The sequence below is a fragment of the Helianthus annuus genome, chromosome 13, assembly GCF_002127325.2.
Source record: "Helianthus annuus cultivar XRQ/B chromosome 13, HanXRQr2.0-SUNRISE, whole genome shotgun sequence".
Classification (NCBI taxonomy): domain Eukaryota; kingdom Viridiplantae; phylum Streptophyta; class Magnoliopsida; order Asterales; family Asteraceae; genus Helianthus; species Helianthus annuus.
In genome coordinates, this window is record NC_035445.2 from 119,229,438 (window position 1) to 119,291,027 (window position 61,590).

Sequence of the window (61,590 nt, forward strand, 5' to 3'; positions counted from 1 at the left end):
AGTCGCCTAATCCTTGTATACAAACCACCTCGGTTGTGCGGAATCCAACCGAGATAGCAAACCGAGATAGAACACGCAAATAACCGACACACAAGATTCACCGATTAACACCTCTGTATTAATACTATGAAAAGTCAGTTACAAAGCAAGGTTTACAAATGTATTCTGTAAACTCTCTCAAACTCTCGTGTGTGTGTGTTCTCTGCTCTATGTGTTCACTCTTGTGCTCTCTAGCTAGTTCTGTCTGACTTCAGACTATATATAGCAACAGACACCACGAAACGGACTCGGCGAATCAGAACCACGACGAAACACAAATACCATCGACGAAATGCAATTAAGGTCGACGAAACACTTCTGTTTCGTCGACATCCATCATGTTTCGTCGTCCATGGGCTTTGGCCCAGACTGTTTGAGCCCAAGACTTGTTTCGCCAAGTGTTTTCAGCCCAAAGACTTTGATTTGCTGATCTGTTTAGCCCAAGGACCAGATCAAGGTTCTTTATGTCTTGGTCCATCATTGTTGATCTTGTACACGACGGAGGAAAGTCGCGTCCTTAACCGAATCACGTTAACTTGAGTCGCGTCCACAAATCGTGTATCAGCAGTTTTAACACCAATCGCATCAAGCGGGTACGATTGTTGTCCGTTAGTTAATTGGTTATCAGGAGGGTGTTCGATTTTTTGATCCGATCATCATTGTGGGTGTTTGGATTCTGTATCTGTTTGTTAATTCAAATCAAGGAAAGAGATTAGGATTTGGTTTAAGAAGACATAAGCAAATCTGAGAGGTTTGTATTCTGGTTTGAAGAAATAATTGTGAATCAGAGAAGTTTGGGTTGTTTGAAATTTGCAAAAGAGATAAAATCTGAGAAGTTTTGCAGTCTGTTTTACTGCAAGTAATCAAAGCATCAAGAGGGTGTTCAGTTGTAAAGTTTAGACGCAGATCAAGTGCATTTGGGGCTGATTTTTTGTTCGTATTTAGGCAATCGTGAATCAAGCGGGTTCAGGGTTGTGTTCATTTGTTATTTGGCGCAATCAATTAGATTGTTGTTGGTTCGAAAATAAAGGAAAGGCTTGTATTTGCTGTTTGTTTGAAGGCAGAAAATAAAAAAAAAAACGCAGTCAAGAGGTTCGTTGCTTATTTTGAAAATAAAATTCAGAGAACCTTGCAAAGAATCACGATAAGAGAAGTATTATGTTGGTTCGCAAATTCTGGGTTCTACGTTCTATTTTTCTGGAATTTATATCAGGTTTAGAAACTGGTTTGATTCTGTTAGAAAGTTAGTGTGAACTTTGGAATCATAGATTTCGGTTTTAAGAGAAAACCAAAGTATAGAAAGTAAAAATTGTTGGGAAAAAAGTTATGGTGGATTGAGGAGGAGCCTCTCCATCAAATGCTGTAGTAATTAAAGAGGGTAGTTCGTTCTCCCAATTTCAGTGTCCTATCTTAAAGTCTAGAAACTGTACGGTATGGGCAATCCATATCAAAACCATACTTAGGGTAAACGGATTATGGGAAATGATATAACCAAAAGAAAATACGCAACTCGATGAAAAAAGGTTTGATCAACGGCCTCGAATTCATCTCGGATGTACAAAAGCGCACCGGATATGACTCCTAAAACATATATTTCAGCTTAATATATTGAAGACCATGATTCTTAAGTAGAACTATATGTTTAAATGAATGAAAATGTTTAGTCGATATGTCTATGAGCCGATTAGCCAAATAACATTCGAATCAGTCACTACCAAGGTAAAAATTTATTAGTTGCAGGCATCCAAAATTTTTACAAGAGTTAAATGTCATTTTAGTCCCTGTGATTTGAGCTATTTTGTCAGTTTAGTCCAAAGGTTTGAAACGTTGCCATTTAAGTCCAAGTAGTTTTAAACGTTGCCATTTCAGTCCACTGGGTTAACTCCATCCCTTTATTTTGTTAACTAGAAGGGCATTTCGTTCATTTTATATGTAATTCTGTTAGCTAGAAGGGGAATTCGACCATACGGCAACTACGTATCTATTTCAAGCACTACCGGAAGATATGATAATACAAGTTGCAAGTTGCAAGAGTGCAAAAGAAATTTGGGATGCATTAAAGTCAAGGCACATCGGTGCAGATCGAGTGCAAAAAGCATGTCTTCAAACACTCAAAACAAAGTTTGAGATGTTGAAAATGAAGGAAGATGATACTATCGATTTGTTCACCGCAAGGCTTAATGGTATTGCCACTACGGCAAGTGCCCTTGATTTACATTTTATTAACCAACTTTAGTACGGAAACTTCTAAGTTCTCTACCGAGAAGGTTCGTTCATATCGTTGCAACCATTGAACAATTCACTGATCTAGAAACAATGACCCTAGATGAAACAATCGGAATATTGAAAGCCTATAAAGAAAGGACAAATCTTGTGGATGAAAACCCAGTAGACAATTAAGAGAAACTTATGCTCACGCGACGCGACAAGAACTATGGTCGTGGAAGACATTTTGGTAATAATGGACAACGAAGGTTCAGTTCATCACAAGGCAAGTGGCGTGATGGAAAGTTCAGACAAGAAAAAAATGATGAAGATCCTTCACATGATAATAGACAACAAAGAAGGGAAGAGAGTGCCTCACGGAATGCTTAAAAGAATATAAGCAACCAAAGGAAGCCTGGAAAGAATTTAAGCAAGATAAAATGCTATAATTACCAGAAGTTTGGTCATTATGCCTCAGATTGTGTCCTGAATCAAACCAAAGAGGAGAGGAATCAAATTTCGTGCAAGAAGACGAGGAACCAACCCTCCTAATGGCAATCAAAGAAGACTGCAAGGATCTACTACAACAAGTTTGTGGTAAAGATGGAGAAGCACATGATGGCAATCAAGTCACGAAGAAAGATCCAGATTCAAGTAAAGAAGATCAAGTGAAAGAAGACTTCATTCTCTTGAAGAATGAAGATGCTGAAGATATTGAAGGCATGGATTAAGAAATTAGGGGGGAATATTGATACACAATTCCTTAATCCATGCGGGTCAAAAGTAGTGGGTAGTTTATGTAAATAGTTAATAGTTAGTTTATGTTATAATTAGATTAGTTAGATATGTGTGAGAAGATTAAAACCTACAACTAAAGGAAGCGACGTCTCTCTTGGAGACGCAACTCTTCAAGGGCGGCAACATCACAGACGACCAAGAGACACGTGGATCAAGAAGGAGACGCGATGGTTCAAGACACACCTCTTCGATTAGTATAAATAAGGTTAGATATTTCAATTGTAAACATACTTATACATTCACAATCATTATTCATTCAGAAATCAAAAGTTAGTTTGTGTTTATTCATTCATTGTTATATTCATTATGTTCATCAATAAAATTCTTGGCAATAGTTTCCTCTAGGGAACCTACAGCTACCTTAAGCAATAGCTCATTCAAATATGCGGGTTTCTAGCTTTCCACTGATTTCAGATTTGTATGCCCTTTGTGCAAAGGTCCAATAGAGACCATACGTGGGGTGAATGAGCTAGGGTTGACTTTTCTGAGGATAACAGGAACCGTGTAAATTGGTGAAAATTTAAAGCTACCAAATAAGTTATGGACACGCTCAAGAAGATATTAGGTGGCTGGATCCATCAGCAAGATTTTATGTGAAAAAAATAAAAATCTGTAGGAGATTTAAGCAAGTAGAGCTATTTCCTTCCATGGAGTACTGTAATACTATGTAGCACGGAAACGGGTACAGGACTCGAGTACGGGGATGATACGGTTACAAGGAATGGAAAAACTCAAAAATCCAAGATACGGGTACGGTGAAGGTACGGCAAAAAAAATATAAAAAAATTATATTTTTATGTATAAATTTATAAAATTAAGGACCAAATGTAAACTAATGAAAATAATGGTGGTTAAATATTACCATGTACTAACTAATTTTACATTTTTTATGTAAATTTTACAAGTTTTAGGAATAAATGAAAACTAGTGAAGATAGAAGAGCTAAATTTCAAAATACATAAAGTTATATAACCCTAAAGCCTAAAACATGTTGAAACCAGCCGCTATCTTCATCTTCTTTTTCTATTATCTTCTTCTTAATGGTTTCCGGTAGAAAGCATCACCGGAGTCGGATTTTTTCGCCGAATATAATAGGAAACGTCCCTAAAACGTCATACTGCCGTCCCCACTTTCCTGGAAACATTTGGGGAACGTCCCATGGTGTTTCTGTCCCCAAAATGTCGTCCCTGGGACGGGTACTCGATGATACTTGACGTCCCCGTGCTTCATAGCTGTAATATATTCACTTATATATCATTTCTTGTAAAAGAAATGTAGCAACTTGACATAAAATTGTAAATATGCTGCTTATCATTTCTTGTAGCCTTATTGTTTGACCATAAGTGGTTGACAATGACACCTGGTTTTCTCAACTTGGTAATGCCAGCTGAAGTAGATGATTAAATTATATATAATGTATAATAATAATCTAACTTGAGAATACTACTAGCAGTGGCGGATCTAGAAAAAACCTAAAGGGGCAACCTTTCTATTAAAAGGGGCAGCGACATCGAAAAAATGTCAAATTTTTCCAAAATTTACACTAATTTTACTCTACGGCCGGAGCGTCAAGGGGCAACAAGGGTTGCCCCTTGTTCTATGCTAGGTCCGCCCCTGACTACTAGGTCGTCTGCAATGAGATTCCTTGAGGCCACTTCAAAGAAATTGTCAACACACACTACTTGCATATTTTAAGAGTAGGCTTATGTGAGGAAAAGGAATACACAAACTCCATAGCCATTGTTGGCCAATTCAAGTTTTTTTTTTAAACGGCAAATTATCAATGTCGATTCGTCGCACATCCTCGTAGGAAGCTCGGTCCCACTAAGGCTAGGCGGTCGTTCATTACAACAGGGCCCACCACACTGGCACAAAGTGTGACACGACGTTCAACTGGATGTAAAACCCCATAAACACCCCTAGCTAAAACAGTGTGTCCCACACAAAGTGCAATGGGTGGGACTCGAACCCGAGTGTGAGCGGAAAGACAAGGATGCCTCAACCATGTTACCATGGCTAATTGAAGTTTTATATTTGAAAAAGTTTTTATTATGCCGCAACTCTTTGCCCATAATATACAAGATTATTATTATTATTAGAGTTAATTACATAGTTAGTCCCTGTGGTTTGCACAAAATAACATACTTAGTTACTAATAGTTTAAAATCACCTTCTAGGGTATTAACTTTTCATTTTGTAACATTTGGAGGTATTAACTTCATACAAGCATAGCAAATATTCAAAATAGTTTCATGTCACGTTCATAGATAGAGTATGTTTTGTTTAAGCATAAAAGTTGTTTTGAATAGGCATACATGTTGCATCCCAAAGTGTAAAGGGGAAAAAGGGATCGAGTATAGTCACGGTGGTTACAAGCTTTCCTACTTGAGATCCCGCGAGTGAGTTGGTGGATGGATTAGTTTGGAGCACCTAGTCCTTCTACACGAGGAAAACATAGGTGTGTGAGTTTGGGGAAAATCGGAAGATTATAGATTCAGAGTCTAAAATGTATGGAAAATAACATAAGTGAAAATAATCATCTTGTACGCATAACTCTTTGAATTGCCAGTTTTGGTATTAATCAAATCTTGAGAATAATGATTCGACATAAACAAGCCCTAACACAAACTTTATTGTATCATACAAGACGCCCATTTGCTAGAAACACAAATACGTACAAAAACCTTGTATGCAAGTACATCATTCCTTCAATCTTTGTCGACACGATACGTAAAGAAAGGAAAGCAGACAGCAGGTCTTACCAATTCAAGTGCCTAAAATAATCAGATCATTTCCTAGAAACAAACCTCAACTCCAACTGGCCAAAAAGAAATGCAAGTATTCAAGATCAAGAACATACTTTTTCTTCAAAGACATATGCTGTCAAAAGCACACAGAGGCGCAACAGAGCGTATCCGACTTGTCTGAATAGGCGCATTTTCAAGCCAAGTTCACGCCAAAAATCGTCTTAACAGATCTGACACAATCACGCTAGCCCCGAACAAGCCTAAAACATGTCAAAAACCCCTAAAAGTTGTACTTTTATACTATGCGACTCGCTTAAGAAAACCTTTGCTCTTTATGCGCCTTTGACAACATAGTCAAAGACATTGATCAAAGCAATCAACTTGTACCACGGTCTTATGTTTTCAAATACCAGACAATGAATTACCAACTTTGGACATAACTAAATTGTGAATACCATTTTATTAGGCTGCGAGGTATGGGGATCGTCCCCGGTTCGTTCTGGTCCGGGGCCGGGCCAAACACCTAAATCCCTAAATCTGAATCCTAATTCAACCAAAAGCTAGAAACCCTAAATCTGAATCCTACTTCCACTCTATCTCACATCAACCCCCAAATTGCACAAAAACCTAAATCCCTAAACTGTTCTAACACACAGTAACACCAACAGGAACCAATTAACACACAACAATTCACACATAAACTATATACTCATCCACAATCTCAATCAAGTCACAACCTGCATAACAACACAAAGTTCAGATCATAAAAATAACAATCAAAAACTTCAAGTAATTAACACGATATCAACATAAATTAGGTTAAAAAGCCGATTAATAACTTAACTTGTACCACAACTTACATAATAACACAGAGTCCAGATCATAAAAACAACAATGAGACGATGATAAAAAAGTTGAAGAGATTAACATGATAAGATGACGTGAGCATCAGTTGATATCGGCGTCATCGAAATCGTCTTCAAACGAATTGAAGAAATCCGAATCGGTCAAGCGGTGGTGATCCAAGGCGGCGAGAGGACCTTCGCCGAAGATATCGAGTGCTTCGACGTCGTCAACGTCCATCGCCACCGTTGATGCTTGATCTTCCATCTCTCCGAACAGTTCGACCGGCATTGGCTTCATCTTCTCTCTAGAATGCTCTGGATTTGGGATGTTGTGAACAGGTTGGGTGGGGTTAGGTTTTTTTATTTATGGGCATGTTTGGCTTAACTTATTTTCAACTTTTGGAAAAGTCCTTTTGGAAACAAAAAGTCAGGAAAACATGACTTTTACCTTTGGAAAAGGACTTTTGGGCTAAAAAAGGAAAGGCAAACACCCAAAAAAGGACTTTTGGGCAATGTTTTAAAAACCGGTAAATACCGGCCGGTTATACCGGTATTACCGTTTCCAGAAGTAAATCCGGTACCAAACACTCCGGTAAATAAGTGAAACGGCATAAGGTTTGTACCGGCGGTAAAATCCGGTATACCGGTTTGAAACGTAATACCGGTACCGGCCCAGGGTTATTCTAGTTTGGGTTGTTACTTATTTTTATTATATATGTTACTTATCTTACGTAATTTTTATATATTATGATTATTCGTAACTAAATGTTCTTATTTAATATTGTATGAAACGAAAATAGTTGATATATTCAACACTCAAATGGCTTAAACATATCGTACACTTTCATCTAAAAGTGCTTGTTGAAAAATTGAATGATTTTCGATTATCTTTTGGATTATATTTTATTATGGATTTACTTTTTGATCGTCTTTTAATATGTAATCATGCATTTTTAGATTAACATTTGAGTTGATGTTGTAACTTATGAAATTATAGAGTTAGCTAGTCAACCCGGTTGAACCGCTCGGTACAACCTGGTTCAACCGGTTGAACCATTTTTTAGCTTAATCCGGTTTAATTTAAAAACCGGTTTTTAAAACATTGCTTTTGGGCATGTAAAAGGACTTTTTTCTTCAAAATAAGGAACCCCAAACATGCACTATATTGTTGAGATGAGATGTTGTGAATAAGTTGCATTGCATAGTGGTCCTTTTATATTGTAACCTTTAAAATTTAAAATAAGGCAAAACTAGTAATTTACATTTACATTTACATTTACAACTACTACAAAGATAAGTTGCCTACGTAAGCCGGTAATAGTGCAGCCGTTCAATTGGTCAAAAAGGACGGTAGGGATAATAGTGCTAGGTAGGCTTGATACTCCCCTATTAGCCCAACAAATTTACGATTTTATCCCTCTTTAAGATTACGACTTTGCCATCAGTTAAAAATTTATATTTTCGCCCCCGCTTAGCTTTTGCTCCCAGCTAAATATTTCAATTTTACCCCCGGTAAAAAATGACGATTTTGCCCCGTTTCAATTTACAGTTTTGCCATTAGTTTTTTTCCCTTAAAAATACAATTTTCCCGTCAGTTCAAAATTATGTTTCTACCCCTACTTAAAAATAAATTAACGCTTTTGCTCCCAGCTAAAAATTTCAATTTTGCCCTCGGTTCAAAATTACGATTTTGCCCCGTAAAAATTTATAGTTTTGTCATTAGTTTTTTTTTCTCACAGCCAAGTTACGATTTTACCCTCAGCTTAAATTTACATTTTCCCCATCATTTTTGTTTGTTTTCCTGGTGACATTACAAGTTTGCCCCCAGTGTAAAATTACAGTCGTGCCGACAACTTCCTGGCACTCCCCCGTTGGTCCATTTAGTTTAAAATTTATCCCCGAATTAAACTTATGATTTGGCCCTCAGTTAAAAATTATGTTTTTCCCATCGTTTTAGTCTTTTTACCAAAACTATAAAGGTTTTTTGTTTTGATTGGTTTACTCGATTTAATTTTTTTTTCGTGTCAAGGAGTTGCCTAACACTAGCTCATTAGTCCTGAAAAATTAGAGTTTTGCCCTGAGGCCAAAATTACGGTCTTATCATCGTTTTTGTATTTTTTTTCCTAGCAAAATTATAGTAGTCTTTTTTTAATTGGTTTAGAATTATTCGGCCATCGCCCCGCAACGCGGGCGGGACATCTACTAGTTGAAAACAAACCCGCTTTCAACTAGCCATCTTACGCGTCCTTGTAGCGACACATCATACACAACAAGATGTGTCATTTGGAGCCACGTCATCAAGATTATGTGCTATTATATATAAACATTAGTTATATTATTTTAGCAAATATTGATTATGACGCACTGAACCATTGATTGTGTCGCACCGAAAGGTGACGCACTGAAAAACTAAATGTGATTACGTGACGCACTAAATGTGAACTGACTACACATTGAACTACTGAATGTGACGCACTGAAGGTGACTAACTGAACATGTGTTATATATATTGTTTGATATATAGATATTGTTAAGAAAATGTATATTGCATTGTTGTTGTCCCACTGAGTAAACCCCGTTTACTCAGACGTACATTTGCCTTCTTATGTACGTTAGGCTGCAAGGATATTCGGGAAGATTTGGATGGATGGTTCGAGGGAATAAAGACACACATGGATTTTCATAAAAGTTTAAAATGTTTTGTACAATATTTCTGACTTTTTGAAATAAGAGTTAATTACACTGAGGGACCCTGTGGTTTATAGCTAGTTTCGTCTTTGGGTACTAACTTTATTTTTTAACAAGTTTAGATTTTATGGTTTCAATTTCGTATCACCTTCGGGTACTAACACCAAACTTAGTTAAATTTTCTGTTAATTCTCAATATAATGACTAAAATACCCTTTTGTAATTTTGTGATATTAGATAACTAGGTTATCACCCGCGAACTTCGCGGGTAGGAAAATTTTATCTACATTATCACAAAGTGTATAAATATAAATACAAATATAAAAGTGACACATTACATAAATTACTTGTTAACAATATGAAAATATAGTTAAAATGCACTAAAGTAAAAAACAATAAATTTTTTTACTTTTGTTAAGAATTAAAGTGTCTCCAGACAAACAACAGTTACTCTTTCTCAGAGCCATCTATAATATCTTGTTGCGGCCATCACTATAGATCTGCAAGTTAAAAGACAATTCTAAATAACATCACAAGGTAACTAAGCTCCCAGTGAAAGATATGTTCACAAAAAGTATAAAAAAAGCAAGTTAACAAATAAGATGTGCATATTTTCATAGTATTCACATGTATATTCTATTAATTGATAGCCAGCTTTTAATAAACTCATCTTCAGTGTGTATCATGACATTTGTAGGGCCTTGGTCTACACCCCATATTTTGCACGCAGCGTCGTCCGGAATAGACTATTAAAATCAGACCATTAAACGAACATATAATGCTTAAAAAGGATGGATGGACATCATATGGAAAATTTACGGTTTTGCTAGTATCGACTTCTAAGTTGCCAGATACTATGTCGTCAACGACTATGGAACTTTCTTTCAAGGAGAGCAGCTTCTTTTGTATTGAATTTCCAACTCGCCGAGTATGGATGAAAACAAACTTTGGTGTGGATAATTCATAACACCATTGTTTAGAAACACATTTGAAACGACAAACTGCCTTTGCAGGTAGTCTCGATAAGATCTCTTCAAATATCATGTCATCCCCAATAAGTTCCATGATTCCTAATAATCTGAAAAAATAAATAAAAAAAAAAGATTGAATACAAAGTTATTGTATAAAAAATTGATAATTATCAATGGAAGATTAAACATTTATAATACAGTACAAATAACTAACCGTGTAAGTGGAGGTGTTATGTATATGAATTTTCTAATGAGTAAGAATTACACGAAATATGGGTATTTATAGGACTTTCATCATATAGTGGAAATCTAATTTGGAAACCTTAATTTTTTAATATACGATTTTATCAAATAATGCAAAACTTATGAAAGATTTATGTAGATCATCTTGATTAATGGTTAATAAGTGTTTCGAAATTTAAAATTATATATATTTTAAAGTATTTTTTTTGTTTTTTGGTATTTAATCAATTAAATTAATCAAATAACGGATAAATATTATATCATCAATATTACATTTCGAATAACATGTTTTTTTACAAACAAATGTTAATATGTTATAATACGTGTATTATAAATCGTAAAAAAAATATTCTTTTTAAAAAAAAGTTGGGAAGGAAAGAATCTTTCTTAATTTTATAAAAGTCTAATACAGTTAAAATATATCGAACAATTAATATCATATATATACAATGTAGATGTAGATAAAAAATATGTAAATAATAACATCAAATAACATTGCAGCTTTAGATTTCATTGAAAGCTTTAAAAAGTATATAAAAATTTCATTAAAAGAATGTCATGTAACATAAAACAATGAAAGGGTCATTTTGTAATACAATCGCATGGAATAGATGATCGAATATTAAAACCAATAAGATGTGATTTCCGAATTTTAGGCGAAAAAATGATGTTAGTCAAATCCGTTGATCTCAAAATGTTTCCTGTAAATTATATTATTGAGTTTTAAACAAATAATTGTGTAAACTTAAATGTTATATAACAAAATAAATTAACTTGACAATTTATGTAAAATAATTTAATCCATAAAACTATTCAATTTACATGTAACAAAAGAAAAAGGTTTGAATTAATGCAATAGAGAAGAGGAAATTTAATAAATATTAAAGCAAACAAATAATCTTTTAATACCACGATAATAAACGAAATATCCATATGAAACCAAACATCAAGTACTAAAATAAATGTTCCGGAAAAAATTAACCAAAAGAAAACATCTCAAATTGTTCGAAAAAACTGAAATGACTATTAAATGTTAATACTAATTTTCCAGCTTTGCTTTCATCTTCAAACCTTCATTGTTCTCACAATCACCCTGACGCGGTTTAGTTGAAGACTGAGAAGAACAAAGATCCACATCATAAACCGCCTCCAAATTACGCTTCAGCTCATTGTCCAGCATCTTTGAAGAACAACTATTATGAGCTCCAGAGGGTGTAGTAAAGATGCTGTTGTTCAAACTGGACATGGGAGTGTCTTCATCAACGACACGGGAAACAGAATCCTGTACAACAAAATTTAAAAAGTAAAAAATATAAATGGACATAAAAGTTGAATACAAAACAATAATAAAGGTTTACTGATATAAAGAAGTTGCTTAAGAAACCCGGATGTTAACGTTAACAATTGGATTTGGAACAGAAGCAACAGGATCTAAAGGTTCTTCATCAGCAGCCTGTATGTATTTCATAAATTCCAATAAGTATTCATAAGTGGTATAAGATTTCTATAACAAAAAATTTAAGTTAACGTTTAGGGTACATATAGAACCTGGTAAACATCAAAATGAGTATCAAGATCTTTGATGATGGAAGGATTTTCAGTCAACTTGGAAACAGAGTAGCCATCTGATTTCTATTTTATATTAAACGAAGCTATGGCTATCTTAAACGCAAACCTCTTGTTTATCAATGCCTTCAGCTCACTCGGAAAGTTGCATTCGCTTGCTAACTTGCTAACTGTTACAAATGAGTTCATATAGTTAGATTTGCCAAAAAAATAAACAAAATAACTTAAAAATTATAGAGATTAGCATAAACGATGAAAACTATCATTATATCGGATCAAAAAACACCAAAAAAACGATAAAATTAAACTTACGTCTTGTGTTCGAAGAAGATTCAGACTCCTGCAGTTGCATAAGTCATCATCAATAATTTCAAGACATTGGCCATATGGAACTTTTCTTTCCCATAATAAGGTCGCTCATTATACGGTATTTCCTATGAATCGAAAAAAAACATATAAGCTTAAATAACTTATTGTATGTTGATAAAATGTAAAACCAAATAAACATACCAAAAATATAGGAGGATAGTCATCAATCAACTTTAGAAACGATTGGAGCGTTGTTTTTAGGATCCATAACTGCAGAGGAATAAAGGAATTTTTTTTTTTAAAAATAATGGTAACTTATTTATAGAAACAATGTCTAATTATAGAAACAGAGTTATAATTGAGAATATAAAAATTAACCTTAAAAACAGTAATGTGTTTATGGAAACAAAAACATCTTTAGAAAGAAATTAAAGTATCTTTAAACATAAATAGAAAAACTCATAACTGACAAAACTAACAATATGAACTTTAAAAGATAATAACATAAAGTTTCAAAATTATGCCTAAACAGAAAATTTAATAAGAAATAAAAAAGAGTATAGATATCAAAAAACAAACAATACCAACAATATTTAACTAAACTGTTTTGGTAGACGAACATTCCGAGTCCGAATTTCAAAAAAGATTAAGGATTCACCATGGAAAAATACAAACAATCAATGATTCAGAACATATATATTACTAACTTAAAAAAAATTGAAAACTAAAGAAACATATAAAAAATATAGGATCATAGTCATCATGAAAAAAGAAAAACAGAAATAAAAAACAAATAAACATACCAAAAGTAATGAGACATCTTCCTCAATAAACTTTAAAAATGAAGGACAGTTGTTACTCTGATCCATATATGGAAATTAAAAATGAAGGCTTTTTAAAAATTAAAAGGCTAAACTATTTATAGAAACAAACTTATAATATCGGGAGAAATTCTAAAACAAATAATTAAAAAGAAACGGTTTCAAAAAAATTTAAAACCTATTTATTTTTAGAAACACAATCAATATTCCGAAAAAAACATATCACACACTAAAAATTTACATAATCTTTAATGAATTCAAAATTAACAGAATATAAAATTTATTAGTTAATCATGAAAAAAAAACAGAAATAAAAAACCAAAACAAAAGAATCATTAATACATATTAATACAATACAAAATTTATTAGTAAAAAAACAAAGATTTTCAAATTTCAAAAAATATCATAGTTAGATTTGCGAAAAAAATATTAAACAAAATAACTTAAAAATTATAGAGATTGACATAAACGATGAAAACTATCATTATACCGGATCAAAAAACACCGAAAAAACTATAAAATTAAACTAACCTCTTGTGTTCGAAGAAGATTCAGACTCCTGCAGTTGCATAAGTCATCATCAATAAGTTCAATACATTGAGCATATGGAACTTTTCCTTCCCACAATAAGCTGGCTCATCATACGGTATTTCCTATGAATCGAAAAAAAAACCTTATAAGCTTAAATAACTTTTTGTCTGTTGATAAAATGAAAACCAAAGAAACATACCAAAAATATAGGATGATAGTCATCAATCAACTTTAAAAACGATTGGAGCATTGTTTTTAGGTTCCATAACTGCAAAGGAATAAGGAATTTTTTTAAAAAATATAACGACAACTTATTTATAGAAACAATGTCTAATTACATAAACAGAGTTATAATTGAGAATAGAAAAATTAACCTTAAAAACAGTAATGTGTTTATGGAAACAAAAACATCTTTAGAAATAAATTAAAGGTATCTTAAACCTAAATAGAAAAACTCATAACTGACAAAACTAACAATATGAACTTTAAAATATAATAACATAAAGTTTCAAAATTATGCATAAATCAGAGAATGTAGATGATGATAACAAAACCTCTGATCTTGATATTGTTTGCAAAAAAAATATAAATGTTCAATCGCTTAGATTAAAGATGCACGGTAGATAAACAACAAACTAAAACAACATACATTCAATTTTATGATCGGATCTACAAAATTCAGAACAACATAACTTATTTTGGTAGACTAACAATCCGAGTCCGAATTTCAAAAAAGATTGAGGGTTCACCATGAGAAAATACAAACCATAAATCATTCAGAACATATATTAATAGGTAAATAAATAATGAACATAAAGGATAAAATTACATATTACATACTTAAAAAAGATAAAATAACTATAACACTTAACTAACCTCTTTTGATTGACGAATTATCGGAGTCCGAAATCAGATCTACAGAAATCAGAACAAAGAAAAAGTTATTACAAATCAGAACAAAGATTATTAGAAATCCAAAGAAAGAAAAAGATAAAGTTTGATCGGATCTACTGAAATCAGAACAAAGAAAACGTTATTAGAAATCAAAAGAATCTTTATAAAATGAACTTTATATACAATCGAACAACATAAATAAAAACATACGTTTAATTTCTTTGAGAAGATCTACAGAAATCAGACAAAAAATGATTTTTAGCAATCACAACAATATTCATAAAAACAACTTTGTATAATACAATCGAATAACATAAAAAACAAAACACCTTTAATTTCTTTTATCGGATCTACAGAAATGAGAAAACAAATGGTTTTTAGCAATCGAAACAATCTTTATAAAAACAATCATTTACAACAATTACAACAAAAAAAATCAAAAAATCACGAAAAACTACTACATATCAGGATTCAAATTATCAGTTTTCCGCCAAAATAATAAATTTTTTCAGAAAACTTAAATATCGTCTAAAACTGAAGAACTTCAATATACCGGAACAACATTAGATCAGATCTAAGCAAAACTAACCCAGAAGCCATGTCTCTGAAACTCAATGTGACGCTTCAATATAAAATCTTTTAGATCTAAGCAAAACAGACATGAATTCATCTATAAAAAGTGCATCAAAAACTCTACTAAATCACCACAAACATAGAGAACCATCAATATAAACTCATAAATTATGAAAAAAAAACCCGTTATCCCATTCAAGCATTTCATCAAACACCTTGCGTGCAATCCAAAAACTAAAACATTTTCAAACATTTTACACTAAAATTAACGTTCAGTCATCACGGAAAAAGCAGTGATACAATAGATAACGAAAAAGATTAAGAGTCCGGAAAAAAAATCTTACCTGATGCTTGAATCCATGGATCGTACATGACTGGACCAGAAGAACACGAAGCGAGATTCAAAATTGAATACGGAAGAAAAATAACTGTTCATTGAAACAATAGAAAGAGTCGTCAAATCTAAAAACATAACATATTTGAAAATAGAAAACATTAGGGTTTCGATTGAGACCTCAAATCTATAAAATCGGTGGTGAAAAGGTAACATGAGAATCACCATCGTCGATTTGCTGAAGAACATGTGTGGATTTGCTGAAGATGATGCATATGCGCCGCTAGGGTTTTGAGGGTGATGATAGAGACGAAGGAGATCTGATGGAATTGTGTGAAGGAAGAAAGCGTTCAAAAAATATAAGGGATCCAAATCAGATTGATCCGACCCGGAGTTTATTCGGATCCCGCGTCCAATGTGTTTTTGTTTGTGAATTGTGAATTTGAGAATGGTTTCCCTCCTAAACTCACAAAACACTGTTGCCACATCAGCAAAAATAGCCCAAATTCAATGACACCTAGCCCAAATAACATCTCATTTATATATATATAGAGATCAGGATCCGAGTAGTCTCGTGTAACAAAATTTTCTACAAATAGAATATGGTGTTTTGTTGTGCTGATGCTGTTTGAAGTTGTGATTAAAAAAAATCAGTGATCCAGTTCTTTGAAAGTTTATATAATTTAATGATTGATTTCTTTAAAAATGGTGAAAAAATTGATGGGTTTTGTATAGCTTTGAAAAGGGTGAAATGGGTATATTTGAGTTTCGCTAGAATGATTAAACCTTTTTAGTATCACTGAACAATTGCTTGATTTTGACCTATATTGATGTTCTCTGTTGTGATAAAAAGCATAAACACAAACACATACCTCCATTGATGTTCTCTGTTATGATTTCTAACAAAACCTACAACAACTTTCTTCTTCAAGTCGGATACGGAAGAGCCGTAGCTTTCAGTTTTAAAGCCGGTTCATACCTTGGTGATGAAGCTAGGGCTACCATCAAATATATTAATCGCGGATGCGATGTTGTCCAGTTGTTTGGATCCAAATAATGATCTAGCTTCTTTTGAATAGATTAATGACATAAATGGTCCTAGGAATTAAAATAGAATAATGACATAAATGGTCATTTGAAAATGGAAGGGTATTTTAGTCATTATATTGAGAATTAACAGAAAAATTAACTAAGTTTGGTGTTAGTACTCAAAGGTGTTACAAAATTGAAACCATGAAACCTGAACCTGTTAATAAATAAAGTTAGTACCCAAAGGCGAAACTAGCTATAAACCGCAAGGTCCATCTGTGTAATTAACTCTTGAAATAATGTAAAGTTTTACAACTTATGAAATGATGTTTTGACATCTGATGTAGTGTATAAGTGACACGTCAGCCCAAGCCGGGTTGGGTTGTTACAATAATCACGTAACCCAACCCAACCCAACCCGGCCTGACCCATTTTGACCGGCATTGAAAATTACCCATGATCTCAGGTGGCTTGTGGGAAAAAGGCTGAACCATTTACTTGTTTGCTTGATGAAAAAGGGAGGTATGATTCTCCTGAATATGCCAATGTTCAACATAAAGCATATTACAAGGTGTCCTCCCTTGCAGAATTTCAATTGCTGTCGGAGTCAAATTTTGACTTAACGCCTTGTCGTTACGGAGATTAAGAGGTCGTAAGTGGAGTTTTATGCATAATTTGAGTACTCACAAGATACTTGTAAAACTCAACATTGTTTTAATACCATATAATTACTATATAAGTGTATAACCAGACATGGAAAAGTTTTATGTATATCATGTTACATCCATAAAGGGCATGTGTAAATAAAAATGGATCACTTGCCATCCAGTTTGTTCAAGTTCATTAATTTGTTGGTGAACCTTCATGTTCATACATCAAGCACCAGTGGTCTAGTGGTAGAATAGTACCCTGCCACGATACAGACCCGGGTTCGATTCCCGGCTGGTGCAATTCCTGCTGTGATGATCAAAGCCTTGCAATGGTTGGGTCCATGCTGCCACATCTTAACCAGATGAAATTGAGGCAATTCTGAGCAACTTTTTTTCTATTGGTCTGTAGTATTTATTATGTAAACACATATATAAGAAGAGGTCATTATGAATCAACTTATTAAAAGTGCATAGCACACTTGATGCCACTTCATAGATATGGTGTACACAAAATAACATACTTAGGTACTAATAGAATGTGATTTTAAACCTACAAATAAAATACCTCCAAACGTTACAAAATGAAAAGTTAATACCCTAGAATGTGATTTTAAACTATTAGTACCTAAGTATGTTACTTTGTGCAAACCATAGGGACTAACTATGTATTAAAAATTAAGGGCTGGCTTGTTTTAGTAAATCACTAAAATAGAAGCAGTACATCATAACATTGAAACTAATAAATGAAACACACAAAAAGAATGTAAAATTGTGAACAACAGATGAAGCTTCAAATAAATGGTAGAGAATGGTTGATTCTGGCTCAACGCAATGATGTGAATTTTATCACTCTAAAGACAAACTGAACCACGGCAATAAGAAACAGTATGATTCCAGCAAGTAGAGCAATCGCCTTCCATGGAGTACTAAAATATTTTCGCTTCAACACGCCAATATTTTTGGACCAGTAACTATCATAGTACTTTTTTGCTTCATTCCAAGATTCAATGTAATAGAAATCTAGGAAGGTGACATCTTTGCATATGCTGCTTATCATATTTGAAGCCTTTTCGTTTGAGCCTAAGTGGTTGACGATGACACCTGATTTTCCCAACCTGGCAATGTCTGCTGGAGTAGCAGCTAACATATCCATGGCCATGGCATATGATGTAACATAGTTCCTAACCGGAGTAGAATACTGCTCGTATGCAATGAGGTTCCTTAACGCAACTTCAAAGAAATTATCAATAAGCACTTTTGGCATTCTGAGAGTAGGCTTATGGGAAGATTGTTCAAATGCCATAGCCATAATCCAAGTCCTGTTTTCATTGGGGGTTTCATTTTCATTGGGCCTAAACCTCACCCCAACTTCATGCAGTTCTACAGCAGAGTGAGCTCTTGGAAGCTCTTCTATGCCTGGCGGTTTAGAATTTTTAATTTGGTAAAAGTCGTGTAGAAAACCAAGAATGTGATAAGGATCTTCTTCGCCAGAAAGATCTTCAACTTTTAACTTTTCAAAAAACGGATTGACACGTTCTAGTAAATTAAGAAGCATGGTATTAAGACTGGGTTTTGATTCCAAAGTTTTAAATGTGAGCTCATAGATGTCCCGGAGAACAAAAAAAGGGATCTGGTTTTCTAGCAACACCAAGTCAAGAGCAACAGACCTGCTCCGCAACCTGTTCTCTGAATGTTGATCACCCGATTTAGAAAGGTTATCAATGAATTGAAGTATGAAACAAGCATCCATAACCATCATTTGAACAAGTTCATCTTCACTATATGGCTTCATCCCAAAATAACATCTCCTGATTTTGTCTACTGAACCCCTCACCTGTTCATCACACTTCTTTAATGTTTCCTCCCGGGAACCTGGTACCCCAGTCAAAAACTCGTGCAAAAAGCTCGCTTTCTTGTCCTCCATTAATTTCAAATTTTCACGTCCCTTGTGCAGAGGTCCAATAGAGACCACCCGAGGGGTGAACGAGCTTGGGTTGACTTCTCTGAGCCTTCTAGGAACCTCAAATATTGATGAAAATTTATCTTTATCCTGCCTTCTATCGACAAAATCAAGAAGAATTTTTACGGTTCTTGGCAGTATTGGTTCGCGTTCCTCTACATGAATTTCTGAAATGGACATAAACACAAAAGGTAAGAGAGTATATATGCAAGTAAAACATATTGAGAAACTCGGGTTACCTTGCTGGGAAACTGCATGACTTGAACTTCCTTCTTTGTTGCTCATCTTTCTTCGATTGTATGCAGGAATTGTAGTCCTTCAATCGCTTTAAATAGATAGCATATCTATTGAAAATGAACACTAAGCTAACACTTTCAAAAACTATGACTTTTTTTAGTGATAGTAACATAAACATTTTTGATATTTAAAATATTATATTTAACAATTCTTATTTATATAAATATATTTTTTATAACATAAATAGTATATTCCTATCATATTCAAAACTTTAATAATTATTTCATATTATACCAACAAAACTTCTAAAATCATAATTATCAATTAAATAAACTCCCATTACAGATATTATATTTGCCATTATTCTTCTACTTGCTTAACTACACATTAAATTACTACAAAGAAAACGAATGAAAAAGACAAAGATAACCTATATACATGAATGACCATAAAATACCAACTACATATAATTTGACCAAAAACTTCTAGCAATATTTAAAGAAAAATATGAGCAGCTTGAAAAGAACTGACCTCGAACACACCAAACAACACCTACTCGAAGACACACTCCACAACCATGGAAGAGAAGAGTAAAAAATGGAAGGAAAGAGGTATCTACATTTGATATTTACAAATTTGGTGGATCGGTGTATATAAATGTAATGCCCCTAAATTTAAAATCATTAACCACTAAGAAAACCCTAATTAAGACACCCAAGTAATTCTGCACCAACCCTAAAATTTTCAGAATCATCAGAATCAGGATCAGAGCCCCTAAAACTCAGGGGGGGTAAAACCTAGTTGACGATTATCTTCATAAAAACGTTGTCTAAATGCTATTGGCCGAATCGTCGACTCAGCAAGCCTAGTTAGGGACGTGGCTACCTATAGAAAATAGGTGACCCCTCGCGTAGCGCGACGCCTATGGGGGGTACCCCTCGCGCTACGCGACAGGGTCAAATTTCGGGTATAAATAGAGGAGTCTGGGACTTGAAATTCTGCACTTGAACGACGTTAAAAGTCGAAAATTACACTAAGTTATGCTCTGTTTACCACAATTAACACACACGAATCACGAAGTGCTGCCGCAATCAGGGTAATTACTCGATCGCTATTACGATTCATTTCCGGGATCAATATGTCCAAAGACTGTCTAAGTGCCGCCCACATTGGGTTATGCTTTGTCGTTTGTCGATAATTCGATAAATGAGTTGAAGCATTATACTTTGTCGTTTGTCGATAATTCGATAAATGAGTTGAAGTATTATACTTTGTCGTTTGTCGTTAATACGATAAATGAGTTGAAGTATTGCACTTGGTCATTCATTGTGAGAATTTAATCTCGTGAGTTATCGTAAAAGCTGTATTAGTTAATTACCTAGTTGTGTGCAATTAGGTTAAGAGGATAATCAGTAAGCTAAACTCTGTCCGTATGAATCTACAATTGGAAACAAGGTAGCATCACTTGGAAATTTTAAGGTACGGATAGGTTCCTTCCTTTCGATCTATGTTGTTTTTATAAAAGATCCCTTCTTTCGATTTATGTCGTTTGAATATAAGAATTCCGTATTAAGATTAAGTTATAAGTTATAAGTTCTGGATGGATAGAATTCCTTTCTATCGATTTATGTCCGTTGGGTACGGGTAGAATCCTTTCTTTCAAATTATTGTCGTTTTGATACAAGTATGTCATTCTTGATTATAAATTCCATATTAAGATTAAGTTATAAATTCCGTACGGGTAGATTCCTTTCTTTCGATTTCTGTCAATTCTGATATATCGTACGGGTAGAATCCTTTCTTTCGATTTATGTCGTTTTTATAAGAATCCCTTATTTCGATTTATGTCGTTTTTATAAGAACCCTTTCTGTCGATTTATGTCCGTTGGGTACGGATAGAATCCCTTTCTTTTGATTGATGTCGTTCCTGAATTTAAGTTTCCATATTAAGATTAAGTTATGAAATAAGTTATAGATTCCATATTAAGATTAAGTTATGAAATAAGTTATAGATTCCGTATTAAGATTTAGTTATGAAACATGTGTTGAAAGTTACAAACGTTTTGAAAAGGTTTTGTTTTACATCAGTTATTTAGAAAATGGTTTATTTTATACAAGTTTCATTTCCTACTCTAGTGGTTCCTTATTAACGAGTCAAGATTTTATCTTGTTTCGTTTAATAAACCACATTTTGGGGACGAAATTGTCAAGATAGGATTGATAACCATACCTTGATGACTGGTTCCACTCTTATATTTTCAATCTCGCCAAAGATTCGTATTTTACAAGTTACAAGTTAAATATCTTAAGATTTATAAGTTATAAGTAAATAAGTTACAAGTTTAATATGATATATAAGTATTATGTTACTCAAGTCAAATTGTTTTAAACTACTATGTCTTGTTTTTAAAACTCCTCATGTCTTTGATTATCGATTCATTTGACAGTCCGTTCGATTCCTATTCTAATCATTTAGTTTCATGTCATGCGATAGTTTTTCTGTTAAGTTGTACTCATTATCGCATGTTCCAATATATGTTCCGTTCTGTTCTGAAAATAAGTTTTATAAGTTATGTGAATAAGACCATTTGTACTCTGATACCCTGAGTATCGCTTCTCGTGGAGTGTCCCACGAGCATGTTGTTGTGGCATCAACATCATGTGCTCCATCCGTGACGGAGAGATCAGTTCACGGCGTCTCTTAAGTACAAGTGTGGTACATAAGGCTATTAGGAGGCGTATGGATCGATCCTAGGATTTAAGTATAAGTATAAGGAGGTGGATAACGGGTATGCCAATTCGCCATCTCATGTGATAATTATGCAGGAGTAGCTACCTGTGTATTGTCACGTTTTAAGTTTGCTCATGGGTACATCCGTAAGATATGATTATGAAATTAAGTTATTTGCATCGTCAAGTTCCATCCGGTTATCAAAATAAAATAAGCTTTTGTTTTCCTCTATCCGCACACTGGGCAAAACTTTCGAAATTTTGCTCAGACGTACGTTTTTTTTTTTTGTTGTTGTTGTTTTCTTCTTTACGTCAGGTTATCAAGACAAGCTGGGACAGAAAATGGAAGAGTGCTCGAGTGTTTAGAAAAGACGGTAGAAATAATTATAATGGATTAGATATCCTTCATTAAGCTGTAAAGCCTTGTAATACATTTAAGTATAAATGGAATTATGTTTTTGATCTGACTACTGTTATAGTGACACGCCGGCCCGTTCCGGGACGGGGTGTTACAGCTATGGTATCAGAGCAAAGGCTCTTTCCTGTAGAAAACTTGAAGATAGTAATTAAGACCTGTGAGGAATGGGTAGATATCTATGATAGGATTCAACTTGATCTCTTATTTGATTTAACTCCTATGTCTATTCTTATAGATGCTTCCTCATCGTCCGCCACATAGGAAATATCAGTACTAATAGTCACTCTAAGTATCTGTAAATCTCTATTAACTTTTCATACGGTAAAATATTTTTAGAAGGACCATTAAGGCACATATATAAGGTAATTGACAAGTATAATCATGACCTTAGTTATGAATTTCAGATACACATGTGAGGTTAGGAGATTCTGATTATATAAGTTAGTAACTCTGCTAGGAAAGTTTCGTTTCTGTTACCTATGCAATAGGTTATATTCTTGTTTGAAAAATTTCGAGGACGAAATTTCTTTTAAGGGGGTAATAGTTGTAATGCCCCTAAATTTAAAATCATTAACCACTAAGAAAACCCTAATTAAGACACCCAAGTAATTCTGCACCAACCCTAAAATTTTCAGAATCATCAGAATCAGGATCAGGGCCCCTAAAACTCAGGGGGGGGTAAAACCTAGTTGACGATTATCTTCATAAAAACGTTGTCTAAATGCTATTGGCCGAATCGTCGACTCAGCAAGCCTAGTTAGGGACGTGGCTACCTATAGAAAATAGGTGACCCCTCGCGTAGCGCGACGCCTATGGGGGGTACCCCTCGCGCTACGCGACAGGGTCAAATTTCGGGTATAAATAGAGGAGTCTGGGACTTGAAATTCTGCACTTGAACGACGTTAAAAGTCGAAAATTACACTAAGTTATGCTCTGTTTACCACAATTAACACACACGAATCACGAAGTGCTGCCGCAATCAGGGTAATTACTCGATCGCTATTACGATTCATTTCCGGGATCAATATGTCCAAAGACTGTCTAAGTGCCGCCCACATTGGGTTATGCTTTTTCGTTTGTCGATAATTCGATAAATGAGTTGAAGCATTATACTTTGTCGTTTGTCGATAATTCGATAAATGAGTTGAAGTATTATACTTTGTCGTTTGTCGTTAATACGATAAATGAGTTGAAGTATTGCACTTGGTCATTCATTGTGAGAATTTAATCTCGTGAGTTATCGTAAAAGCTGTATTAGTTAATTACCTAGTTGTGTGCAATTAGGTTAAGAGGATAATCAGTAAGCTAAACTCTGTCCGTATGAATCTACAATTGGAAACAAGGTAGCATCACTTGGAAATTTTAAGGTACGGATAGGTTCCTTCCTTTCGATCTATGTTGTTTTTATAAAAGATCCCTTCTTTCGATTTATGTCGTTTGAATATAAGAATTCCGTATTAAGATTAAGTTATAAGTTATAAGTTCTGGATGGATAGAATTCCTTTCTATCGATTTATGTCCGTTGGGTACGGGTAGAATCCTTTCTTTCAAATTATTGTCGTTTTGATACAAGTATGTCATTCTTGATTATAAATTCCATATTAAGATTAAGTTATAAATTCCGTACGGGTAGATTCCTTTCTTTCGATTTCTGTCAATTCTGATATATCAACCGGGTAGAATCCTTTCTTTCGATTTATGTCGTTTTTATAAGAATCCCTTATTTCGATTTATGTCGTTTTTATAAGAACCCTTTCTGTCGATTTATGTCCGTTGGGTACGGATAGAATCCCTTTCTTTTGATTGATGTCGTTCCTGAATTTAAGTTTCCATATTAAGATTAAGTTATGAAATAAGTTATAGATTCCATATTAAGATTAAGTTATGAAATAAGTTATAGATTCCATATTAAGATTTAGTGATGAAACATGTGTTGATAGTTACAAACGTTTTGAAAAGGTTTTGTTTTACATCAGTTATTTAGAAAATGGTTTATTTTATACAAGTTTCATTTCCTACTCTAGTGGTTCCTTATTAACGAGTCAAGATTTTATCTTGTTTCGTTTAATAAACCACATTTTGGGGACGAAATTGTCAAGATAGGATTGATAACCATACCTTGATGACTGGTTCCACTCTTATATTTTCAATCTCGCCAAAGATTCGTATTTTACAAGTTACAAGTTAAATATCTTAAGATTTCTAAGTAATAAGTAAATAAGTTACAAGTTTAATATGATATATAAGTATTATGTTACTCAAGTCAAATTGTTTTAAACTACTATGACTTGTTTTTAAAACTCCTCATGTCTTTGATTATCGATTCATTTGACAGTCCGTTCGATTCCTATTCTAATCATTTAGTTTCATGTCATGCGATAGTTTTTCTGTTAAGTTGTACTCATTATCGCATGTTCCAATATATGTTCCGTTCTGTTCTGAAAATAAGTTTTATAAGTTATGTGAATAAGACCATTTGTACTCTGATACCCTGAGTATCGCTTCTCGTGGAGTGTCCCACGAGCATGTTGTTGTGGCATCAACATCATGTGCTCCATCCGTGACGGAGAGATCAGTTCACGACGTCTCTTAAGTACAAGTGTGGTACATAAGGCTATTAAGAGGCGTATGGATCGATCCTAGGATTTAAGTATAAGTATAAGGAGGTTGATAACGGGTATGCCAATTCGCCATCTCATGTGATAATTATGTAGGAGTAGCTACCTGTGTATTGTCACGTTTTAAGTTTGCTCATGGGTACATCCGTAAGATATGATTATGAAATTAAGTTATTTGCATCGTCAAGTTCCATCCGGTTATCAAAATAAAATAAGCTTTTGTTTTCCTCTATCCGCACACTGGGCAAAACTTTCGAAATTTTGCTCAGACGTACGTTTTTTTTTGTTGTTGTTGTTTTCTTCTTTACGTCAGGTTATCAAGACAAGCTGGGACAGAAAATGGAAGAGTGCTCGAGTGTTTAGAAAAGACGGTAGAAATAATTATAATGGATTAGATATCCTTTATTAAGCTGTAAAGCCTTGTAATACATTTAAGTATAAATGGAATTATGTTTTTGATCTGACTACTGTTATAGTGACACGCCGGCCCGTTCCGGGACGGGGTGTTGCAATAAAATTATATTAAGAGGATATATGAATCCTCCATTATAACGTGGTTGCGGTATCGGTTTGCTTCATTGCTACACTAATACTGTCACACCTGTTAGGGGGTTAGGAGTGGTGAAAGTGTTCAGAAGGTGTTAGGGGTTGGTATTTATAAGTGGGATAACTGGTTAGGGTTTTAAATGAGTTGGTTGGGAGTTAGGAGGAGTGAATGTTCAAAATACAAGCAATTTCGTGTTTTCTATTGTCAGACCACCCCTTTGCAGACCGCAAGAGGGTCCATATGGTCCGTATGGGCCTTCAAAAATCTTAAAATTTCATTTTTGGTCCTTGTGATTGTTTTGTTGGTTATTTGGTACTATAAACACATTGTTTTGCATGTTTGAGTATTTTAGGGTGTATGCAAGCATGTAAATAATAATATACGCATGACTTAATATTTCAAAGCAAAATAAAATCTCAATGTATGGCTCGGTTTTGAATAAAAAAATGTGTATCCGTGATTGTTTACGTATTATGCAAGAATAATTAGGCAAAAATAATATAAAAACTAATTTCCATTATGATCAACTCTCGAAATTACAAGGAATTGGAGAGTGGATACGAATTACATTAAAATGAAAAAGAACGAAAAATATGGAATGTTACAGGTAGACATTATGTAAGATAATTGTATAAGATTTTGAAAACCGCACCTTTTAGAAACGAGTGTCACAATTCATGATAAGTTATTTCCGTTGGTAAACATATAACATGTTGCAAACAATTAACATGTACTCACCAAGACAAACTCCTATCTTCCACCACTATGGATTATAAGATTAAATGACATTCATTTTCTAAAGAGATAAATTGTTTAGAAAGGAAGAATACGGCACATGAGGACCAATAATTTATTTACAATGTATTATTTACAAATAAATGTTTGAGTAAAGTACAATTTCCGTACCTGTGGTTTACACCGGATTGAAAGTTCAGCCCCTGTTAGCCAAAAATAACCATTCCCGTCCCTGTGGTTGTCATTTGCAATCAGTAACATCCTTGTTGGAAACATCCATCAGGTGACCGTTACTAGGATGGTTAAATGAACATAATACCCTTAGGGGACGAAAAGTGCAATTGAAAAGTATCATATCCTTTTTAAGTGTCTGCAATGTAAGGTCGTCTTCCTACAACGAACACACGAAAACCGGACCGATCGACACACACACACGATGTGCGGAAACCACTGCGTGTCTCATACCGCACCATAGAGCTCGTACAAAAGGTGTAGAAGATGAGAGAACCGAACAATCTGTGAATACACTGAGTATTCACATATCACAATCACACACAGTGAAGAACACACAAAGTTAGGGTTTGTTTCTCTCTCTGGAATTCAATCTTGCACAAGAAGTTTTCTCCTAAAAGCCTTTTTTTAATTCAATCACTGAGAATATATATATATATAGAGTCTAATACGGACACATAAATCCTTACAAATGAAACCCTAGACCTAAATATGGACAAAACAATAAGAAACATTTGTCGGTACTTAACAAATAAGTACTGACACTCCTAAACCACAAATTCGGACAAAATCCCTATGAACTTATAAGTTCGCACATCCCCAAGAACTTAAAAGCTCTGACAAAACTAACCTAAATTCGGACAACTTTAAACTTATAAGTTCTACAAATATATATCCACAAATTCGGACTCCATAAACTTATATGTACCGACAATTGTAAAGCCACAAATTCGGACTCCATGAGACTACTTTTTCCCGAATTTGTTAGGCTTATAACAACTTTCCACATGTATAAAACATATTAGTCTATTATGTTTATTTGTTTAGAAAACTTGGGCCTGAGGCCATGTTATGTTTATGTTGGGTCAAATACTTTCTAGAGGTCCATTAGGGTTTATTAATTGGGTCACTAAAGTTTGGGCCATGTTTTATGATGGAACAGTGTGAGTATGCAAATAACCGCATACACACGATGATTAGGAATCGACATACCCTCTGCAGCAAAAGTCACGACCATTGAAGACACACCGGTTCTCATACTATAAATACATGGTTCCCGTTTTCAGTCTGTACAGGCAAGTTTCAGATTATTCAAGTTGAAGTTCAGTTTATTCAATTGTCTCTTGCATTCGGTTAGTTGTTTGTTTGTTTGATTTCTGTATTTACGATTCGATATGAAGTGGTGTGATGTTTGCGGGGATTTCACAAACTTGTGTGATCATCATTCTTCCTGGTCCGAATGGTCCTGGGTACCGGTTGCCTATGATACCAACACTAGCATATTCCATGGCATATGATATAACATAATTCCTTATAACCATAACCGGAGTGTACTACTCGTATACAATGAGAATCCTCATAACCACTTCAAAGAAGTTGTCAATAAGCACTATTGGTATTCTTAGAGTAGGCTTATGTGAAGATTGTTCAAACTGCCATTGGCCAATTCATGTTTTCATTGTGCCTAAACCTCGCCCCAACTTTGTGCAGTTCTACAGCTGAGTGGATTGTTGGAATTGCTGTTATTTTTGGTCGGTCGAGAGTCTTAGGTTGGTAAAACTGGTGTAGAAGACCAAGAATGTGATAAGGAGTTTTGGGCCAGAAAGATTTTCAACTTTTAGCTTCTCAAAAAAGGATTGACTCATTCTAGTAAGTAATAAAGCATGGTAATAAGACTGGGTCATGATTCCATTGTTTTAAAAGTGAGATCATAGATGTCTTGGAGAACAAAAAAAGGGATCTGATTTTCTAGCAACACTAGGTCCAGACCAACAGACCTACTCCGCAACCTGTTGTCTAAAAGTAAATTGCCAAATTCAAACAGCTTATTAATCAATTACATTATGAAACAAGCATCCATAACCATCATTTGAGCAATTTCATCTTCAGTATAGTTAGCTTTGTCCATTACTGACCCCAAATAGCATCTCTTTATTTTTTCTATTGAACCCCTTACCATTTCATAACACTTTGTCAATGTTTCTTTCTGGGAACCTACCTCGTTGTTGGTTTTGTATACAAAGAATTGAGAATCAAAGATATATAAACTTACTTGTATTGATTTTAGAGTGATAAAATACAATTGACATACATGAACCCTATATATACTAAGCGAATAGGTGCGATTAAACAGTTGCGTCTCCTCTTGAATCGATGTGTCTGATGCTTGAAACGTCGCGTCTTTTGCTTCCTATTTTTGTTGGTGTCGCTTGTGAACAAGCACATCTCCTGGAGGCGCCCTTTCAATAAGTTTGTAGGTTACAAACTTTCATCTTGTTATCTTTGGTCCTCGTACTTCCATAACTAATCTAAATGAAACATAAACCTTCTACTATTTACCTGACGACCCCTATATTTACTTAAAATATCAATACCCCCCCCCCATAAACTAAATATAGTTTAACGAAGGTCTTCAACTTGCTTGACTTGCAGTAGTATTGGTTCTTCTTCCAACATGAGATTGGCTTCTTGCTGCATGTCTTTCTCCCTTTCCTTCCATTGGTGCAATCTTTTGCAAAATGACCAAGTTCTCCACAATCATAACATCAGAACTTGTTTTTGTCTTGGTTTCTTGGACCCATATCTTTTCCACATCCTCTTCCTCCTTTGAAAGATCCTTGTCCTTGACGTCTACCACGGCTTTGAACACCATGACCCTTTCCATGATGCTAACTTTCAGACTGATTATTTGCACTTGCCATCATGAGTCTTCCTTGATTATTATCTTCCGGCTTGTATTGACTTTTGAGACGTTCTTCAAAAGCTTTTATTCTTCCCACTGCTTCGTCATATGGCATTTTGTCTATTTCTAAATAATGTTCGATATTTGCCACGATGGGTAGAAACTTCTTTGGAACGGAGATAAGTAATTTCCTTACAAGTTTCTTGTCTTTAATGGTGGTACCGAGAGTCTTAAATTAGGCTTTTATACCACCCAACTTGCTTGTGAAACTACTTACTGTTTCGTTCTCATCCATCTTTAAAGCTTCTAGTTCGTTCCTCAAAGTTTGTAGATGTGCTTTCTGAACCATATATACACTCCAAGATAATCAACTTTGATCGCATCTCATACTTCCTTTGTGTCACGCCTCACTTTTTGTAACTTTCCATATTTAGAAAGTTTGCCTTGTACTTCTATTTTTGGAAACTTGTATCCCTTGTAATCGTATTTCATTTCCAGCCTTGTAATCCGAGAATTGATCATAATGAAATTCGTTCCTTATACTTATTTGTTATACATACAATCAGTCATTTGAATACGTGTTTCGATACTCTTTATACGTGCAAATAGTTATACATGCATTTATGACACTCAAATTATGGTTGCATACATGTTACATACTTGAAAATGTGCTAGAAATGGAAGTTATAGCTTAAAATAATAAGAATATCAAAGTTCAGGGGCCAAAATGCAATAAATCAAACTTGGGGTAATAAAGTGGGGTTTCACGGCCCATGAAACCCCTTAATCCACATAATGTTGTTTTCCTTTCACGGATTGGTCCATTTTCTCACTCAGTTTCCCACCTAACTCTCTTTAAAACAATATTAACTCTTAACCTAACTTCCCCACTATAAATACAACATCCCTAACCCTCATTTTCACTTTCCAAACACCTTATTCACTCTTAAATCCTCTCAAGAACACTCAAAAATTCTGATTTTTGGGCAGAAAAAATTTTCATCAGGATCGTAGTTAGAAAATAATTTCGGAGTTTGTAAAACACCAAACTTTTAATATTAAACAAATGGGCTAAAACCCGTATTTCATTCAAATGTTTTTATAGGGATAAACCGTAATAAATAAAATATAAATTTCTTCTTTTATTCAGGTGGTTATAGCCACTTTATTTAAGCCTTCAGTGCTCTACAGCAGGCTTCTATTATCTTTACAGCAAGTTACTTGAAATGAAATACTGGCGAGTTCATTCCATTTTATAAAATGACACATTGTTATATTTTACAGTATCAAGGGAGATTACATTGTTTATATCTACCAAAAACTCAATCAGTATTTGTCACATGGTGGCAGTTCCGATGTGACGGTGGTCATATCACTCATTGGCTAACTTTCGTCCAATAGTGAAGGTTGTCAAGTAATGTATCTATTATATCTTACTATTATTCAAAGGTATTTGTCACTAGACAATTCCCGTGACGGTGGTCATATCACTGTTGATCATTCTTTCAACTAGTGATTGTGGTCGTATCTATCACTGTTGATCGTTCTTTAAACTAATGATTGTGGTCGTATCACTGTTGATCATTCTTTCAACGAGTGACTATGGTCATAACACTGTTGATCATTCTTTCAACTAGTGACTATGGTCGTATCACTGTTGATCATTCTTTCAATTAGTGACTATGGTCATGTCACTGTTGATCATTCTTTCAGCTAGTGACGCTTATCAAATAATGTATACCAAATCCCACATATCGGGTTTTGAAATAATGTATTACCGATGTATATCTTAGTTAAATATATAATCTACATATATCGTTTAATTTTATAATAATATACATTAAGGTTTATATATTATACATATTAAGGTTTATAATACGCTATTTTAAATATTAAATATAATATTTAAAATCTCACGATGTATATCTTAGTATATTAAAAGTTAAATATATAATTGACATATATGGTTTAATTTTATTATGATATACATTAAGGTTTATAGTTTATAATACACTATTTTAAATATTAAATATAATATTTAAAATCTCACGATGTATATCTTAGTATACATTTATTAAATACACAATAATGTTATTAAATTTTATTATGAAAATAGTATATAAATATACAATTGTATTAGTGACAATTACTTATAATGTATATCAAATAATGTATAGCAAATAGGGTTTTGAAAGCATTCCCACATACTGACAGTAATTTAAGAATATAAAGACTTAATTTACTGTAATTATAACTGAAAACATTTATAGTTTTACAAAGCATTTTAAATAAAATGGTTCACAATAATGTGAGGAAAAAAAAAAGAATGACTCACTTTATAAACTTTATGGTTTAACTAAAAGGCTCCTGGTATAATCTTGGGTATAACTCCTGAGCTATTAATAAAATATATAATGCACTCATGTTTAGTGTAACAACCCAATTCAACTTTATTAATACATCACGAGATCAGAATCCCAACGTAGTTAACAAAGCATAGACTTAATCAGGCAGCGCCTTAACATCCGTTGTTGGGTTCAAGATCGATCGGACAGGGTATCGAATCAGTGATCAGGGGTTAAAACACTTTAAACGGGGTAGGGCTTTGGAGTATTATAGGTGAAATACTAAAGAAGAAAAAAATAGATTATAGAAGAGCAGAGAGGGAGGGCGAGAGAGAAAGAAAAAAGTCTGAGCAAATGGTGATGTCTACCTACTGTCTCTATTTATACTAAATTTTTCAACTTGGAGCTCACGAAAGGTTTGGCCTGATCTTCCACATACGCGCACGTAAACTTTCAATTTCAAATGTTTAGTTAAAAATTTATTATTATTTTGTCTACATTTTGACCTAAGTTTTATTAAAAATTGAGTAAGGTCAATTATAATGTATTTTTATAATTTAATTATTAAACGGATTCTACGTTCGTCTAAATATCTCATATTTCTAACAGTCAACTTACCTGTAATCTACACGTTTAATAATATAAGTTTTTATATACTTTATTTTAATATATAAATAAAATGGAAATGTTACAGCGATGTTGTCAAGTTAGGGGTGAAACCCGCATCTTGTCAACTAATCCCATTCCTCGATTTTCAATCCCACCAAAGTTTCGATTTTTCAATCGATTAGGGACGTTAGTAACTGGAAGGGTAAAATACCGTTAATCGCTTCTCGACGAGAGTATTTTACCTATAGGCCAAAGCATGTTTCCTAAATTCGAAAGGACTTTCGATTCACTTTGGAACAGTCGAAGTTTCTAAACCCGAAACACTTCAATGTTTTATCGAGCCTCTCTTTTACGTTAACTCAATTTCTATGTGTTTTAATACTTGTTACCTCGCTCATTTCAAAACCGATGCACGATTCGCAAGTCTCTCGCAATAAAAAACATTAATAATTCTCGTGAACAAACTAAATTTATACTCCTTTACGCATTCATACGTAATTTATACTTTGTGAATACTTGTTAAATACATGCAAATTATGTGAATTATGCGTGTTATGTGAATTCTTACATGCTCTTATATGCAAAACGTTATTTTTATATTATGATTAAGTCTCGTCCTCTACTCCTCTTTCGATTCGCTTGATGTCTTTCCACAGTCTGCCCAAGAAGTCCAAATCAGGTTCAAAGAAAGGTTCCAGGAGCAACGACGACGACTCAATGTCAAAGAAGGAACTTATGGAGTTCATGGCCAAGCAGATGGCCAAGGTCATCCCCAATATTGTGAGCAAGATTCAAACCCCACCTGTTACTGAAACCCCCAATGATTCCGTTGACTTCAAGGTGGAAACACCTAAGTCGACGTTCTTGTTCAAACCCTTCATGGCTTGTAAACCCTTAACCTTCACAGGCAAAGAGGGTGCGACAGCTTTGCTTTAATGGTTCAGTGCCATTGAGTTAACGTTTTTACAAAGCGGTTGCCCTGACGACCTCCGAACACTCAATGCGACGGGTGTGTTCCGATCAAGAGCCCTCGACTGGTGGACTTCCGAGCGCAATGCTTGTGGGGACGAAGTCGCACATGCCTTACCTTGGGCTGAATTGAAGAAGTTGATGAAGGACGAGTTTTCTCCTCCCCACGAACTTCAAAAACTGTAGAATGAATTCTGGAATCTGAAAAAAGTAGGCAATGACAATGCTGGCCTCATAGCCCGCTTCAAGCAGCTAAGTGCCTTGTGTCATGGCCAAGTCGACATCGTCGACAAGGCTATCGCAAAGTATATTCGATGCCTCCCGCCTACAATCATGAACCTCGTCGAGTCTGCTTCCCCCAAAACCCTCGAAGACACCTTTTGTTTGGCCGCTAAGCTCAACAATAATTGTGTTCTTCATTGATGTCACACCCCCAAAATACCACTTACGAAAACTTCCGCGGGACGTGTGACGTACCAGGATCTAGCCACTAATCACATTGAACCCATAACTATATTTAAATAAAAACTTTCATTCATTTCATACAGTGTTACAAGATGTTAAATGTAATTCATTCTATACAGAAGAAGCATAAATCATTTGTTAAGTGTTTCATAAACCACATGTACAAAAACCATTTGACTTGTCTTGCGATTCCATGTATCTCAACCCATGACCACTCAAGCCTCCCAGACAGCAAGTTCCAATGATATAACCCTATAGACCTGCAAGCATGCAGACAAGTGTGTCAGACAATGCTGGTGAGTTCAAAGTTTGTTAACACGTTTTAGTTACCAGATATAAGTGCAAAACATTTCAGAGATTTGATGTTGTTAATAACTCGATTACCGCCGATGGCTCCAGATTATTTGCCCTATTCCCCAATGCCTCTATCAAAGCAATGGTCAAGACTGGGTCATTAGTTCACGCCCATCCTCCCCGGTACGGTGTGAGGGTGCCAAACCTAGATAGCGCTATCAACTAATACCCTGTTGCCTCCCGGCAACAGATCGGTAGAAGGGACTTAAGTGATAGATATGAGTGTATTAACCAACATCCCAATAACCCGACATTCCTCCCCGGAACGATTACCAGATGTCCCTCCCCGGGACGCATGCTTGGAAAAAGAGCAGTGAATTCACCTTAGATTTGCTCGGTTTGTTAAGTTACTTTACCCGTTCCAAGTTGGTCAACCAAACCCTAACGTGGTTACCACAGATGATCAGTTTCGCAAATACATATCAAAAACACGTATTCAGCGAATCACAAGTAATACATAGAAGACGTTTAGATTTCATACGCATTCATAATATAAGTTCTCATTCCCAAATATCATCAGTTTCATAATAATCAAGTTACTTATTCCACACATATTGCATTCATCAACAGGTCGCTATATAACATATAGCTATTGTTCAAGTTCACACCAAACCACCCCCCATGTGCATATCACGCACAATCATTCAGCAGTTGATTCGGTTAGTCACATCGGACAATTTACCTTAGACAACTCATATTAGTCTATACAAGTTCCTCAGTTCTAGATAGCCTTCATATCAAGCAACAAGCTCAATTGTCAAATAACATACACAACATAACCATTCCCTGTTCAAGTCATTGCCCATACAACGAAATTCCACACGATGAAGGATCATCCTTCGTCGGAGTCCAGTCATGACGAAAGATCATCTTTCGTCGGGTTCAAGGGTGACGAAAGATCTAAGGGTTGTCAACAGGCATGTCGACGAAAATTGAGACTTTCATCGACATTGGTTATTCGTCAAGAGTTTTTCGTCGCTAACCCTAACAGACGCCATGATTAACAAACCCTAATCGATATTCAAGCAGTTAACAGCATCATCACTTGAAGTCAAACCATGACAATTATCACCATCTTTAAAATAAACATTTATCATCATTTCAGTCAAATTTTCATGTATCACCCAAGAACTATAATCATGTGTTCTATTCACAATAATCAGCAACAATTTATGTATGAGCAACCTAGATCACGAAATCAGATTCATCACTTAACGTTCCATCATACTTAATCAATCCTAACACGAATTCTAAATCATCGATTCATCAACATGTATTATCACATCATTCATTACAATCCATAACAAATCTGCATCATACTAAACCCGAGGTCGGCATAACGAATCACACATGATCAAGAACAATCAACAAGGGTTGAGGACAAATATAAATATACTAACCGAGGGGATCCGAATTAAGCACAAGGAAGAAGGAGAGATGATGTTTCGATGAGGGTTCACAACCATCGCCACCAAAGGAGGAGGAGAGGGATCGTCGCTCAGCACGTCACAACCGATACTACCACTGGTGGCGAGGCAAAGTATGAAAACAGAATTGTAAACCAGCAATGCGTAAAGGAAGACCTTGAAATCTCGGGTTGTCACAATTGAACCTCTAACAAGGTTACATCGAAGAATGCTCACCACGTCACAACCGATACTACCACCGTTGAACCCTCACCATCCAAGCCATCCAAGAACAAAGGCAAAAAGCGGAAGGCTTCAAGCCAGAATTATGCGGTAGTCACTCCGCAAAACCTTCAACCACTTCAATCAGTCGCTTCTATTTCAAACCCTGAACCACAAAGAAAGACCTACACTGGGACTCATCACAAGTGTAACACCTGCCTTTACCATGATCCCAACAACGCACCATGCCGCTTATGCACAAACTGCAATAGGTTTGGGCATTTTGCCAACCAGTGTCGCAGTGGTCCTAAACTACTTGCCAACCAAAACCAATCCGTTGTAGCCCAAAAGCTTGCCCCTAACCAAGCTCAACCTTAAGCCAACAACGGTCAGGTGTGTTACAAGTGTGGTGATCCGAGTCATCTTGCAAACATTTGTCCTCAGCGCGCCAACAACAACAACCAACAACCGCAGTAGGAGCCTCAACAAGCTCGAGGCAGAGCCTTCGTCATCACAGCAGCTCAAGCGCAGCAAGCCAACGACATCATAAACGGTACGTTTCTAGTCAATAATGTCTATGCTTCGTGTTTGATACTGGCGCGGATAAAAGTTTTGAATCCGTTGAATTCGAGGCTTTGCTTAAGTGTAGACGTTTTAAGTTGCCTAAATCATTCGTTGTTGAAGTCGCTAATGGTAAATCCGTCACTTTTGATTCTGTTCTTTCTAAGTGTTCCTTGAATCTTAACGATCATTCATTTTCAATTGACCTCACACTTATGCAAATGGGTAGTTTCGATATCATAGTAGGCATAGATTGGCTTAGGCGTGTTCGTGCTAAAGTCGTTTTCTCTAATAAGTTCATTCATTTTCCCCTTCCTAATGGTGATTCTCTACATGTCTATGGCGAGAAACCTTCTCAAGGTCTCAAGCTTATGTCGTGTACTCAAGCGAACAAATACTTGCGCAAGGGTTCCTTCGCCTTTCTTTCCCACGTTGTGGAAAAGAATGATAGGGGTCCAATTGTGAGTGATGTTCCCGTTGTTTGTGACTTCCCTGATGTTTTCCCTAACGATCTCCCTATTCCTCCTCCTGCTCATTCTGTTGACTTTCGAATCGATTTAGTTCCTGGCGCTACACCTGTCGTTGAGTCTCCTTATCGTCTAGCACACTCGGAAATGCAAGAGCTATCTAGCCAACTTCAAGAGCTTCTTGATAAAGGCTTTATATGCCCTAGTACTTCTCCTTGGGGCGCTCCCGTTCTGTTCGTCAAAAAGAAAGATGGATCTTTTCGGATGTGCATTGACTATCGTGAGCTCAACAAGCTTACAGTCAAAAACCGATATCATCTTCCTCGTGTCGATGATCTCTTCGATCAATTACAAGGCGCGACGTGCTTTTCCAAGATTGATCTCCGTTCTAGTTATCATCAACTTCAAGTCCTCGAAGAAGATATACCCAAAACCGTGTTTTGTACACGTTATGGTCATTACGAGTTCGTGGTCATGCCCTTTGGTCTGACCAACGCACCTGCAGTTTTCATGGACTTTATGAACCGTGTGTGCAAGGCCTGTCTCGACCGTTTTGTGATAGTCTTCATCGATGTTATCCTCATCTATTCCAAGTCTTAAGAAGAGCACGAGCGACACTTGCGTCTTATCCTATAGCTTTTGCGTGTTGAATGACTTTACGCCAAATTCTCCAAGTGTGAATTTTGGTTGAAAGAAGTTCAATTTCTTGGTCACACCGTCAACGAACTTGGTATTCACATTGACCCTGCGAAGATTGAAGTTGTGAAGAATTGGATTGCTCCTAAGTCTCTGTCTAAAATCCGTCCATTTCTTGGTCTAGCTGGTTACTATCGTCATTTCATTTCAAACTTCTCGAAAATCATCGTTCTTCTTACTTCCTTGACTCAAAAAGATTAACCTTTTATTTGGGGTCCCGAAAAAGAGGACTCTTTCCAAACGCTCAAGGACATGCTTTGCAATGCTCCTATGCTTGCTCTTCCCGATGGTAACGAGGACTTCATCGTGTATTGCGATGTGTCAAACCAAGGTCTTGGTTGCGTCCTTATGCAACGGGACAAGGTTATCACTAAGACGTCAAGGCAACTCAAAATACATGAGAAGAACTACACTACGCACGATCTTGATCTTGGTGCAGTTGTTTTTACCTTGATGATATGGCGACACTACCTTTATGTTACTAAGTGTCTGGTCTTCACCGACCATAAGAGCCTTCAGCACATCTTCAATCAAAAGGAACTGAACATGCATCAGCTTCGCTGGATAGAGTTGTTTAACGACTATGACTGCGAAATTCGCTACCATCCAAGTAAAGCGAATTTCGTGGCCAACATACTTAGTCATAAAACTCATGTCCAGAGTGTTCGTTGCTCCAACTCCTCAACGATCTTTGAAACCGCATTCGAGAAGCTCAATATTCATCTGTTAACGAGGGTAACCTCTATAACGAGATGCAGTATGGTACAGAAGAAAGTCTTGTAACCAAATCCGATGGTATCCTATACTATCTTGATCGCATTTGGGTTCCTACTCGTGATAACCTTCGAGAACTTTTGATGAAGGATGCACACAAATCAAGGTATTCTATTCACCCTGGTGTTGATAACATGTATCACGACATGTGTACGTCTTATTGGTTGCCTGGAATGAAGAAAGATATTGTCACCTTTGTTTCGAAGTGTCTCACTTGTTCCAAGGTTAAAGCTGAACATCAACGTCCCTCTGACTTTCTCGAATAACCAGAAATTCCTGTCTAAAAATGGGAGAGTATTGCAATGGACTTTATTACTCAGGTTCCTCGTACTTCTTCAGGACATGACAGTATTTAGGTGATCAGAGATCGATTGACCAAATCTACTCACTTTCTCCCCATTCGTGAAGATTAAAAAGTCGAGAAATTGGCTCATATCTACACGGATGAAGTCATTTGTCATCATGGGATCCCCATTGTCATCATTTCAGACCGCGATGGTCGTTTCACCTCATGTCTTTGGCAAACGTTTCAATCCGCTCTGGGTACTCACCTCAACCTTAGCACCGTTTTTCATCCTCAAACCGACGGTCAAACCGAGCGTACTATCCAAACTCTCGAGGATATGCTTTGTTCTTGCGTAATCGATTTTGGTGGCAACTGGGATATGCACTTGCCTTTGATCGAATTCACGTAGAATAACAGTTACCACGCGAGTATTCAAATGGCACCTTTTGAGGCATTGTATGGTCATAAGTGTCGTTCGCCTATTGTTGGCACGAGATCGGAGAAGCTCAAATCACCGGTCCCGAGCTTATATAAGAGATGACGGACAAGATTTTACAGATTCGAGACAACTTGCTTAAGCCAAGAGCAGACAAAAGAGTTACGCTAACAAGCGTTGCAAACCTTTGGAATTCAACGTTGGTGACTTTGTACTTCTCAAGGTATCCCCTTGGAAGGGTATAATTCGATTTGGTAAGAAAGGGAAACTCACTCCTCGCTATGTAGGTACTTTCAAGATTCTCGAAAGGATTGGCAAGGTAGCGTATCGAATGGACCTACCTCAAGAGCTCAACAATGTTCATCTTACCTTTCACGTCTTAAACTTGAAAAAATGTCTAGCTGAAGAAAGACTTCAAGTTCCACTCGAAGATCTTCAAATCAACGAGACCTTGCACTTCGTGGAGAAACCAGTCGAGATCATGGATATATGCGTCAAGCAATTAAGGCGCAGTCGAATTTCTATTGTTAAGGTACGATGGGAAGGAAAACGTGGTGCTGAGTTTACTTGGGAACTCGAAAGTGAGATGAAGACTAAGTATCCGCATCTGTTCGTTGCATCTTCCTAAATTTCGGGACGAAATTTCCTAAAGGAGGGGAGACTGTAATGCCTCGCTTTTTGTAACTTTCCATATATAAAAAGTTTGTCTTATACTTCTATTTTTGGAAACTTGTATCTCTTGTAATCGTATTTCATTTCCAGCCTTGTAATCCAAGAATTGATCATAATGAAATCCGTTCTTTATACTTATTTGTTATATATACAATCAGTTGTTTAAATACGTGTTTCGATCCTCTTTATACATGTAAATACTTATACATGCATTCACGACACTCAAATTATGGTTGCATACATGTTACATACTTGAAAATGTGCAAGAAATGGAAGTTATGGCTTAAAATAATAAGAATATAAAGGTTCAGGGGCCAAAATGCAATAATTCAAACTTGGGCTGATAAAGTGGGGTTTCACGGCCATGAAACCCCTTAATCCGCAGAATGTTGTTTTCCTTTCACATATTGCTCCATTTTCTCACTCATTTTCCCACCTAACTCTCTTTAAAACACTATTAACTCTTACCCTAACTTCCCCAATATAAATACAGCATCCCTAACCCTCATTTTCAGTTTCCAAACACCTTATTCACTCTTAAATCCTCTCAAGAACACTAAAAAATTCTGATTTTTGGGTAGAAACTTTCAAGACTTATGAGTGAGTTCTAGCTCACTTCTTCACTCATTTCTTTCTTGTTTCTTCTTTCATCCTATTTGGATAACCTCTAGGAAGGTTTTCACAAGTTTGCCATGGCAAACTAAGGTGAAACCTCACCATATTTGAGGTCTAAAGTGATTTTATTGTACAAAGTTCTTATATCTTCTTTTCCCTTACTAAACTTGGTGAAATCTTGTACCCACCAAGCTCACAACTTAGTTCAAAACTCTTTACTTTAAGTTCATACATGTTATATTCAAGTGTTGAAAACATTCCCAATTCACCATCTTCTATATCATTGAACTTGTGATTTGTAAAAGTGTGAACCGTGGGAGCTTTGGCTTTCCAACCTAGTTCCACTACCTCACTTGTAAACTTTGTGTATGAACACCTGGCTGAATTTATGATAATAATCGGGTTATGGTTATTCGTCATAAACTTTGGCTACTTTATCTACGATTCTAAGTCTCTCGTTGTTGGTTCTAATGGGCAAACTAGGACCCATGAAATCACATACAACTTAGTGTCAAAAACGAGTACTTAGACTAGATAATACTTTTATGCATACATACTTTTTATACTTTAAATTCCAATCCGAATCTTTCGTCTTAATTCCGTTACTCACACACCTTCGTTTACCCCTTGTAGGGTGACCTCGGTGTTCCATCCTCCAACTCTCAAACTCTTCATGGGATTTCAAAGGAAAGATTTGCAAAACCGTGAGTACACTTGAACGCCTTTTTTACGTTTTTACACTTTGGGTGCCATATGTTTAATCTATTAAAATCACAATCACACTTATACTTTATGCAAACACAGACAATCCATCATACATGCTTAAATACGTGAAAACTTGATTTGTATACTTGGATGATTCTTTTGTGTAATTTACTTGTCATTAACTTCGTACAAGCCTCTCCTTAACATGTATAGCGCTATTGGCGTAAACTTGTGGTATGTTAGTTTATTTTATGTGGTAATCAGAGGGTTAAGTTGTTGAATTGCATGCCATGACACAATTATCTAGTTAAACTATTTTTGCCTTGTGGATTCGTTTAAATCTTTTTTTCATACTTATGATATATTAAACTTGTGTACTCGTCAATGCTTTGTGTGTTGAACTATAGTTTTAAACATGTTGCAGGTTGATGATGATGATCTTGATGAAATCTAGTAGGGACGACTTTAGAAACACATATCAAAATACAAGATTTTGTTATCATATTATTGTTGAACTTTGATGTACTTAGAATTTCTATTGTTGTACTTTGATTTCTTATCTTGTAACTTGACAATTATTATATATGAATGAAATCAGTTTTGAATTAAATATTGTCACAAGAGTGTTATGAAGTCTCGAGCAATCTCGAGCAATCTCGTTCGTCTCACTCCGATGTTTCCACCATCGGTTGGGGTGTGACACTTTGCTTTTTTCGTATTACGTAACTTGCATTAAAACATCTTCCGGTAGCGTTTGGAAGATAATTGCTTTCGTTGTATGCCCCTTATTTTCGTTTATCACTTCCGTTGAAACAACTATTTCCCAAAGATTATATGCCTTCAAAATTGTTTCAATCATAACTGCCCGTTGGGTGTAATTCGACTCTTTCAATTTTGGGCATTGAAGAGACACATCCCCTTGCTCTTGGAGTGACGTTGATGCACTTCCTTCTTTGTCTGTCATGCCTTCTTTCTTTCTTGCCTTGTTTTTCTTTCCTATCTTGTTTGTGATCGGATGATCCTTTCTTGATCGAATAGATCAAATTTCTTACTTAGTACTTGCATCTGGCCAACTTACTAACCAGCTTCCTGCGTTTCTGATCAACTTACTAGTACCCTGACCCACTTGCTAATCAGGTTCTTGCTAACTTGCTATTGTGAGTGAGATCAAAACTATCCAACCAACTTGCTAATTGGACATAATTTTGATCGACCTGTTGTACTTGCTTTTTCTTGCTTTGACCGAGAATGGTCGTTTCTTGCTAGACTGAATCGTGATGATTCAATGAGCTACTTGCTATATTGAACCAAACTGTCTGGGACTTGCTATTTGAACCAAGAATTGGTTTGACTTGCTATGAACCGACACGGGTTCGATTTCTTGCTATGTGCTCACTTTCCTAAGAAAATTGATTTATTGTTTTTTTCGAACACACAATTCCACTAAGAATTAGTATCTTGCCTTTTAATTTTCTTTTTCCTTTGAACAAAACACACAGGTGATGTGTACTGGTTTTGAATTGATTTCAAACAAACAATATTGTATTAATTATCTTGCCTTCTGTTCTTTACTATTCCCAAGGAAAGAATAGATAAATTCCTTTCTTTTGATTCAATTCAAATGATTAAAAAAACGCACTTACAAAATCGAACACCGTCGCTTGGTTCTTGATTGATTTCTATGATTTGACACACAAATAATCAGAAAAGCAGTTTGTATAATAAATGCATAACATCTTCTCAATAACCAATAAGCAGATTTAATAATCAATCATACACAAGGCCAAAATAATATCACAGTTGATGCAAGAAATGGCTAGTGTTTATGTTCATACCTGGAGACAAGCTCCAGCAGACAAGACATAGGTATCTTCTTATCTTTGTCCTAATTAGCTGCAGCTGCAGGTGTTTTTCCGGCCAAAATCCCCTTCCCACCCTTTCTCGCCATAATCACTAATTCAGGGCCTAAAGAAGGAAGTGATAAATAAGCAAGTATTCAAACAACTTGACAAAAAGCTAAAAATTTTCACAACTACAGCTAAATTCACTCAATGAAGCTGCTGATGAACAAATCTGGTTGTAAGTATGCGAGATGTAACCCTAAAACAAAAAAAAAAAAAAAAAAAAAACTGAGTGTATAATACGTGTAGAAACCGATCATCTGGGTCCGGTAAGCTACCTACTGATCCAATCAAAACCATTCAAATAAGCATCACAATGGGGATTTCAACCTTCAAACAAGTTAATCAAAGTTCATAAATAAAAACTGTAATCATATCCTATTTCATTAAATGAACCAAAAAAATGGGCGAAATTTAGACAGAAAACTGGCAGATCCGAAGAACTCCTTTAAATGGTACAAATACTACCCAACTCCCCAAGAACCCCTTTAAATGGTCGAGAACAGAAGACTCAGTCCGCCTCATGCTTTTTTAAAACCAAGATTCATGGAGATGAAAGGTTATCTGGGAACCCTACAATACAATTACAACAAAAACCTTGATTTCAGAGATACTATTTCAAGAAAATTTCATTAAACAAATATTTCATAAACAGAGAAGATAATCTAAAGAAAGAAAAGAGATTACCTTTATCCTCTTGGCCTCTTCAATAAGCCCCAAAAGAGCATATAAGAGCCAAGAAACAAAATTAAGTACACTATATAGATATAAATTTTACTAAAGAAAGTACACTATATAGATATAAAGAGTTAATTACGTAGTTAGTCCCTGTAGTTTACACTAAATAACAATCTAAGGTACTAATAGTTTAAAATCATGTTTCAAGGTACTAACTTTTGATTTTTTTAACAAAGTATGGTATTAACGTTAGTTGGCTGTTAATTAATAACCCTGACACCCTCACGTGCCATAAATGTGAGGGTATAATTGTCATAACAAGTTTTGTGCTTTCCCTCCCAATTTATAACCCTAACAAGTTCTTTCCCCCTTCCCCCAATTGAAACCCTAATTCCAGTCGTAACCTCTTAAAAAATCGAAGACATCAGGTTGGTTATGTGCAAGTGTGATAGAGCAGCAATGATGAAGACATCGAAGACCTCCAAAAACCCTGAACGGAGATTTTATACATGCAGAGATCAAAATGTAAGTTTTTTGTGTGGATTAATCCTCCTGTTAACTCTCCTCCATCCCCAAAATTAGGGCTCCATAATCCCCCAAATCACAGTTCGAGCATTGAAAACAGATTTGAAGAACTGAAGCATGAAATTAGAAGAAAGGATGCAGCATTACTAATGAGTTGGTGTATACTTGTAGGCCTTTTAGTGTTAATCCTTGTGGTTGTTTGGATCAGTCTTCTTTTAGAGCCTTTCTAATGTTAAACCATGTGGTTGTAATAAAATGTGAACCTATCACTTGGTTGTAATGAAATGTTAATCTATGTTTTGCTTGTAATGAAATGTTTCTAAGATATGAAATACATGTGGTTTTAACGAAATGTGAATATGCTTTGCATATTGTGCAAATTGACCATAACATGCCTTTAAAACTTGACAAGGCATAATACTGACAAGGCAAATTGACCATAACTTGCCTTTAAGTTCCTACATGGCCTGGGTATTATAAGAATTAACCATAAATTGCCTTTAAAACCTAACATGTGTATTTTAATAACCCGACCATAACTTGGGCATAATACTGACAATGGGTATTATAATTACCTGACCATAAGCATTACTTAACCATAAATAAACAAACCATAGATAAACAACTTAGGTCTTTTACAAAAACCATATCCAAGTTTTACAAAAAACCATAAGCATTACTTAACCTTAGATAAACCTGACCATAAGCATTACACCTATTTCTATGTTCCAAACAAAACAAGACAAAACACAAAATAACCACTTAAAGTTTCAGCAGCCTAAGAACATCAAAAAGCAAAACCAAACATCCTATTTAACTAGATTGAGCAGAAGATCCATTGATCAAACCCTAAAAATCAAGGGTTTCTTCGATTTAGGTTTACAGTGTATAGGGGTTTGAAGTTGCACAGTCTGATGGTTGAAGCAGGTTAATTTGAGTGAATGACAATTATACACTCACGTTTATGGCACGTGAGGGTGTCATGGTTATTAATTAACAGCCAAATAACGTTAATACTTTACTTTGTTAAAAAATCAAAAGTTAGTACCCTGAAACGTGATGTTAAACTATTAGTACCTTAGATTGTTATTTAGTGTAAACCACAGGGACTAACTATATAATTAACTCAGATATAAATTTTACTAAAGATAGAGTGTTTTGGGAAAATATATATTTAGTATAAAATAAATATTAATGTTTTAACTTTTTTTTTTGTTTTTATATTTAATATAAATAGTTTATTAATTTCAAAATAAAATTATTATTTATTAGTTTAATATTTTTTATATAATAAACAATAATATTAAATCATATTTATTTAATAAAATATTGGTTTACGTTAGATTATAAATGGGAGTGAAAATTTGAATTGGGTGGGTTGTGTAGGTGGAAGAGATTTTTAATGAAAGGTTGAATTGGGTTGGATTGTGATAGTAGATACATAGTCGGTGGTCTTAGTGTGTCTTAACATCTTTAGTTCCTTTTCAGACGGCCCGTGCATTTTTTCTGTCCTCTCATCTTTTCTTTTACGTTTTTTTTATGGAAATCTAGCATGTACTTTATGTTACTTGTATATAAAAAAAAACACAGTTTTTTGAGCCCAAACATTATTAGAGCAGTTGATCATCAATAATTATGGAATTTGACAAATTGTATATACACAAATTGTGGAAGGAAATTGAGGACCAAACAAAGTAAGAATACAAAGCCATGTTGTTTTGAAGAAAAGCCACCCAACTTTAGCAGCCTTAAGCAGTGGCTGCCGCCTTTTCTTCTTCCTCGTGCGGCGGCTGAAGAGTGCAGATGAGGTTGCGATCGCCATACACATTATCTACACGGCCTGTCACAAAAAACAACCAAAACCCGTTTTTAATAACGCCAAAATACAAAACTCAAATGAACTTTTTTTCTCAAAAAGATAACAGAGTGAGGAACAGACATGTGGTTGGCCAGAACTTAGCGGCACGAAGCCATGAAGCAGGGTAGGCTGCATATTCCCGAGAGTATGGTTTCGTCCACTTATCAGCCATGAGCACTTGAAGAGGATGAGGAGCTCCCTGTAAATGCCATTTCATGTACAAAAGGTTAAAATCGTAATATTCTGTCATATAATGAGTTATTAAACAGTCATTTGTCATTTACAATCACTTAAGCCTCTAATTCATTCAGTACATCTTGAAATCTTAGTTTTGAGATCATAAATGGTCAACATTGGTCAAAATTAGGGTCTCCAAAATACCTTGATAACGTTGTTGTTAACATCCGCGTTTCCTTTTTCAATTTCAGCTATTTCTTTTCTAATGGAAATCAAAGCATCACAAAACCTGTCTAACTCTGCCTGCATATTAATAATAATTATTATGCATTATACAAAAGGGAGAATAGAGAATTATAATTAATTCGGACAAACATTTAACGTAGGAGGATACCTTGCTTTCACTTTCAGTAGGTTCAATCATTAGTGTTCCAGGAACGGGCCACGACATTGTTGGGCCATGAAATCCATAATCTATGAGGCGTTTAGCAACGTCTTCTGGCTCTATTCCAGCTGTAGCCTATATTTTGAAATCTAAACAAGTTAGACTTGGAGATATTGTGTAGATTACAGCTGAAAGTGGCAACGGGTCAAAATGGATACCTTTTAAGTGTGGTCAAATGGTTTGGGAACGGGTCGGGTGGTCCCACAAACATATTTTGCATCCACATCTTTGGATAATTATAAAAATTTAATAATGCTTAACATGATAAAAAAAAAACTATATTATTACAAAAATAATCCAACCCTTTTTTATTTAAGACAAGTTAGGTCTTTAATGCAATTGAATATACTTCAGATGACCTTCAATCCAACCAAAGATATATATAACCCAAATCAGTGTTATAAGAATCGTTAGGCGCTAGTCGGCCGACGAAGTACCGACTAGTGATTAGTAGGATTAATCGGATTGGAATTTTTTATGTAATTATCAGTTTTATATGTATATACACACATTTTTATATGTAATTTTATTAGGACATGTTTTAACACCTTCTTCGACCCATATTTTGAAGTAGATAGGATTACTTGCCGGAATTTAGATTTTTTGGCCGGAATTGCTAGACTGCCATTTGACCACTATTGACCGCCTAGCGATTAATTGGTCGATGAACCTCCGACTAGCGACTAATCAGAGGCTAGGTGCAATTTTTACAACCATGACCCAAATTGACCCATTGATCGCTACCTATAAATCATGATGGAGGTGAGCCAAATTTACCTTTAAGGGTCTCAAATCAACAATAAATTCATGGGCAACGGTTCCATTGACACCACGGAAAAGAATGGGGTAATGACTCTGAAAAGCAATCAAAAAAAGAAAAATATTAATTTCACAAGTAGCAGTGACTACAGTTATGCTAGCACTAACGCACATCAGAACTCAGTATTCAAACGAAAATACCACAAGAAACGCATGATCAAGAAAACAAACCTCAAGACGTTTTGCCATGTAGTTTGCATTCAAGATGGCTATCTTTGATGCATCGGTAAGTCCCCGAGATCCCATCATGGCAATGTATGTATACGATATGGGCAAGATAAGGGCTGATCCCCAAGGTGCTGCAGAAATTGTACCGAGTGGCTCAGCTTTTTCGGGCGCTGGTAACCCTCCGGTCCCAACCTTTAAATCCAAATTTTCAACCAAATGAGAGCGCTAACATACCATTGGTAAAAATACTATTTAACATAAAATAATTTAAAAATGTTTTTTTTTTTTTTTTTTTTTGCGCTTACCACAGGGTGAGAAGGCAAGTATGGTGCCAAGTGTTTTTTCACACCAATTGGGCCCATTCCGGGCCCACCTCCACCATGCGGAATGCAAAATGTCTTGTGAAGGTTCAGATGACAAACATCAGCACCAATCCACCCAGGACTTGTTAGACCAACCTGCGAGAATTCGACTTATTAACATATTTTTATTACAAGGTCATAATTTAAAGAAATAGAGTAAGATGCCATTTCCTTCCATGAGGTTTGGCCACTTTTGCGACTTTCGTCCAAAGGTTTGTTTTTTCGCACCTGGATCCAAAAGGTTTGAAATCTTGCTATTTTCATCCGACTCGTTAACTCCATCCATTGTTCTCCGTTAAATGCTGGGTAATTCCGTCTTTTTATACATTTTTTGTTAGTATAAAAAACACTACTAAGAAATAAAGATCCACCCCTATTGACTTTCTAGTTATGACTTTTCTTACAAACATTAACAAATAGGTAAAAGGACGAAAATACCCCTAACATAACATTAAAAAATGGATGGAGTTAACGAGTCGGATGAAAATGGCAAGATTTCAAACCTTTTGGATCCAGATGCGGAAAAACAAACCTTAGGACGAAAGTCGCAAAAGTGGCCAAACATCAGGGACAAAAATGGCATTTTACTCAAAGAAATATAATGTACCTGTGCATTCATATTGGCTCCATCCATGTAAACCTGACCGCCGTTGTCATGAATAATTTTGCAAATCTCATCAATACCCTCCTCGTAAACTCCATGAGTCGAAGGATACGTTACCTGACATTTGGAGGAACAAAAGAAGCTAATATTTATTTATTGTAACTTTTTTTAAAAATAAATTTAAATAATTGTTATTTCTTCATGAACATGTGTGTACCATTAGAGCTGATAGATTGTCCGTATTTGCTTCAGCAGCCTTCCGTACCTCTTCAATGTTAATGTTACCTTTAGCATCGGTTCCAACAGTTATGATTTTCATCCCGCACATAGCAGCACTAGCAGGATTTGTTCCATGTGCTGACACGGGAATGATGCATACGTTTCTATGATGATCTCCTCTCGCCTATAGTTGATCAAAGGAAAGTTTCTAAAACTGACAATTTATATTTTAGAACTAATATAAAATTTTCACGAGTATGTTTTAATAATATTAATATTAATAAAAAGAAATGTAAATGAAAAGTATTAAAATCATACCATATGATATGCACGGATAACCATTAGCCCGGCATACTCTCCAGCAGCGCCAGCATTAGGTTGCAAAGAGAATGAATCAAACCCAGTGACGGTACACAACATATCACCCAAATTCTTGAACATTTCCTGAAAATAAATAACACAGATAATTGTAAAGTTATAATCTTTGAATTAGACCATAATTGAACTTCAAATAAAAAAGACGTTATGATTACTTGATATCCTTGTGCCTGTGCAATAGGTGCAAACGGATGCATATCTGCAAAGGCAGGCCACGTCACTGGCATCATTTCGGTAGTTGCGTTAAGCTTCATTGTACATGACCCCAACGGAATCATACTGTGACACAATGACAAATCCTTCGACTGCAATTTGCTGATGTATCTAAGTAGCTCATGCTCTGTGTGGAATCTAAACAAAAAAACTTTAAATTACAAAATTCAAAGAGAATTTAAAAAAAAAAAAAAAGATCTAAGACGGTTGAAACGGATGGGTTGCATAATGGGTCAAGACGTTTCATATCAAATTAGGTTGTTTCAGTTCGGGTCAAAATGGGTCAGATTGAGCTGACCCAGCAAGCATTTTTTAAAATTTTTCTAAAACACATTAGTGCTATATCCACGTAACAAACAATGTTGTGTGCATTGGAGCGCATTATGCGAAATCGGCGCAATATTCTCGCATCACGTAAACGCAACGCATCAGCTGTGGTGATGTGCTCTCATCAGGTGCATCACGCATTATGCGCGCATTTTGAAACCAAGGTTACAATATGATTATCAGTAGCAACCAAACATTTTTAATCAAGTGACATAGGAAGTTCTATGCATTTGAATACACTTTGAATGACTTTTGGTCTACTTGACCCGTAACTTTTTAGTTGAGTCGTTTAGTTTAACACGGGTTACACTTTACATAAAACAGGACACAAATCAACCCGTTTATAGGTAAACGTGTCAAAAAGTAAGAATAAAACATACGAGTTAAAAATCGGATGTGTCATATACGGAGTCTCCCTTACAAGACCAGAAGGGATGACATTTTGAACCTCTGGTGCCAGAGATGCAGCAGTGAATGTCACCTACAATCAACAACAAACTTTGAGTTGTTTTCTCATAGAGGATGTCTTAATTTAGAGTTAAATGCCATTTTAGTCCCTGTGGTTTGGGTCATTTTGCTAGTTTAGTCCAAAGGTTTCATTTTTCACCTGTGGGTCCAAAAAGGTTTCACCGTTGCCATTTTCGTCCACTGGGTTAACTTCATCCATTATTTCTGTTAACGAGAAATACAATTCGATCATTTTATATGGCCGAATTGCCCTTCTAGTTCACAGAATTACATATATAATGACCGGATTACCCTTCTCATTAACAGAAAAAATGGATGAAGTTAACCCAGTGGACTAAAATAGCAACGGTTAAACCTTTTTGGACCCACAGGGGAAAAATGAAACCTTTGGACTAAACTAGCAAAATGGCCCAAACCACAGGGACTAAAATGGCATTTAACTCCTTAATTGATATATAATTGTAACATCCATATGAATAAAATACTCACCGGTTTCCCCAATGAAAATACTTTAAACAATGTATCAACATCTTCAATGGTGGTTGTTTCATCAAATGCGACGGTAATCTAATTGCAAAACAAAACTCAATTTAACCTCAAGAATAAAGTCAACTGTTGGCTAACATTAAAGGTGGATCAGTCAGGTAATAGGTCAAAGTCAAACAAGTAATTTTCTATACGGGTCAAGTTGGGTTGACCCGAAACACTCTTTGTCCAATCTTTGAAATTCTGCATACATAATTAGTTTTTCTTATGTTATCACAATATAATAATATATAGCTATTTTCGTCCATGAGGCTTGACCAATTTTGCGAGTTTCGTCCCAAGGTTTGTTTTTCCGCATCTGGATCCAAAAGGTTTGAAACCGTGCCATTTTCATCCAGTTCGTTAACTCCATCCATTTTTCACTGTTAAGTCAGGGGTATTTCCGTCTTTTTTATTAACTTAAAGGGCAATTCGGTCTTTTTCACTCTATGTAAAACAACCAAATACCCCTAAAAAGACTGAATTTCCCCTTAAGTTAGCAGAAAAGACGGAAATACCTCTGACTTAACGGAGAACAATGGATGGAGTTAACGAGCGAGATGAAAATGGCAAGATTTCAAACCTTTCGGATCCAGATGCGGACAACAAACCTTTGGACGAAAGTCGCAAAACTGGTCAGGGATGAAAATTTCATTATACTCTAATATATATAGTACTAATCTATTTTTTTAAATACAATTGTTTCGGGGTTTCTAGAATTATAAATACACTTTAGTAGACTTTCAACCTCCAAGAAACATGAGGCCCATTACCTTTTAAGCTAATTTTATAATTTTACCTGTTTGACCAGTTATACATAATATATAACATCATCTCATTGACTCATTCATAAGTTATTGGGTCAAAGCTGCCACCTTTGGACAGCATAATCGGCAACGAAAACATGCTTACAGTGTTTCTGTCAACAATACGAAGGTTCATCTTGTGTTTAAGAGCTTCTTCAGCTACTGCGGCTGAATCGGTACATTTTATCTTAACAGTGTCAAAAAAGGGAAGACCTTGGACATCTACTGTCCCTAGTTTCTTTAATCCCGCAGCAAATGTTGCAGCAAGTCCGTTGACACGTTGTGCGATCGTTTTTAGGCCTTCGGGTCCATGGTAAATGCCATACATAGCAGCCATATTTGCAAGCAATGCCTGCATAATAACAAAACATTAAATCTATAGAAATCTAAATAACATGTTTCGATATTTCAAATATTGATATGTGGATCGAGGATTTTAGACAAGAGTATACACTATTATAACAAAATTCCCTAGGGGATGCAACACCATAACAACTTTCTGTTGTTATCAAGTTTATAATATATATTTAAATTCAACAGAAACAATACCTGAGCTGTGCAAATGTTGCTAGTAGCTTTATCCCTCCTGATGTGCTGCTCTCGTGTCTGCATCGCCATCCGCAAAGCAGGTTTACCAGTCGCATCAACACTAACACCAATAATCCTTCCGGGCATCATCCGCTTATACTCTTGCGACGTCGCAAGAAACGCAGCATGCGGACCACCATACCCCATCGGAACACCAAACCTTTGCGCGGACCCCACCACAATATCTGCACCAAACTCACCAGGCGGCTTCAACACAGTCAAAGCCAACAAATCACTAGCCATAACAACCTTCACCCCGTTCGCGTGTGCATGCTCAACAAACTCACCATAATCCAACACCTCACCTTCAGTTCCAGGATACTGCACCAACACCCCGCAAACATCACCCGACGAGTAATCAAAATCGTTCAAATCCGACACTACCACTTCCAAACCGAACCCGTCCGCTCTAGTCCTGCAAACATCAACCGTCTGCGGGTGACAATTCGTCGCGATTAAAAACTTCTTCTTCTTCCCCTTCTGAATATTGTTACACATAGCCATTGCTTCTGCAGCAGCCGTCCCTTCGTCAAGCAACGAAGCGTTTGACATCGGTAACCCCGTTAAATCCGTAATCATCGTTTGAAAGTTAAGCAAAGATTCGAGTCTCCCCTGTGCAATCTCGGCTTGATAAGGTGTATACTGAGTATACCAACCAGGATTTTCCATAATATTCCTCAAAATAACACCAGGAACATAAGTATTATAATACCCCATACCGATAAAAGACTTAAACACTCTGTTTTTAGAAGCTAAATCTTTCATATGCTCAATCATTTGTGACTCACTCAGCCCTTCATCAAACTGGGTCAGTTTCATTTCCCCTATTCGAATCGATTTCGGTACCGTTGCATCGATTAAACAATCTAGATTCTCAAACCCTACAAATTGGGCCATTTTCCCCTGTTCTTCAGGAGTAGCAGAGTTATGACGGCGAGGGAAAGTGTCACTGGGTTTTAACGATTCGATCGATATCGATCGGGTTTGCGAATCAAATTTGCGAACATTGGTGTCTGATCTAGCAATTTGGGTGAAACTAGTGTGTGAAAATGATGAAGAAATGTACCTTGAAGATGAACAGAGTGCAGGGGATGATGGGTGTTGTTTGGATTGTGAGATTAAGCGATTGATGAGGGATTTGTTTGCTAGTTTTCGAGCTCGATCCATTGTGGGTGATGAATGAAGGTGAAAAGAGGATCACCCAGTTCAAGATTATTGGGGTTTAAGGGATCAAGATGATTGATTTTTGATGAATGAGGGTGAAAAGATGAACACCCACTTCAAGAAAAGTGGATTGGGAGGTGGGTGTGTTGTTTTTTTAGTGTTTTTATTATGGTGGGCTAGTGGGTTGGTGAGTAGGGGTTGGTGGGGATACACATACGCTCACATCATGTTGATTTGTGAGTGTGAGTGAGTGAGTGTTGGGGATGTTTTATGTTATTGGTCCTTGTGTATGTATAAATTGTCATATTTGGGTTGTTAGTTGTGTAAAAGTGTGAATAAACTTTTTAGTGTTTTGTTATTGTTGTAGATTAGATGAAGTTATTCATTACATGTTGTTTTGTGTCAAATAAGTTTTCTGGTTATAAAAGGTATTTAGGTCGGTGGGTATGGGGGGCGCCATGCCCGCCACATCACCCTCCACAGCGTCTTGGAGCCTCATCGTTCACACCGCCGCGGTTAAAGGGGGCGCCATGACCCTTCCGCCAGCGCGTTAACGAGGACATTTGAGGTTTTTCGAAGTTGATGGGGGCGCTATAGTTAAAATAGGGGCTTTAAACCACACCATGAAAGCTAAAGGAAAGGGCTTGTGTGACGTGGCGGTGAGGTGGTGTGATAAAGCCCCTAGGGGCTTTATACCACACCCTCCAGCCTTAAGAAACATCAGGACGAACCATGAACCGACGGTAATGGTGTTGTCTTTTTGCCTCCAGGTCACAATTTTTAGTTTTTAGTTGTAGAAATAGCTTTATGTAGAGATGCATCAAGCACAATTTGGTCTGACGTCCTTTGACTTCACGTATGCAGGAATCTCGATCACCGGGTTTGCTTATTTGATAAAACATATAATTATACTGAAATGTAAATCAGTGAGTTTGTTATAAGAATATATACTTTTTAGTGACAGAAAATAATTGTTTGATGTCTCTCTATGCATTCAATATCCATTTAGTTTATTCTTTGATTATTTTTTTAGATTTAGGAAATATCATGATTAATATGTAGTTAATCGACAAGTATAAGTACCATAAAATCGATATTTTCTTTCAATATTTAATTTTCTATTTAATTTAGCAAATAAAACATATACATATTATGCCATCCGTATTGTGGCATAGAGCTAGTTAATGGGTTGAACTAAAGAGGAATAGTCGTACAAAATAAAACAAAGAACCAAATTTGATACAAAATGAGTTTGAATGGTCAAATATAGCATTGGTAGTAGCTTAGGTACCATAACATAAATTGTATCACAATTCAGATTCACAAATATTTGGTGAAGACAATGACTTGGGTTGGGGAGCAGAAATGTGGTGGCGTCGGTGGGTGAGGGCCTATTTTTAATTTTTTAAGTTTTAAATTCTAAAAGGACTGCGCACCAACAACTAAAGAGATGCTTTGTTTGTTTTACACTAGTATTTATTATTTAATTTTACTAGAGGTTGAAATCCATTGAGTGTGTGTTGTTTGATTTTTTTTATTATCCTCAGTCGAAACAAAAATTATTGAATAATCTATTTTATTAATCAATTTTTCGGTTAATTAGTTTGATTTATTCGGTAAAGGATTAGGATATAATAGAAAGATTATTTGGCTAAAAAGTCTAGGAAGTGATCTTGACCATCCATTTATTTAATCAAAGGCTAAAATTAAATGATGGAAATTGAAGGGAAAAAAAGAGGCGCGTGAGTTTATTTAGGGGCATTCTAGTCAATCCAATGCAATAGTTTCTCTCTCCTCAAATTCCCCCCCCCCCCTCCAATTTTTTAAACGTTAATAACTCTTTCATACAAAAAAAAAATTGGAGAACACGTTGATCGGGTGTTTGAATCATTGATTGGTGACGAAAATCGCACTATAATGTAATGATTATTGAGATAGAAAGTGAAGAAATGGTTGAAGATGGTGGGTTTTGAAAATGGTGGGTTTTGAAGTTACTGGGGAGAAAAATGAAGAAGAAAGAATAATATTGACTAAAATACCCTTACTCTTTATTTTAAATTTTGCCACATGTCCTAATCCTATGGTTTCTATCCTTCCTAGCTAAAATAAACTTTCTATTTGATCCTCACCCTTTATGGTCAAATGATGGTTGTTGTTCTAATTTTTTCAATTTCGATTAATAGCCAAAACCAAACTTGGGCTAAAACTTTTTGTTTTGAAATACATGAAATTGAGATATCAATGTATGAAATAGATGTATAAATACATAAAATGAAGGTATAAATTTAAAATACATGAACTGAATATATGAAAGTTAGAAATATATGAAAATATGAATTGTTTGTTTCATTTTGGTTAGAGGATGGTACAAAAAATGGATAACCGATTTTGGTTAATTCGGGTTTCGGTTAATTGTTTTCAGTTTATTCAGTTTTTTTGTTGATTTCGGTTCCATTTCGTATGTTTTTTTGTTCGGTTTCAGTTAACAATTCAATTATTGTTCACCCTTAGACACTCTTAGTCACGTAACATATCATTTTTTAATTAAAAAAATAGCAATACTGTACTCAAATTAACAAGAATAAAATACTCGTCTTGTCTTTATGGTGTAACTAAAAAAAGGGAAATTGGCTTGTAATAATCATACATAGAACTTATTAGCCATTAATAATCCCACCTCAGAATATTTCCCCCACCAGTCTCACCTTTCACCTATTTTTCCTACAATGGTCCCCCGTTAAAAAAAACTTAACGGAGTTAAACTTTTTTCCAAATTACAAACAAATTTTTTAGGGCTTTTGATTAGAACGACGATACGAGTCCATTAATGTAAAACTTGCCTCGAAACGGTGCTCCAAACGATCAAAATGACGCTTCAATTCGGGTGTTTAAATTTCCAATTAACTAAAATCAAGTCACTTGGAGCACCATTTCGAAGTAACTTTTACATCAATGGACTCGTATCATCATTCTGATCAAAAGCCCTAAAACATATTTTTGTAATTTGGAAAAAAAACTTAACTCCGTTAAGTTTTTTTAACGGGGGACCATTGTAGGAAAAATAGGTGAAAGGTGGGACTGGTTGGGGGAATATACTGAGGTGGGATTATTAATGGCCAATAAGGTCTAGATGGGATTATTACAGGTCAATTCCCCTTAAAAAAAATTAACGCATAAAAAGTTATGATTGTTTAAAACTCGTAAGGGTAGTTAGTTTTTCATATGAGGATAAAGTGTAATTATTAACTAACTATCTATAAAGGGAAGGTTCATTTGAGAATAAATTTAATGTGAGGTGAAAAAGAAGGAAGGGCATAATGGTAAAATATTAAATAGTTTATAAGAGTTGAGAATAAAAATATTATTTACTTGAAAAGGAGAGAGAAAAAGTATTTGTTTTTAGTGAAAATATATTGATATAAGAGTTGTTTTTTAGTGGAATGTATGTATAATTTTAGGGGGTTGGATGTGAATGCTCTAACACCTCCCACTAATTGTGCAATCTCTAATTAATAAAGCAAAAAACATTTTATCCTTCACATTTCAAAATTTATCCTACATGTATCTTACACTTACCGAAATTTACCTTATGCATATCTAGATTTATCATACACATGTAAGAATTTATCCTATACATATACTAAAATTTATCCTACACATGTCGAAAATTGTTCTTCACCCTAAATTATTTTATCTTGAAAGAGTATATTTAAAAATGAGTTACAAGTTTAATTAGTTAGTTAATTAATTACAATTAGAAATTTACCTATATGCCCTTATTAATAACATTAAATACACATATTAAATGAAGTAAAATTGAGCATTTCTATTGTTTTAAAACTTATTTTTTTTATTCTTACAAAATTTTTCTTCTCATTTGAACCCTCCACATATCTATAATTTTGTTAAATATGAGGAAATTAAAGTGTAATTAAGAGGATAGGAATAAAGTGTAATTAGTGTTTAAAAACTAATTTACCCTCGTTTTAGATTGTACCTTATGCATTAAAGCAAAAATAAATAAATTAGTTAACTTTTAGGTATCTTAAATGTTGTTATTATGCATTATATATATAACCAGAGGGGTGCTCGTACGATGCAGCAATGGTGACAATTTACAGTACGGTACTTGTTTCTGGTAGTTTTCTTGTTCACATAATATCTAGTGTAGCATCATTGTAGTGGATATACGTCATAAGCGAAGTCATCGATTAGTCCATTTCATTGTGGTGTGCGTGGTGTCGGTTCGTCTATTATCCTTGTCACACCCCAACCGATGGCGGAATCATCGGGGCGCGGCACTAGGCGAATCAGATTGCTCAAGAGAATCCATAACAACTATATTGCGATAATATTTATTAAATTTGTCATCCCATACTAACAAACAATATAATCAGGTAAGTTATCATAGACTTCTTGTCCTCTCGAACAATTCAAATCCGACAACCTAGAATTTAGGTGCGTTTCTAGACTTCCTAGCTTGATTTGATGTAGACTTCGACTAAACCTGCAACATACGTTAAAATATTGTCAATACAAAAGTATTGGCGAGTATACAGGTTTGATATGTAATAGTATAATAGATTAAAAGTATTGCGAATTTCCACATGCATAAACGTAACACACGACATATATACTCACAAAACTGATACTACCAGCTAAGTCCTCGATGCTCGACTCTTCGATGGCATAACTAGACCCCGTCGGGCGAAATAGTACTATACTAGTTGTGGTGGGACGTCACGAGTATAAGCCCTAGCATACATGCAACTAGCATCACGTATATCTATGTAAACAGTTATTCGCAAGTGATAAATTGTCCAATTGAATCATTTGTTTGATAAATTCGATTTATAAGGAACGTATGTTACACCCAAAATTCGATAAAAAAAAAGGGTCAAGTATACTCACAGTGCGTATTCGGTTGGATTGACGGGATGGTGCCTGAGAATGTCCTGATTTCAGACTAATTACATAAGTATTGGGTTACGCGTTAAACGGTATCGAATTACGTGAAATTGGACGAAAAGTTGGATTGGGATGGCCCATTCGGATGGACCGCTCGATCGGTCGGGCTGCTCGATCGAGTGGGCCGTTCGATCGAGTGGGCCGTTCGATCGGCTGGGCCGCTCGATCGACTGGGCCGCTCGATCGACTGGGCCGCTCGATCGTCCAGCCTGTCCAGCTGTTTTCGATGATTTTCGAGTGTTCTTCGGTGTTTTTGGTCGAGACATTGTTACGACGTGTTGAACAACTGAAATCCCATCAATTCCGACCTGTTCTAACGGCCGGGAATCACCCCGTTGTATCAGAACTGGCCGTTCTTGGCGTTTTTTCCGTGTTTAACCCGAAATTGGTCGTCTTTCCGGTAGGAATCAGATCCTTTACCAACACGACACTAGGAATGAGTAGAAGGTCGGTCTAAGCTCTGTTTTTACCGTTTTTATGTATAGATCTGATGTGAAAACCTTGATTATTCTTGGGAAATCCCCTGGTTCTGAGTTGTTCTTGGTGGAATGAGGCCAACACTTGAAGTTCATAAGAATTTCGTGATGACGTCACTCTGAACATCTCAAATCCATGGCTTCTTGCTTAGAAACATTGATTTAGACGAGATTTATGTATAATCGTATGGAAACCATTCGGATCTGAGTTGTTCTTCATGGGATGACATCACCCTTGAAGAACTCCATGGTGACATCACCCTAGAACACTCCAAATCCGTTGATTTCACAGTTAAAAGTCGGATTTTGAAAGATAGAAAGATGAAGGATTGCATATAGATCGAAGTAGTACAAGATTTGAGTTAAAAACTTACAAGAATCGTGAGAAATCGGGAGATTAAGGGGCTGGAACGTCTTGGTCGAGTAGCAGCAGCAACAACAAGTGTTTGGGGTTGAAGAGGGGTACTTATAGGCAAGGTAGGAGAGGAAAGGAGGAAAGGCGGGCCGGATCGGCTGGCCTGTTCGGTCGGCCGGCCCAGCCGATTGGCTGTTCTGTCCGATCGGCCGGCCCAGCCGATCGGCTGGCCCGTCCGATCGACTGGACCAGCCGTTTGGCTGGCCCGTCCGTACGGAGGCCTTTAGTCCTCGTTTTTGGCGCGATTTCGACTGTTTGGGCCATATTTTCGTATATTTATAGTATTATTTAATTATTTATCATAATTACACACAAAAAGGGCCGTATATACGTATCTATATAACCAATATTCGGTGCGACGATCGAGTTACGCGTGCCTTCGAGTGCGTTCTTCGATGTGATGTGCCACAATGATTATCGGGGCACTACTTGCTCGTGTTGCCGTCATCGTCATGATGGCTGGAGACATGGTACTCACCCGATAGTCTTTGTTAGCGTTGTTTGTTTACGTTTTTGACACCTCACGGTTATCGAGGAGGGTAAATTAAGCCCTCACTCAACATCATCGTGAGTGTTATAATTTATGAAAAATAGGCTTGTAATAGCGATAGAATATGCGTAATTATTCGATTATACTTCGATTTAGCGACATATCTGATATAGTTACATTATGATCCGAATCTCTGGTGCTAGGCGTAACGAGTGTATCGATAGTAACAACGTACGAAAATGCGGGTTGTTACAGTCTCCCCTGCTTTAGGAAATTTCGTCCCGAAATTAATCCAATAATAGGGTCGAAAGAGTTGGTGTGAATGAGAGCGTCTTGATAAGCGAGCGATCGATTTAGGATTCGACGAGCGAGGACGGTGAGAGGATACGATTTGGACAACCAAAAGCGATAACACACACACAAAAGTGATTCTCTAGCGTTTTAAATTTACCGATGATCGATCAATCTTCGAAGATATTCAGGAAAATCCCCTCATGGCGCGGCATTGACTGTATCGATGTCCACACCAGCGCTATGGGGAGGGTTTTGTTAGTTTGATAATAGATTTTGAGTCACACATTTTTAAAGAATTTGGCGGCAAAATAAGTTTTAAGAAAGCTTTCCTACAACGTGGGTTCGAGCTGAAACTCGATTATCGAACCATCGTTTTCGGGAAGATTTCTTTTTGTTATTGCAAAAGTTTTAAGGAAATATTGGACTTATGAAACTCCCATAGGACATGGAGCTAACCTGATTCGATGGTTTCCCCATATGGCAAGAAAATTTCACTTGTCCATTGTTTTTTTTTTTTATAAAAATTTTATAAAAATTGGTTTTCTTTGATAATACGGAAAAATAATTTACATCGGGCCCCACATGGCACCTTCCCACGAAAGTTTGTTAATAGGATTAAAACACTTATATATAGGAAGTACCAGTGGCGTATCCACCATGTTTTACCCATATTATCTCTGTTTCAAGAGGCGGTGTCACGCGTGCCGATAAGACACGAATAGAATTTCGATTCCTCGGTCCGAGCGGTAGGGTGCTAGACCGAGCCTTGGATAGAAGTGAGTCGGATGCAAACAAGGCATAGATAGCGAGTGCGAGTAGTTCAATCATACGAAACGTTGATATGGCACACTGGGTTAGATGACGATTGATAAGTGATAGCGAATGACACGATTTTTGATGCGATTTCGATTTGATTTCACACAAAACCCACATGGCATGTTTCCACGAGAGTTGCTAATACGGCAACGCCACGTTTCCATATTAGTTTCATCTCGTGAAGCGATGTCATGTACCCTAATTACTACACAGCCTACGATGACTTCCAAGCGATACTCGAATATCGATAAGCAATAGACTCCGATAGATGATAAGTGACGATTGTTGCGTTGCGAGCGATATGCGATTTGATTGAGCTGATTACCCACAAATAGTAACTAATGCTAGCCCACATGGCCTTTTCTTCACGAAGCTTCGGTAGTATGGTAAAGCACACCTTGCGTCACCCCTACTATTTATTCCCCGTGCTTCGGTGTCACACTTTGTTGACATGGACAAGACCCTTGACCATGCTTTTAAACGTTATGGCACCATTAGAACTTCACTACGATCTCCGTGCACTGACCAGAATAATCCCGTGTGCACCCGCGATTAGTTGTTCCTTGCACGTCTATCGTACCTCATTCTAAGAGTGTTGTAAGGGTAAAATACATTATATGTAATACATAGTGCTAGCGTTTAGATGGTGCTCAAGTATAATAGAAATAGAATCCACATACGACGGTCGATGAAATAAGTTCCACACATAAAAGAAAACGATAGCGATAAGTCGTATTATTACAACAACATTAAAAGCAAAATAACGTTGCTGTGGAGGGCACCTGCGAAGACTGCGGTTGTTGATGACTTCCTTCAGAGTTGCGGTCCTGCACGGCAGTGCGGTGTATGATGACCATACCAGTTGCAATTTGTGCAATAGAGACAATTTGCTTCTGGCGGGTGATGATACGTGCACTTGAAA

The 61,590-nt window shown here is 35.8% G+C and overlaps 2 protein-coding genes and 5 long non-coding RNA genes across 7 annotated transcripts; 2 read left to right on the forward strand and 5 right to left on the reverse strand.

Moving 5' to 3' along the window:
* Positions 1–11,417: 11,417 nt before the first annotated feature.
* On the reverse strand, positions 11,418–12,244 carry LOC110903177. Its single transcript, XR_002571718.2, has 3 exons — positions 12,085–12,244; positions 11,921–11,989; positions 11,418–11,818 (listed from the first exon to the last, which is right to left on the reverse strand). It is a non-coding gene; the product is annotated as an uncharacterized LOC110903177 (long non-coding RNA).
* Positions 12,245–12,648: 404 nt separating this feature from the next.
* Positions 12,649–14,022, reverse strand: LOC110903178. The gene is made up of 3 exons (XR_002571719.1): positions 13,963–14,022; positions 13,764–13,885; positions 12,649–12,681 (listed from the first exon to the last, which is right to left on the reverse strand). It is a non-coding gene; the product is annotated as an uncharacterized LOC110903178 (long non-coding RNA).
* A 3,887-nt stretch (positions 14,023–17,909) lies between these two features.
* Positions 17,910–19,505, reverse strand: LOC110899172 (putative UPF0481 protein At3g02645). The gene is made up of 2 exons (XM_022146044.2): positions 19,443–19,505; positions 17,910–19,370 (listed from the first exon to the last, which is right to left on the reverse strand). Exons 1-2 carry the CDS (start codon positions 19,486–19,488, stop codon positions 18,067–18,069), a joined length of 1,350 nt encoding a protein of 449 aa, XP_022001736.1. The 5' UTR covers positions 19,489–19,505; the 3' UTR covers positions 17,910–18,066.
* A 20,950-nt stretch (positions 19,506–40,455) lies between these two features.
* On the forward strand, positions 40,456–43,113 carry LOC110899174. Its single transcript, XR_002569985.1, has 2 exons — positions 40,456–40,983; positions 41,409–43,113. It is a non-coding gene; the product is annotated as an uncharacterized LOC110899174 (long non-coding RNA).
* Positions 43,114–43,208: 95 nt separating this feature from the next.
* LOC110899173 lies at positions 43,209–43,676 on the reverse strand. Its single transcript, XR_002569984.2, has 2 exons — positions 43,573–43,676; positions 43,209–43,458 (listed from the first exon to the last, which is right to left on the reverse strand). It is a non-coding gene; the product is annotated as an uncharacterized LOC110899173 (long non-coding RNA).
* A 101-nt stretch (positions 43,677–43,777) lies between these two features.
* On the forward strand, positions 43,778–44,435 carry LOC118485379. The gene is made up of 2 exons (XR_004875720.1): positions 43,778–44,088; positions 44,189–44,435. It is a non-coding gene; the product is annotated as an uncharacterized LOC118485379 (long non-coding RNA).
* A 1,243-nt stretch (positions 44,436–45,678) lies between these two features.
* On the reverse strand, positions 45,679–53,383 carry LOC110899175 (glycine dehydrogenase (decarboxylating) A, mitochondrial). The gene is made up of 15 exons (XM_022146045.2): positions 52,007–53,383; positions 51,564–51,809; positions 50,616–50,693; positions 50,039–50,139; positions 49,274–49,469; positions 49,059–49,184; positions 48,739–48,924; positions 48,525–48,638; positions 47,861–48,013; positions 47,559–47,747; positions 47,346–47,423; positions 46,518–46,643; positions 46,328–46,426; positions 46,028–46,145; positions 45,679–45,928 (listed from the first exon to the last, which is right to left on the reverse strand). The coding sequence occupies exons 1-15, from the start codon at positions 53,210–53,212 to the stop codon at positions 45,837–45,839; spliced, it is 3,108 nt and encodes a 1,035-aa protein (XP_022001737.1). The 5' UTR covers positions 53,213–53,383; the 3' UTR covers positions 45,679–45,836.
* Positions 53,384–61,590: the final 8,207 nt, after the last annotated feature.

What these genes read in the sequence shown, in the direction of transcription:
- LOC110899172 (XM_022146044.2), bottom strand. Translation starts at nt 19,488, where the DNA reads ATGAGCAACAAAGAAGGAAGTTCAAGTCATGCAGTTTCCCAGCAAG. An exon ending in TCATGCAGTTTCCCAGCAAG is followed by an intron (nt 19,371 to 19,442) that starts GTAACCCGAGTT and finishes TGTCCATTTCAG; the next exon opens with AAATTCATGTAGAGGAACGC.
- LOC110899175 (XM_022146045.2), bottom strand. Translation starts at nt 53,212, where the DNA reads ATGGATCGAGCTCGAAAACTAGCAAACAAATCCCTCATCAATCGCTTA. An exon ending in GCAACATTTGCACAGCTCAG is followed by an intron (nt 51,810 to 52,006) that starts GTATTGTTTCTG and finishes GTTATTATGCAG; the next exon opens with GCATTGCTTGCAAATATGGC. An exon ending in ACATGGCAAAACGTCTTGAG is followed by an intron (nt 47,424 to 47,558) that starts GTTTGTTTTCTT and finishes ATTGCTTTTCAG; the next exon opens with AGTCATTACCCCATTCTTTT.